Source organism: Corvus cornix, chromosome 1 (assembly GCF_000738735.6).
Source record: "Corvus cornix cornix isolate S_Up_H32 chromosome 1, ASM73873v5, whole genome shotgun sequence".
Lineage (NCBI taxonomy): Eukaryota > Metazoa > Chordata > Aves > Passeriformes > Corvidae > Corvus > Corvus cornix.
The window spans coordinates 16,089,690-16,161,778 of NC_046332.1; the positions used below are offsets into that span (position 1 = coordinate 16,089,690).

At 44.0% G+C, this 72,089-nt stretch overlaps 1 protein-coding gene across 5 annotated transcripts; it reads right to left on the reverse strand.

The window, feature by feature from the left end:
- Positions 1 to 25,536: 25,536 nt before the first annotated feature.
- WNT11 (Wnt family member 11) lies at positions 25,537 to 53,424 on the reverse strand. Of its 5 annotated transcripts, XM_019283959.3 has the most exons (8): positions 52,662 to 53,424; positions 49,274 to 49,392; positions 39,954 to 40,189; positions 39,270 to 39,383; positions 39,106 to 39,185; positions 37,353 to 37,645; positions 28,974 to 29,018; positions 25,537 to 26,954 (listed from the first exon to the last, which is right to left on the reverse strand). In XM_019283959.3, the coding sequence occupies exons 1-8, from the start codon at positions 52,779 to 52,781 to the stop codon at positions 26,780 to 26,782; spliced, it is 1,182 nt and encodes a 393-aa protein (XP_019139504.1). In that variant the 5' UTR covers positions 52,782 to 53,424; the 3' UTR covers positions 25,537 to 26,779. The 5 variants fall into 5 exon arrangements, with proteins under 5 accessions (XP_019139504.1, XP_010394065.1, XP_010394068.1 ...); XM_010395763.4 differs by having other exon boundaries at positions 39,106 to 39,383; XM_010395766.4 differs by having other exon boundaries at positions 39,106 to 39,383; positions 49,274 to 49,492; positions 52,662 to 52,745.
- Between the last annotated feature and the right edge of the window lie 18,665 nt (positions 53,425 to 72,089).

A 72,089-nucleotide genomic window follows, 5' to 3' on the forward strand; every position in this document is an offset into this window, starting at 1 on the left:
TGCCAGCTGCTCTTGGCCTCTTTGTTGGTCATTTACTTCCTCTGCAAGATTTCCATGCCCTTACTTCAAGGAAAAGAAATAACTGCAGTATGAAAAAATACAAAGGGTCTGAGGACCACCCTTCCCACAACCAGTGTGATGCCAGCATTGCTGCATCTGCTGACATGACTCTCTTTGCTTAAATATTCACATGGGGTTCTGTGGCTGGTCTCCCTTCATTTCCAAAAAGACCTGGCTTGTCCACAGCTGTTGGTGAAAGCATTAACAGTAACCATATTAGGACTGAAGCCAGCAATGACACAGCTGAGTGATGACATCCTGTCTTCTGTGACAAAGGCTCCTTCCCTCATTCCAGGTAACAATGGTGGGGTTTTATTTATGAATAAGCAAGTTTCCAGAGGACAAGAATGAAATCAGCTCAGGCTCAGCTCTTTGGGGACACAGAAATTCATGCTAAATGGGATCCATTCCACAACTGTTAGTGTAAATTAAATAGTTTCTGGTTTAAGTGCCTGGAGATGTACATGCTTGTCAAATACTAATAATTCTAAGTAAGTGATGACCCTTGTGTGACTTGGGTAAGCTTTGTCCAAACCCTTACACGTTTCAGAATCATTCAAGCCCTGATCTGACATCCACTAATTGGAATAGTCTTTCTGGCAGACTAAATATTTGCAGATTCCCTTTCCCCTGATGGTGCAGGCAAATGCTGGAGTCTCAGCACTGACATTCTCCTGGCACTGTGTTCTGGGTAGCAGCCCCAGGAAAGGTGATACTGGACTTGGACATTATCTGGATTAGATTACGATCGGATTTTCTGTCATCTATCCCAGTCTTCCTTTCTGCTATTACATTTTTCCATTATCCTTAAATTTTTTCAAGCAAAAGGAATTGTTTTTAGCAGCATCAGATTTTGAGGGAGACTAAGCATGTCAGGAGTCACTTAAAATCTTCAAGGCAATGCTGAGCTTGTCAACTTTTTCAGGGTTATTTCTTTTCCCAGAGGGAGGTTATTGTGACTTAACTGTGGCAAAGATTCCAAGGTAACATAGGTGCCAGCCACAGCTTTGGGTTGAGGTGGTCAGCTCCCTGGGAAGGTGCTACTGGAATCACAGAGATGTGGTTAGACTCAAAATAACTGCTTAATTCCCCATTTTGCTAGAGTTTGTCTTTATAGCTTCTGCTGTCTCAGCTCCCCGGATGAAAACCAGAATGAATCCATCCTTTTTCCACCCTTTCATCTGCACTTCTTACTGCATATCTATGTGGTTTTCCCTAAATAATAATGTAGGAAAGACTGCACGGGGTTATCCTCTCTGTCCTACTTCTGAGAAGATGTAGGAATTCATGGGAAGAATGATCAAGCATGAATACAGCAAGAACTATTTCAGTGTTGCCCTCATTTTGGTCCAGGACCTTAAAAGACGTTTATTTTCCATCCTCCTTCCATTGCTGGCATTTTTTATTGAGGCAGTAGACTCAACATCTGAGGAAATGGCAGTGACACATGGTGTGACTTTTGTGTTATCCTGTGCAGAGCCAGGAGCTGGACTTCAATGATCATTGTGGGTCCCTTTCAACTCAGGATATTCTCTGATTCTATGGCTGTGTGCTGGGTGCTCCTATAAGAAGTGTAATGGAGAATCCCAAAGGTACCTTCCCATCAGCAGCCAGATGGGTCAGTTGCTTTCACCTTCTTTCAAGCCAGACACACAGCACAGTTGGTTCCGGATCGCTTTTCCACCATTGCAATATTTTCCAAAACTGTCCAAACTATTTGATGGGTTGCTGGGGGCAAAATACAAATGCATAATATCACCAGCAATCCCAGAAACAATGTGAGATGACTTAATTTTCATTTTCTTTAACAGCTTAAGAAGTACATGAGTGCTTCTGGAATTTCTTTATTCAGAGATGTTAAGAGTGGCAGAAACTATGGAACTCCTAATTTGAACTTGCGCATAGTGCAGAACAGATGCTTTCACCTCAAAAAAGGACAGAGCCCAGTGACCTGGATTTGCTTAAAGTATCTTTTCCTGAAGGCACCCTAGTGATCAGCCAACACTTTAACCATTCCTTGATAGACAACCCTAGGCTGTCAACCTCCCCCTTCAATTTACAAGGCTCACTTGCTTGTAACCAATGTTTTTTTGGCTTCAGCTCCCAGCTGTTGGCTCTTGATATTTTTTTTCTATGAGTAAAGCTCTTTATTATCCCCTTATGTTGGGCCAATATGATTGTAGCTTTTGCTGGATGTGTGGAAGCAGTTTTCTCCTCTGAACTTATGAGAGCTCTTGCCCCATATCATGCTCAATTAAGAGTTCCATAATCAGTAACATGGGGTAGGTTTGAACTAGCGCAGCCCAGAATTTGGCAGAAGAGATGTCCTCTTTTCCCAAAGCTCTTACCCAGCAATGAACTCACCGTCAGTTTTCTTTCTCAGGAGTCAATAGCACAAATTCAGGATTTCTACTCATGAACATATTTCAACATGTACCAATGGAAGACTCTTAAGTGTACCAGAACAACAGGTACTTAAAGCAAGTCTTCAAGTACTCTCTTCTGAAGGCAGTAAGACTGAGGCAAGGTTAAATCCCTGCTGTATCAGACTATTGCTACCCAGAAAACACTTCAGTGAGAGAAGGCAACCCTATTGCTTCTCTGCTGTGAGGTCATAGAGTCATTGAATGATTTGGGTTGGAAGGAACCTTAAAGATCACCTTCCAACTCCCCTGCTGTGGGCAGGGACACTTTCCACTAGACCAGGTTACTCCAAGCCCTGTCCAACCTGGCTTTGTGCACTTCCAGGGATGGGGCATCCACAGCATCTCTGGGCAACCTGTGCCAGGTCCTCACTACTCTCATAGGGAAGAATTTCTTCCATATCCCATCTAACCCTGCCCTCTGTCAGTTTGAAGCCAGTCTTCCTTGTTCTGTCACTACATGTCTTTGTAAAAAGTCCCTCTCCAACTCTTTGTAGCCCCCCTTCGGGTCCCAGTTAATCTCCTTACTCGTTGCTTCAATGACACTCCAGATAACCTGGCAGTTTTGTCAGTGGTCAGATGGGGTGGGAGATGTTTACAATTGGGTTTCTGAGTACCGGGAGCCCCATGGATCCACCTCACATACTGCCTGGCATCCTTCTGCTGTCCTTTTAACTGTCCTCCCTCTCAGATGAGCCTCCAATGTTGTCCAAAGCCTACTGAAGTGTAACATGTTTTTATCAACTTCAACAGGCTTCAGCTCAGGCTTCCAGTAAACGTATCTCTCAAACACAGCTACCCCAGCTCAGACACAGTGTGTCTGAAAGCTCCTGGCACTCATGTCCTGCAGCAAAAGCTACTCAGCTCTGAGCCACATTGCCAAGGACTTCATATCCTGAGTACAGGCCATTGTCTGGCTGAATGAGTGTCACCATCCAAACTGCCAGCATTAGCGCCTTGTCCATATGCAACTTTGACCCTGGTCAGTGAAGCAATGTGGCTGTGCTGGTCGGGACTGAAGCTGCACATGGACAAATTTTCTGGGGGCCCACCTACAGCTCTGCGGGCCCACCTACAGCTCTGCACCCCCTTCTCTTCTGTCATACACACATATAAACACATATGTGTATCCAGAGCCATGTGCATTCCCTGGCTTTGTTTCAACTAGCAGAAAATAAAAACGGGGAACCTCTGGTCTAATCTGCAGGGACAAGATTCCTGAATTAATAAGTCTTCAATATCTAATTCACCTCCCTGTCCTCAGGAGCAAGCATAATGATTCCCTCCTTGCCTCTAACAAGAGCAATAATAAAAAAATTAAAATAGAAAAAAATTACGATAAAGAAAAGAAAAACATTGTTCAGGAATTTTCTTTTTGCTTCTAACATCAGTAAGTGGGGGTACTTCTATGCTCTTTAAATTAAAACAATCCAGACAAACAATATGTCGAGCTTTGTCCTGCTTCCTGCTACAATTATTCCTAATGTTTGGCCTCAGATCAGAGGCAGCAGCAATCTCTATAAATACAACAGCGTAGCAGAGAACTCTTTCCAACAGAAACGCCTCCTGAATCATGTCAGGAATTTATGAGGCTGAGAACAGGCCAAGTTCAAAATATGTTCTGGATCAAATGGCATTACATAGGTGGCTCTGCTCAGCTTTGCAGTGGTGGGATGAAGATGGAATCCTCCAGATGGAGGAGTGGAAGGATATTTATTGATTTAAAAAAATAATAAAGCTGAGAGTGACAAGAAAAGGCATTGGTATTTTAAAACCCAGGCTCTGCCAGACAGAGCCAGCAAGGAAAAAGCTTTAACAAGTCTAGATTCCACTCCATCTTGTGTCTGTGTGTACTATTCTTACTGCTAAATCTCCTTAGACCACTTTGTGCCTGGTACATAGGAAGAAGCAATACCCATACTATAACCTTTTCCCCTCTAAATCACATTGTTCTGGGGAGATACTTGCTGATTTGTTGCCTGCTGTCATTGCAAACCATTTGGACAAAGTGTCATCCAGTGGGTTTTGTTCAGTGTCTGCCTCCCATCAAGTGTAAAGTAAAATATTTTGCCCATCTGAGACCACATCAGGTTAGACAGAATTCTCCTCAGAGCCACATCAGCTCCCTACACCTCAATAAACAAAATGAGGGAGGGAGGGAGAGCCATGAGGAGGTGGGCTGGAATGTGGTCTCCACTAACCAGCTTGGAAGGTGCAGCACTGAGAAATATTGGAAGCTGCAAAAGAAGCACCAAAATTTATTTTCTTTTACTGCACTTTTTTGCAGGAACTCATGCCTTCTGATCAACAAATCAATATGATTACGCAGAAACTTCTTAGTGTTTAAAATACACTTCACTCACACATCTCACAACTTTGATATAATACCCTACTCATACACAGTTGCACAGTTCACTTACTTATACATTCTATAACTTATAACCTCCACATATCACACTACTTACACATCTTACACTTTTTACAACTTTTACCTAATACAGTACTTATGCTTTTTACTTACTTATCTTATACCTATTACTCTACCTATACATTTTCTTACTTGCTTATACCTTCTACAACTTTTACTTAATACACTACTTATAGCTTTTACTTACTTATCTTATACTACTTATACATTTTACAACTTATCCATAATACAGTACACATACACTTTGCAACTGCTGTGCACTTACACATTTTACAACTTATCCATAATACAGTACACATATACTTTGCAACTGCTGTGCATGAGATCACACATTGCTTGATTGGTTTCTCTATTTTGTCCCTGAGCTCCACATGCACTTTTCTGATAATATGATTGGTTTTAATATAGTGCAGCACAGTCCTTTTTTATCTATTCCTTGCTGTCTTGGTATTTAGTTTTTCAGCTTCTTCTTTCCCAATTCTTTTCCAAATTAGTACAGTTTACCTTTCATTCCTTGATGAATTCCTGAGGGCTCTAACAGATGAGGCTCCTGATCCAGGCAAGCAGCATCAAGATGATGACAGCAACAAAACCCATCTAGCAACCAAGTTAGCCCAGGAAATCCAAACAACAAGCCAACAAAGGACAGAAAACAAATACATACACCTCCCACCCCCAAAACCTTCAAACTGGAGCTTAAAACCCCTCTTGGGGCTGATGTGCTACAGCTGAAGGTGGAAAGGCCAGGTGAAGCGAGTGAGGGTAATTCCAGCCTGGTCCCACTCTGAGGGCTCTGGTAAAAATAACTAAAAATGGTTTGGCTGGGGCACACTATCAAGATTCAAATACTTTACAACACTTTTTAGACCTTTCCACCACATTTTCCTGAATCATGAGATAATCAGTGCTGCAAGTCACAGATCTCACTTGTGCACCGGTCCAGACAGACCAACACTTTCTTTAATAAGCAAATTGAATACGGAGTGGCTGCACAGCCCTAGATAAGGATTTTCTAGGGGTGAACTCTTGATTCAGGTTTTTTGGGCAGGGACACCTGGGTCATGATATGCTGAGTTTGGCTGGGGTTGAGTTAATTTTCTTCATAGTAGCACAAACTATGCTTTGGATTTGTCCTGCAAACAGTGCTGATGACACAGGGATGCTTTCATTATTGCCGTGAAGGACTTAGACAGAATCAAGGCCTTTTCTTCTCCCCACTCCACCACTGAGGAGACTAGGGGTGCACAAGGAGCTGGGAGGGAACATAGCCTGGACAGCTGACCCCAGCTGACCCAAGGGATATCCCAGACCATATGGCATCATCCTCAGCATATAAAGCTGGGGGAAGAAAAAGGAAATGGCAGGAGTAGAAGGGGCACAAAAATTACCAGAGGTGAAATGTCTCTCCTATGGAGACAGGCTGTGGGAGGGTAGAGGGGAGAGGAGAGGGAAGACGAGGCAAGGTGAGGTGGCTTCAGGGAGACCTTAGAGACCTTTCCAGTGCCCAAAGGGGCTCCAAGAAAGCTGGAGAGGGACCTGGGACAAGGGCCTGGAGTGACAGGACAAGGGGGAATGGCTTCCCACTGCCAGAGGACAGGGTTAGACGGGATATTATTATCTCAATCCATTAGTTTCCTCACTTTTACCTTTCCAATTCATTCTCCTATCCCACTGGTTGTGTAGGGCTTACTTGCTGAGTGATGTTAAACCACAGCACAAGTTTTGGAGCCAGACTCCATGACCTTTGAAGGAGATGTGACATTCCCAAAGGCCCCAATTAACATTTTGTAAAGACTCCACTCCCAGATGTCAAACCCAAAAGAGAAATATAATATGTTGATCAAGGTAGCACCCATGCATGCACAGGGAGTACAGGGGTCATGGAAAACTCATGTCCTCTGTGAACTCTTGGACCAATTTGCTGATTGTTGTGACAAATTAGCATTTGGTGCAGCACCAACTACGCTTCCTCTACAGTCAATGGAAGGAGATGGGCAATTGCAAGAGGATCATTTATTCACCATGGACAAATAGTGAAGATGAGATATTAGGTGAATGTGGAGGAAATTTTTCTATATGCCAGTGCTTAGAAGCAATGCCTGTCCTTGGCTTCTCATTTATATGCCAGCTGAGGGATGTGGTATAAATGATTTTTCACACTGTCCATACTGTTTATAATAAAAATTATGAGGGAAACTAGAAGGGGAAAAGAAGAGGTCTCTTTATAAATAAATGAGGATATCCTACAGAGCCATAAGGAAGTACGTGTTCAAGAGAGGGAGATAAGCACCAAAAAAAAAGGAATATTTGTTAAAACAGCTCTTATCTTAAGGCTAAAAGCTCCTTCAGCTTCAGCAGGAGTTCCAGAGAATGAAATGTAGGCCTGGTATTTTTGTATTTGAATACAATAGAACTGTACCCTAGACTTGCCTGTGTCAGAAGCCAGGATGGTATTGCAAAGGAAAGAGTCATTACTTACTTTTTAAATACTTCTTCAAACAATTGTTTCTAACAATAGATAGGTAGGACACTGTGTATATAGGGTCCAATGTAGTCTTTTTTTGATCATTTCTTTTGTAAGGACAAGGTTCTGTGTAGAGATGATTTTTGAAAGTGACTCTCCCCAGCTTGTGAAGATTTAATTTTATTCTCCTGTGGAGGAAGATGAAGTCAGTTTAAGAGCAAGATGTTGCCCTGGCTCACACCTACACAGCCTGCAGGGCTGTGCTGTATGCTCATGTCTTCTCCAGCCCCTCTGCACATAAGCTGCAAATATTTAGACTTCTTGGCTCTCCTTCAGTGATGTGTAACTTAAACCCTCATCTGTGTGACCGCTGACTTTTGCCTCAAACTTTACAACTTGTATATCATTACTGAGTTCCTGTCCCATCATTCCTGGGCCTCCTTTGGACTTTTCCATCAGCTTCACTGGAAGTGGAGTTCCCACCTTTTTCCAATATACTTCCACCCAGCTCTGTAATTCCTGGGACTAGTCCATAACGCATAATATTCCTCTTCATGCTCCTGCCAGGTAGGCCTTTATTAGTTTTTGTCTGAGACTCAGATCGTTGTCTGGATTGTTGTGTGACTAAGTCCTGGACAACAACAAGATCTGTGCATTCATTAGTGTTTCTGTCATCATTTCCAGGACTAAAATAGCCCCAGTTAAAATAGTGTAAGAAAAAAAAAGAAGAAACAGAAACCATCCATTTCTACCCTTTATTTCCAAAAGCCATCTCATCAATGAAACAATGCTCCCAAAATTTGGCTCGAAATATTACAGCTCAAGCTCAACAGCTTTTGTCACCTTTGGCAGCTTTTTATTGCTGTTTCCTTCAATGCTGGTCAATATTATTAGCACAATAAAGTCTTTGATGCTAGAATGCAGTTATGTCTTTGGAAACAAGTCCTGGATCTGTTGAGAATGCCTCTTAATATGAAAGAAATATCTGAATTTCCTTAATTTGTGCAGGGATTTCCCTTTCAGTAGCCTGGCTGGCCTTGGTGGAATAATAGCTAAAAGAAATGCTGTGCCCTGTTATTTGCTCCTTTCTCTTTGTGCTTCAGAGGTCAAGATTGCATAAGCTGCAGGTCTGCTAAAATGGAGGAAAATCTGAGAATCACTGTAAAGGCACAACAGAAGATGCAGCTGGATTTTTGTAGGGGAAGCAGCTGTGGGATCTGTTTTGAATGTGTAGGATTTGGGGAAATTCCTAAGGACTGGGAATATGTGTGGCGTTTCTGAAGTGCAACATACCTGGCAGATAGAACATGAACTTCAATGTTTGTTAGAGTAATAACACATGGCCTCCAAAAGCAGAACACTGTACAGAAGGCAGATATTCAGGGGCTCATAGGCCTGCTGGCATATGTTTTGGATGCTAGTTCAAATCCAGCCTGGTTTGTCAGCAGTGAAAACCTGCCATCCCCTCACTACCTAGAGTCAGTAAGGAGACATATGTCCATTTTATAAAAGCCAGAAGTTGCCCTATATGATCTCCTTGTCGGCAGAGAGATGGGTGCTAAATGAGCTGCTTCCTTCAGGCTCACTGCAAAAGAGGCTTTTCCTCTTTCACGTTATTTCTGAAGACATATAAAGCCTCTCATATTGTTTGACTGAGACACACCACTCTGACACTTGCAGATGAACTCAGCTGGGGAGCCTGCCTTGTTTGCCTTATCTGACCAGGGATCTCCAGAGAAACTTTCCACAAGGATGCCTAAAGATTAAATAAGGGCACAGCTGTCTTCTTTGAGGTGGGCCAGATGCAAGTCATAGGAGTCTTGTCCCAACACTTGCAGAAATGGGACAGCAGTGTCCTTGTACTCTCAGGGATGAAAAGAAGAGGCTCACAAAGCAGACTGACTGGGAGATGAGTTGTTGGCCTTCACACCTTCACAGGCTGGCTCTTCCAGGCCAATGGGAAAAATGTTGCGTCAAAAGATGCAAATTCATCAAGTCACAGCCTGGATCACTTTTCCAGTGGTGAGTTTTCAGTCATTTGCTCATTAAGCAAACAGAGCCTGAAGTGTGTCCATGTTTTTATACCAGTCCATTGCCTGAGGCTTCTACCTACCTACCTGCCTCTTCCTTCACAGTCAAGTCACTTATCTTCCTGTAGACCACATACAGGCTGTCTAACTGATTCAGATGATAGGCACTATGGCAGAAAGTCCATTCACATATATAATAGCATATCCGTGGTCATGCTGCATGGGGCCTAGACATTTGCTGTAACACCTACAACAATGTCAAGATACACCTGGAATGTCAAACCCATGCATTCTGGTTTAAAGACAAGCTGAGTTTTCTTTCTTGAAGAGCAGTCCACATCTACTGCCCCTTTGTGGAGACAAAACCCACCATTTGTGAATAGCTGGATGCTGGGGCTCAGAGTCACCACCCAGTTATGGGAGGCTATATGGCACTGCCACATGTTGGCTGAAGTCTAGGAACTATCCCAATGCATACTCTCCATGCAAGGCAAGTAGAAGTTGGACACTTCTGCATAATAAGCTGGGTTGATGTGAATGACCTCACATTTGGCTGCCATGGTTTACCCTGCATTTGATAACCCTGTTATATAGTTTTGTTGTGCTGGGGACTTAACCAGGGATACTTCTGGAGACTTGCTGGGTTTAGAGTGTTGCCATATGTCTTACCAAAGGAAGATTTCTTGGAGCCACCATTTTCATCACATAAGAGGGAAGTGGGAAGTCAGATGAATATACATCTCACAAACTATTTCCAGTGTCTTCACTGGCAAAAGTGTTTCTTGCTTTCTAAGGACGTGGTTCCCCTAAATCCACAATAATTTCTTCTGTAGTGCTAAAGCAAAGAGGGTTGTGCTTCCAATTGCCTTGAAGTCCAGTCGCGCAGCCTGGTTTTTATCGTCACACACAGCTCGGGGTTGCCAGCAGACTGCCTGGTCCACAGCACATGGCATTTAGCATTTGGCCTCCTCTGAGTCCTGCGTGATGCCTCATGGCCCGAGTTCATAGTAATTATTGAAGGAGGAGTGGGGGGAGGTTCAGTTCAATGTGTCTGAAATATTAAGTGGGCTGTGCTGCAGCCTGCCAGAGCAATGTTTTTATAACAAGAAATTGAGGGTTGGTGTTATGAGCTCTGAGATGTGGCATAAAGACTTGTGGGGGTATTTGAAGGTGCAAAGCTTGCTGGGACAGTATTGAAAGACTGCGCAGGATAAGAGGGAACCAAAAGTGGTATGGTCTCATCAACAACACCTACTCTACTAAACAGAGCTGAGCAGGGCTGATTCCCTGGCCCTGAGGCCTAGTGTCACAGCATAGCTTATGTCCAAACACCTCAGCTCTTCTCTGCCTGAGAGCAGGGCTTGGGAGTGAGCTAACAGCAAAGCTGCTTGGACAGTTAGTACTCCAAGACCTGAGCCTACACCCTGGAACCTCTCTTACGTAGCAGTAAAGATACTCTCTGAATCCCAGGAATGAGTTCAGGGATATTTAAACCAACTCCTCTATGGCTTAGAAGCAGCAAGGACCTTTATATGGGGACTCCTAAGGCCTTCAGGTTGTATTATAAAATGTGATCTGAAACTTAATGATTGCCCAGCTCTCCTCATCAAACACAAGAGCAGCAGCACCGTTCACCTTCAAGTACAAGGACACTCCAGAAGAGAAGACCATCACTTCTTCTGATAGCCCTTTCCATTGGCCATTCACACAGACTGTACCATTACTAAACAAGGCTACAATTAAAAGTGTAATTTCACATGGGAGCATCAGGCTCAGAACTTCTCAGACAAGGAGAAAACATTCACTGATCTCCTGCCACTAAAACAAAATGGACCCACATTCTTGGAGGTGTCTGTTTCTCATTCCTGTTACATGTGAATGATCCTCAGGTAGATAGGAAAGCAAAAATATTAGCTTGCAGGTAGGGGATAAAAGGGACTACAAGAAATATCGTAAGAAAATGTCACATCAATAATCTGTGCCTTTCAAGTAAATCCTGTCCACACCACTGACAAAGGTTACCTTGTTGGAGAAACTCAAATTTTGTACCATGTAACTCAATAGTTTTAAACAACATCATAACATACCAGTTATATCTTCTCAGCATCTTCCTTCCTATGCTATGCAAAAGTTGGCTAATACATCCCAAATGTTCCAGATGTTTTATGACCAAATACACATTAGCCTGGCTAGCTATCACTCAGAAGAAGGCTTGTTAGGCAGCTCTTTGCCATTAATATTTTTGCCCAGATATTAAACAGCCTCATCCACCTAGATCATAAAATGTCTGCGCAATCCTGCAGATTGTTCAAACGTATGCCTGCAGACATTTACTGTCACATCAGGAAAAGTCCGTGCTATCATAATGACTTCAATACAGATTTCATCAGAAGACACATGGAAATTAAGCTGGATTCACCCAATCTCTTGCAAGCCGTTCCACACTAAGCACGTAAGAGCTGATTCCCTCTGCTTCAGGGTCTGCACACGTGGTGGTGCTCCACTTTGTTTGCGTGTGAGTCTCCAGGAGTTGGATAAAGCTGCCAGGCTAGAGTTACGCAGTTTTCCCTATTCCAGCAATTCTGTCCCTGACTCTGGCTCTGCACATTTTGAATTCCTGAATGCCCCTGGGACCCTGGTGCACAATTCCTTCTCTGATATTTGCTAGCATGATGAAGTCATATTTTCTTCTCTGGAAAGGAAGAAACACCAGATCTGACTTTGACTTATTTAACAAGTGATTTAGGTCAAGACACAGTTCCAGTGTTTGTTTTAGTGCTAATAAGGACTTGGTGCTCTCTAGTTATCACAAAATCACAGAATGGTTTGGGTTAGAAGGAACCTTAAAGATCACTTTCCAACCCCCCTGCCATGGGCAGGAACACCTTCCACTAGACCAGGTTGCTCTAAGCCCCATCCAACCTGGCCTTGAACACCACCAGGCATGGAGCAGCTACAGCTTCTCTGGGCAACTTGTGCCAGGGCCTCATCACCCTCACAGGGAAGAATTTCTTCTCAGTGTCTAATCTAAACTTGCCCTCTTATTCATGAGATGAGATGAGACGAGATGAGATGAGATGCCTACTAATTCCTCCTCTTGTTTTCTAGTTGCCTTTGCTCTGTGGTGTGGTAAAAATGCTGCAATGAATTGCCCATGATATGATACAGTGATATGGCTTAATGGTGGTTCCAGAACCTCACTACCACACACCTTGTGGGCTGCTCTGGCAGTAGCTGTGGCTGGAGGAGAGCAGACCCAGAGCAGCCCCTGACCTGTGGTTGCACTGCTCCAGCTGATGGGGCACAGATCAGTTGTAAGATGGTCATGCATTTGCAATGCTATCTTCCAAATGGTTGAGGTTGCAGGGTCATATTTTCCTTGTAAATGTCTCAGTCTGTTCCTGGGGCTCAAAACACATGACTTTGGGGACTTTGCCTGTGAAAAGGCTGTTTCAACACATAAGATATATAGATCAGTGAAGACAACGTGAAAATTTGCAAAACATAGAATCATAGAATATCCTGGGTTGGAAGGGATCCATAAGGATCATTGAAGTCCAGCTCCTGGCCCTGCACAAGACCACCCCAAGAAACATACCATGTGTCACACCATTAAAAACATAGAAATATTTCTTCCTTTAAAAAAGCCTCCAATGTCACAAATCCAGTATTGGAAATCTTTCTGAGAAAAGGTCTTTTCTTTTGGTGAACATAGACAGGTTTTCACTCCTAAGTTTGATTTCAAGCCAGGAAGGACAAAAGTCCTTTTCATGGAAATTAAAAAACTGGGAAAGAAGTACAAAGTTTACAAATTCCTTTCAATGCTCCTCCTTATTTTACCATCATTACTGGAAACCCACTGGACCTGAAACCTTTCTGGCTTGAAAACCAATCAGGTGACATTTTAAAATACAGCCTTGAAAAGCAATCAGTGACTTCATTCCCTGCTTTTCCTTGATTGTTCCACTTAGTTTTCTCCATGGTTCCCAATCCTCCGCCTTCCAGACCACCCTTAAACTTACTACCTACCTTTTTGTGCACACAAAGGACCCAGACTTCCCATTCATTTCTACAACTAGGACACAATCAACTACATATGCTTATCAAAATCCCCACTGTGTGAAGAACTCTGCCTTGAGCCAACTGACACTTCTGATTCCCTTTGCAGATCCTTTCCCAGGGATGCAAAGCAGTGATGAAGTGGGTATCAGTGCCCCCACACACACTCTCTTGCACCCTCTTTGCAGGCCAGGCAGTCTGCAGGCTGTGAACTGGCCCAAGAAGAGGTCTGTATCTTTTAATATTCCTTCTCCTGGCAGGGAGCTTGGCCAGCTCTTAGAGAAGAGTTTCTCCAACCCGCTCTAGAAAAGGTTACAACATCTGCTTGCCAGTGAGGAAGAAAACCACAGTACAAAGATCCCATCTGTTTTCTGCTTTGATGTGAAGCCAGAAAAGAGAGTTTGTTTTTCATTTCCCCAGATGCTTGAGGAGCTCAGCTCCTCACCCTCCATTTCATGCAGCAGAAATGGAGGGTGCTAGAAACTGACAAGGTTTGGTGGTGCCATAAAGATCTTGTGGTCTGATTCACCAGCCTCCTGCCTAGTTTCTCAAGACAGATAGGCCTCTACTTCCCCTGCAGACTTCTTCTTGTGAAACCTGAACTTCTTCATGCACTCGGGGGTGGGGCTAAGAGCTCCACCTGAGGCATAGACCTCTGTGGCCTAGGTGATCCTCATGCAATGAAACTCTCAGGAGTTTCTTCTTGAAACCACAGCTCCCAAAGTTAGCTGAGCTGCAGAGACAAGGAAACTAACCTCTTCTGAAGGATTTTGTGATCAATCCGTGGTCCTTGCTGTGTGCTTCTCTCTCTGAACAGCATATAAAGGGATTTCATAAAGGAAGAACAAGCATAATAGAGGTGCAGATGTTCCCTGAGGAGGGATAAAAGGAGAGACCTACAACCTGTTTGTTGCTTGACTTCAGGCCACAGCTATAACAGGATATCCTTCTTCTGCCTCTGTTTTGCATCCTTGAGGATTGCAAGGGTGATAAGTACATGAAAATGAGAGGATGTCCTTCCAGGACATCCAGGAAGGATGAAGAGGGATATGTTTCAGTACAAGAACCTTCTCTTGGAGAAAGAGGACTGATGGACAACATATAAAGCTGTTGGGACACAGGTTCAGGACAAACAAAGGAGTTAGCTCTTTAGCCAACATCTATTGGGATACAAGAAGGTGTCGGGAGCCCAAGGGGAGAATGGACAATTTCAGGAAAGGGAAACCAAAGGCTTACAAAATCCTTTAATCTTCCAAGGCTATGTCTATATTAAAGAGTCAGCTAGAGTCAGAGCAATGTCTCCAGCTCTGTTCCATGACCACAAAAACTGCTTAAATCTTAGCTTACTCCCCATCGTGGCTAAGCACTAGTGAGTCCAGACAACATCCAGGCATGGTCACACTAGCAACGGACAAGGATCATTGACAAAACTCAGTAGGGGTGAACTCATCTCTCTGGGTGATAAAACCCATCTGGTTGGAAGTTCTGCAGTTCCACTTGCCATGGGCAGTGAACAGGATCCAGCCTGGTTTATTTACTGGTCAAAGGCAGCCAAAGATGCAGGTATCTCGGGGCTGTGCACAGGCACTGGGCTCCGAGAAAGAAGTGTGATTTCCAACACATCTCTCTCTTTGGCAGTGCCTGTTGGCTGGACTGAGACATTCCCCTGTGAAACACTTCAGGCTGCTGTGATGCTGGGATGCCAGTGGTCCTCACTTAGGCATGTCCATCTGGACTTGCTCCATCTGCTCATAGGGCTGTGTCTCCAGTAGACCTTTCCCCCTTTCTGTGGTCCAGGGAGTTTTAAAAACAAGTACAATAGAAGCTGGGATGGGTACCTAAAGCAACATGGCACCTGTGACAGGAACACAGTGTCCCATTAGTACCTCACACCTTCCATGACCAACAGACCTGTTCTGGTAGAAACAGTTTGTCTGATGGGGTTTCTGCAAGTGAGAATAATATGGTCCATCTGGTAGCTCCAGAGCTGGGATTTAAGCCCAGCAGCTTGGTCAAAGTCCAAACAGAAAGTTCAGCTGTAGCTGGGACACCATATTTAAAGGATGTTGTGGTTTTCCACTCTCAAGCACACTCTTTTGAAGTCCTGGTTGTAACCAAGCACAAAGGACAGCAGGAAAATTAATTCGTGCTTCAGAGCAATGCCTTCCTTTGACTTACTATGCCCATACATTTAGCACATTTCAAAGGTGACTTAGCCAGAACTATCTGAGTTTATCAGGTCCAAGAGTTTGGGATTATTATCACTAAATTAATTCAAATAATAAAATTAATTCACCTAGCTCCACAAGGAATACAATAATTTTGGTTTTTTCCTCTAAGTATCCCAAATATAATTGATCATTTAGTAGACTAATGCTGAACTACTCTGGCAGCTTGCTACCTTAATCACAGAAGATCTGGGCTATTTTACACAAGGATGAAACATGTCCCTGATGCCAATTTCTAAACACTGCTTCTGAAGGGAATCCAGGATGAACTAGCTCAATTACAGAGCTAGCATATCTAGGCAGATGGGATATTGTCCACCTTGGATTCTCTTGAAACCTCAACTCACTGCCAAAGTTTGCTGGAGCTGGACATGGAGAAAAGGTGGCATCTGAAAGGATGGAGTTTGGACAAACAGACATTCATGAAGGTGGAAGAAGAATGTTAAAAAATACTCATATCTTTAGCAAATTAGGGTCCAAAATGCAGTTCTTCTAACTTACCGGAACTTGCCACCTCTCCTACAGCTCCTGGCTCTGAGAGGCAAACTCTGGCCAGGTTTGCTGGGACATTTAGGATATTGCCACTCCCAAGAGTTCATTCCTTTCCTAACTCTCTGCCAGGCCTAAGCTTACCCTGTGAGAGGAGCAGAAAAGTCTCGTGGGTTCTCAGATGCACCTATCAGAGGAACATATATAGATTCTCACTCCCTGAATTAATTTGTCCCAGGGACCAATCCATCCGTTTTGTGAGAAAATTAAATACCCCAAATGCCACATCCTATTTTACTTCATACTGTACTGTTCTTCCCATCCTTTCATATGCTGGTTGGACACCTATTTCCACGTTCTTACCACCTGAGTATCCAGCCTTTGGGCTGCATCTGTCACAGTTCCAGATGCGTCTGGAGGCCCCTTACATCCCTGTAAAGCACTATGGGCTCCAGTGGGCCTTCCAACTGTCAATGCCTTGTATGGGATATTCAGCATGGCCTGATGTAGGAGGGAGCTGAGGCCGTTATTACCCAGCTCTGGTCTGTTCTGCAAAGACAAGTCCATCTTTCCACTTTACAAGACAGGCCCTCAAAAATCTGCTACCAAGTACCAGAATTCCTATCTTCAGCTGGTATAAATCATTGCTTCTGATTTACACCAGCTGAGAGGCAGGTCACAATTGCCTAATTAAATTGCTTCTCTTTGAGCAGAAAGCTAGACTTTATAGAAATGTAACTGTGAATTACTTTATATAGCCATTTGATGGAAAGAGAGAGAATGCAAGAAAAGACGCCAGGAAAAGTAAGAGAGAGAAGAAGAAAGAAAAGGGAAGAAAATAAGGAAAGACAGAAAGAAAAAGTGAGAGAAATTTATTTATACATTTTGGGAGTTCAGTTCCTTTCATTGTGAAAGAATGGGAAAGTTTGGGAAGCCCAGACTAAATAACTCACAATGATAACAGGGTGATACTGAGGGCAGTAAAACTAATTTATTGGGCTGAGTTTATCTGATTCCAGGGAAAGTGAGTACTGCTGAATGCAGCTCTGACTGTGCTTGCGTCTGACAAGACACGCAGTTCAGATGCAAAATTACATTAAGCAGATGTAGCCCATTAAGAAGCTGAGCTTGAAAATGTACTTTATCCTGTCAAGGCAAATCCTAGTTGAAAACCTGGGCCTCAAAAAAAACCCCCCAGAACTGCAAGAAGATGTTCTATTTTGGGCTTTATTGCTTTAATCTTTTTTGTGTCAGTCATAGTTACAGGGTGATGATAAATAGAAACCCACCTCCACTGTATTTCTAACATAACTGCATTACCTACCCTAAGCTAGAACAGAGAAAAGCCTCTTAACACAAAACCCAGCAGAACCAGTCCTGGGTTCAATTATAACCCAGATTTGGGTGAGGTTGGCCAGACCTCGAGGCCAACCAGCTAAACCACAAATCATATGTTCCTACTCCAGCCAGGGCTACAACGTAGAATGGCAGAGGAAGCACATCCCTTCCTTGCACCTATCCATCATGGAAACAGTGCTGAGTTAGCTCACATGTGGGGTATCCAAGATGAGATGATTCTCACTCCAAGTGCCCCTCTGCATGAGAGCCCCTGAAAATATGTGGGATATGGTGCAGAAGGAGAAAATGGATGGGATTCAAGATCCGTGGAGTAACATTTAGTTGTGCTAAAAGAGGGTATGAGTATTATTTAATAAAAATGTGAATTGCCATACCAAATCTAGCCTATTTATGCATCTGTATTAGTTATAAAATCGGGAAGTAACACTTGTTCTGGATTAAACCAGGCCAAAATATACATCGTGGGACTCAATTCTCACTACTGAATTTAGGTGTCTAAAAGGCACTTTGGAGTATCTTCCCCCGACAGCTGTGGGGTTTTTTTGCCTTTGGAGTATATCGTGATTCTTCATGATTCCTTTATTCTCATGTATTTCATCCCATCACACACCACTGACAGAAATGTTCAGAAACACCAGCAAGATAACAAAAAGAAAGAAGGTCAACCTCATTAGACTGGCCAAGATCATTTTGAGGACAAAAAGCATGGTGTTGGAAGAATGGTCAGTGTCTTTCTGTGCAGGAAGATCTCTCAGCTTACCTAAGTCTCCTGAAGGTAAGCTAGGGCACTTAGGCTATTAACCAGATGATACAGAGTAATGGAAAATATTTTGCAAGGAGAAATCCTCTGCCGGCAATTCAGTGTTCATGTAAAACCACAGTTACTATATGGCATTCATTTTGTTCTTTGAAGTTTCTTTGTTTATGCTTTATTATCTGAAATATCCTCCTTAATGGTTGGGGGGGGAAAAAAGTCAGTTTGTACCAGAGCAATTATCAATGAGTCAAGTTCAGGGGCCTTGAGTCTGACATTTGATTGCAGCTGTAAAGTGTAGAGTGCACTTGAATGGTTTGATTTTCTTTACAAACTCCATGAAAAGTAAGTTTTTTTGTTTCCTTGGAATTCTGTGCAAATCCCAAGATGAAAATGTTCCCTCTAATGGAGAGAAAAAGAAAAAGTATGTCTGACGAACTACATTCACATGTTTACAATGCTTGATTTCATTCATTGAATTTCATTGTTTTATTTGGAAGTGTCTTTAAGCAATTTATGTAACATAATAGATACCAGCTGTAATCATTTTGGGCATAGGAGTTATATAGGCTCATTCTTTGATGCTAATACCAGCTACACTTAATAACTAATTAGCTTGGTTTATAACAAAACCAAACATCAAAACAAAAGGACCCCTATGACAAGCATCAGGCTAAAGATAAGCCTCACCTGACTTCCAACATCTGCTCCATGGATAGCTACATGAAAAGGGTCATGCTAACTCCCAACAGACATAATTCATCTTATCCCAATCCCCTCTTTGGAGCCATGCCAGGTTTCTATGCTCTGAAAATATCTTTATTGCAGAGAGCTGAGAACATCTTGCTCCGAAACCTGCCCAGTGAATTCCTGCTGGGGCAGTTCATTCAACAACTTGCGACTATACTAAGGTCCTGTTTAACTCAGAAGCCCCTCTTGGTGATCTGGAGGTCAGACCTGGACTATGTGTGTCAGTGGCACTTATGAGGCAGAATGAGCCTGATGGCTTTGCACAGCTGATTTTTGGGCGTCATCCAGTTTGTTGGTGTATGGTAGACCTGGAAGAGCCCTTGGGACCAGTCTGTTAAGGGAAGAAATTGTCCTCAAGGCCTTGCATTACCAGAAGCAGGGGTGCAATTGAATTGCTTAAACATTAGTACTACTTGAAATGCCCTTGGGTGTTCCTCTTCAAGCCCTGGTGGGCAGAGAATTCTCACGAGGACAAGGTCACTCTGAAGTGCCTCAAATGACACCAGATGCTTTACTGCAAACTGCTGAGAGGAGTCTTCCATCCAGTGGAGGAAAAGTTGTCTGTGGGAGTCAGAGCAAGCTGGGGAGTTACTGCTGTCTTAAATCAGGCCATTCTTTGCAGGTATCATCTCAACGCTTTTGTGTCATACCCAAGAGCTGCTTCTCAAATGTGGGTGCACAGGCAGCTGCTTGCTGTCATTTCCCACTTCCCCCAAAAGCAAAGGTAGTTCCAACTCACACCCCCCACAGCTCACACGCTGCTGGCAGCAAGGAAGGAAGCACCTGCAAAGATGAGCACTGAGGTGGGGTTTTAATCTGTCTGAGCCACATGAGGAGAGCAGCCCTGGGCAGAGCAGAAGTTTAGAACAGAAAATGGTTTTCCCGCCCAAGCCTGACCCTGGTCAACATGTGCAGCACTTTGTAAAATTAATTGCATCTTGAGTGGAAAGTAGCTGCAGGTGGTGTGTGTTTTCAGTGTCTGCAGGCAGCACAGAAACATTGGGATCCTCGTGTTACAGTGCGGATACTGCAACACGTTATCAAACAACGAGGCCCGTGGAAAATAAATATATATGGACGGATTCTTGATAGATGTTTCAGAGATGTTTATTTCTCCAGCCGCATGGCTGGAGCTCTGCCGAGGAACTGTGGCAATCATGGGACCCGAGGGTTCTTGCCTGCGCAGGGGAACACAAAACAACCAATGGGGAACGAGGCTGACCAGGGGCAGGGAAACCCCGCGTCCCCCCCCAGGGCCCCTCTCTCAGGACTACATGACAGGGGGAGGGCCCCAACATCCTCCTGTACATGATGGACCTTGCTGACCTGGGGATATTTGACTGACACTGGCACAAGTTGCCCAGAGAAACTGTGGCTGCCCCATCCCTGGAAGTGTTCAAGGCCAGATTGGACAGGGCTTGGAGCAACCTGGTCTAGTGGAAGGTGTTTCTGCCCATGACAGGGGTTTGGAATGAGATGAGCTTTAAGGTCCCTTCTGACCCAAACAATTCTTTGATTTGAGATATGCCTACCAGTTTGTTTCCTTTGATGACACAGTTGCTGCTATTAATGGCTTTCGTAATGACACAGATTTTAGCATCTTCTCCTGAATTTCAAACTATTTTAGTATAATTCTAAACTTGAAATTTAGGATGAGAAACAATGGAGAAGGAAGGATGCCCCTTAGAATAATGGATCTTAAATCTCTCTTTCCTCTGAAATACAGCATGAATTTTGAGAAAGCAGCCAATCCTCAATGTTGAAATAGGGCTATTGCACACCCTAGAGCTTCAGACAGACGCAGGATTGTGAGCACCCAGCTTTACCTGGATTAATTTTTATAGTTCCACCTTCACTCCAGTTCATCATTCATCACCACTGAGTGACACTACAGACTTCATCTCGGACTGAGCAAATTAGAAAATCTGAAAGAAACATGGGTATTTATTTTAAAAAGCCCATTTGTCCGCAGTTACCACTTATAGAGGTCTGAGATATTGATAACTGGCACTTATAAGATTCAATTATTCAAGGTTTTCAGTACTTTGGCCCTAATTCAGGAAAACACTTATACACTCCTTTGCCTTAGGCATGTGAGCCGTCCCTGTCCAAGTTGTTGCTGTGTCATGGGAGTGGGCAGACTTCACAGAGTAAGTCAACCCATGAAAATTGGGGTCTGAAGCTATCCTTACATTGACAGCATCACAAGAGTTCTGGAGCTGTGTTATGGATCTGGTGGCTTTCTCCTAAGCTCAGTAGTCCTGGCAGCACGTCTGTTTACATCCCAGCTCCTGCAGTTGTGCAATTACATTATACCCTCTTCTGCTGTAAGAGAAATGTCAAGCCAATATGGTTCTGGTAAATACCTTGAAAAATTCCACTTAATAGAGCAAAAAAAAGAACACTTTCCACACAGCCCAGAAAGGATCTTTAAAATTGAAAACTCATTGAATTTTTACAATACAGACAAAATACTGTCCACTCACTCTTAACAAAAGAGGAAGTAAAACCAATCCACAATGTATGCGTTGTTACTATTTTTATTATTATTGTTGCTCTCACAATTAGAAAACACAGCTAATGCAGCTTCCATGAACAGAGGGTAATTTGTGCTTTAGATGAATAAACCATAGCTTTGCTGAGATATTTAATCAAACTCTGTCTGACTGATGAAACTGGTCCTGAGAGGAAAACAAAACAAAACATGTTGTACATGTTAAAGTCATTAATCTCAGGTGGATTTTAACTTTCCTGCTCTTTCTCCCCCACTCCCAAATCTTGTTTTCTGCTCCATCTCCCTTGCAGAGGAGAGAGTTATGCCTGTGATAGCTCTGATCTGCTCTTGGGAGCAAAATAAGTGTTTCACAACCCCCTGTCTGATGCAGGGAAAGGCAAATACTTTGTCACAGGGTGGAAGTCTAACAACAATTGATCCCAGGGCTGAATTTTCCTCTTGTTCCCCACATTCCCAACTACCTCCAGTGCCTCCTCCCATCACCTTCCCCAAACAGGTAGCCCAGAGCTGGGCAGCACAAGTCTAGCTCACTTGGAGGATGATAATGGCTGTCTACAGGGATCTGTTTTCTCGCGGGAAAAGGGACGGTCCCTCAGGGACTCTTTTATCACTATCCTGACAGAGACTAGCTGCATTCAGATTTTTTTCTTCTTCCCTCTCTCCCCTTCCCTTCACCAAGGGCTTTTCTAGCTGCATGTGAAATATTGTAGACTGCCTGCTTTATTATAATTAAGATACTTTCTATTTTTGTAGAATAAAAGACACAATCAGATGGGAGTTTTTTTATAATGAATGGCATTTGCCTACCTTATGGAGAAACCTAAATGATATAAAACTGGAAGGAGGTAAGGATGGGGGGAATAAATCAAAAAATACAAAGCCAGACAGATGTATACAGGGTATAAAACCTCAGATTTGGAAATAGCATTAAGTCCAAACTCTTTTATTGAATCATAGATTTTTTTTTTAAATGAATACATGCTACAAAGCCACCAGCATAATACTCCTCAAGATAGCTTGGCTGTTTCCCTCAGGGATAATAGTGTAAAACTGTGAAATAATAGTGTCTGTGGGAATAAATCAGATGTATTTTGCCAGCTAGTGTAAATCAACAGTACTGTGTAGTAGGACATGGAGCTTGGCCAAATCATATCAGCTGTTGGGATGTGGTAAGACACGTTATAAGAAGGGAACTGCAGCATCACCTGACAAAGACATTCACAGTAGTTAAAGCCATTTTCTGCAGTAGCTGAAAGATCTGTGTTTCAGAGCAAAGCCGTGAAAACTGCTTGCTGAAGGCCTGCAAAAGGGAAGGAGGGATATATTTTCCTTGCAAAGCTGGTTTGTGACAAATGTAATCCTAGGTATCTTTCAGACCACACATGCACAGAAAATTATAAAATCATAGAATGATTTGGGTTGGAATGGACCTTGAAGATCATCCAGTTCCAGGCCCCTGCCATGGGCAGGAACGCCCTCCTCTAGACTGAAAAAATAACTTGGCCTTTCTGTTTTGGATCCCTGTTGCATCAATAATTAAAACTGAGAGATGTGGCACTTTTCTGGCTTCTCTGTGCTTTGCTGCTGATGCAAGGAGTGAAGCATCAGGTTGCAAGGAGAAAGAGGCAACATGAGTTGTTCCACCAGTATGGCCCTGTGTTCTAGGTACTCTATTCCTGGTTTTTGTTAAAAGGAAAAGAAAGCAGAAAGCACTGTCTAGTGCTCACAGAAAGACATTTTCTGAAAAAGTTTGGAAATGCCAGATTATCAAGAGGGAGATCATAGAATCACAGAATGGTTTGGGGTGGAAGGGACCTTAGAGCTTATCTTGTTCTACCCCCTGTCATGGGCAGGGACACCCTTCCACTAGACCAGCTTGCTCCAAGCCCTGTCCAACCTGGCTTTGGGCACTTCCAGGGATGGGGCAGCCACAGCTTCTCTGGGCAACCTGTGCCAGGCCTCACCACCCTCACAGGGAGAAATTTCTTCCTAACTTCTAATCTAAATCTACCTTATTTCAACTTAAAGCCATCAAACTGATGAGATGACCCTAGTTTGCTGGATGAAGCAGGGTTGTGTAAAAAGGGAGGCTGCAGTTTATCAGACCTTGCCCTGTGCATGACTCTCACCTTGGGAAGGCACCCTGGGCATACACTTAATACATTGTGCAGCTGCTCCGGAGAAGAAAAGGGCCCTGAAAATTAGAAGTTATGGCAAAAGCAGTGTAGCAGTGTTAATTCATAGACTAACAGCCTAAGACATGGGCTGGGGCCACACAGACTCTTTTCTCAAAGAAGCAAATTTCAAATGAAGCCCATGATAGATTATCTAGAGGAACCAGCAGAGATTTTGAACCTGAATGGCCCAAACTGCAAAACTCCTAACAATTCAGCCATTTCAGGTCAGTATCTTCAGTAACAGACATCTGTGGCATGAGGTGACGAAGTGTGAGTTACCACCGTGACTAGCATTCTGCTGTGGGTTCACTTCCCACCTGATGGACCTGCAGATGGCTAATTGGTATACTCCCTTCTTTTAATGCCAGGTGATGATTTCTTCTGACATGAGAAAGCCAATCAAAAATTACGGGTCTGACATGGGAGGAGAGAAATACAGCTGAAAACAATGTATATATAGAGTATTTCTTCATTTTTACTATTTTTTCACCAAGCAGAAAGACTCATGACATCAGCAAGGGAGCAAGAAAAAGAGGCATTACAGAATGGCATTGAAATGCTCAAATTTTTCTTCAGTCAGAACTTCTGTGCCTTGTTGTCTTCATCAGAAACTGGAAATGAAAATAAAATTCCTTAAAAGAATGAGAGTAGACAGTTTCTTTACATATCAAATGAAGCCAAATTCTGGCATTGGAGACCAGTGGGATTTGTGCCACCAGCCTGTCTGCATGTCAGCCTAAAGACACCCACCACTCATAACACTGCACTGCACAGACATCAGCTTTTATGGGGTGATAATAATACAAACCACTAACAAACTATGAAAGACCTCTTTTTGTCTGCTAATGACTGGCGAGGGGGAAAGAGGCAAGGAGACGATACCCATTACAGCAAAGCAAAGTAGCTGAAGAGAACAAAATATCTCTAATTTTGCTCTTATATCACATGATGCTTTTCTCCTCCAACTCCCCAGGGCTGCTCACAGACATGTTAGAGGCAGTTGCCCTCTAGGGAGTGGCTGAGTGGGGAAAAAAAGAGGATTTGGAGAAAGATTGCGGTGTTATTCACATATTTCCCCCAGGAAAGTGACAGAATCCCTCCACATTTGCGTAGGAGTGATTTTTTGGCTGCTTACAGCATTTTGCATGGGGATGGGGTGCCCAAGAAAGATCTGAAAGACATCAGAGGCTCTGCTGCCTTCTGTTCCTGGAGCAGCATCCTTCTCCAACATCACCTTTCATAATCAGGGCTGGATGACCACTAGAAAACCCAAAAACCCCACAAACTCCACAAAAAAACCAAACCAAACCAAAAACAAAAACCCAAACAAACAACCTCAAAACACAAACGAACAAGCAAAACCAAAAACAAAACCAAAAACAAAACCAAAAACAAAACCAAAAAAACCCCCAAAAGCAAAGAAGGGAACCTAGGCTAAGTTCAGACGTCCCCTGTACAGCAACTCCTCTCCATGTGCAGGAGCCAGAAGCCAACCACACATGACATGAGAGGTATGACTCATGTTTGTTATTAAGCTCCTCAGGGGCACTGGGAAATTTTACCAATGAGAGTGATGACTGATAAAAAGAACCAAAACAGCAATGGTGACTCTTCCTTGCTCCAAGTTGTCTTGACTGTATCTAGGCTAGTTCTGCTCAAAATGAAGAGGCTGGGGAGGCAGGAAATAAAGAAACTTATCTGTCCTATGCCTGTGAGTGCCACGAACCATGCTCTTTTCCCATCCTTGGGAGGAAAATCAGAGTTGCTTTCCAAGTAGAAGAGTGAAACAATAATCTAACATTTTGCTGTTGCACCAGTAACTTCAGCATTTATTTCGTATTATTGTTAATGCTTGTTTATAATATAAGGATATATTTATGTAGGAAGTAAAGTAGATGAAAACACAAGATATAAATATTTCTGTATATCTGCATACCAAAGAAAATATGTACAGCCACAGATAGTGGTTCTCTGCTGTGTCAGGGCAGGGCCACATGAAGGACTGACACGTTCCCATTCCTTCCTGCTGGGAGTAGCTGCTGATTTCCATGGCTGCACTCCCTACAGCCGGGACCACTCCACTCTCTGCAGCTTCCTGGGGTTGGACCAATGGTTTTGTGGGGGAAAAAGCCAGTGGCATATTTCCCCAAGGACTTGGGCCAATGTGGAAGTATGTCAGTGACTAAGGGTGTCACACCCAAAGGGCAAAGAGATAGAGAGCAGGAGATTGCTTTTTTTCTTTACTTTGCCCCTGGACTTGAACTTCACTTTGTTATTTTATCCTAATGGCTCCACTACTGTCTTGTGGACCCCATAAAGTCCTTCTCAGCCTACCCTCCTCTCACTGCCTCCATGATTCCAGGGGATTTTTTTCATGGCTGAATTTTGTCCAGCCTGGACAAATCAAGGACATGTTTTCCTTCAGCAGTAAGTTCAAAGTCACAGACCTGTGTAGAAGAAAGATTAAAATTAGTTCTTCATTTCAGAGGATTAACCTGAAATCTTTCCACTTTAATCATTCAGAATGGATGATTCCCTGCTAAAAATTAAGTCTTTGGCAACAAAGGCAGTTATTGCTGAAAAGTTGTAGCATTTTCGCTCCTGGGATGGTCCTAATGGAGACTCAATACCTGTGCTAGAAGGCATAGGTAGGTGTGAGCCTTAGTTATTGTCAAACAAATGCTGGTTTTTTTCCCCCAGGGAAAGTTTCTGTATCTATTTCTCAGAATTCTAAGGCCCTTGATGGCTGAACATCACTGGCAACCATAGGAAATATTTTGGAAGAAGATAGCATCCCAAATGAGGTTTTGTCTTCTCAGACAGCATTTTATTGGTGGGGGGAAGTATTTGTGGGTTTGTTGCTTTTCAGGAGGTTCTTTTACATTCTTATTTTTACCGGTGTGATTGTTGCTTTTCCTCCTACCATCTCTCTTCAAGTCTGTGTCTTTACAAGATAAAGGATGTCTAGTCAAGGAAATGTTTTCTCTGAATAGTGCTGGGGTGCCGCTGCCATCTCAACTCCCAGGTGGGCAGAGGAGGGTTTTCATTTGCACACATATCTCTCGACAGTCCTCTCACACTTTTTACAGGTCACATAGCAGCACCAGTGGTATTTGCAGTGGCAACGCTCCACCACTTTGTCCATGTAGGGGTTGTAGCCTCTGCCACAGCACATCAAGTCGCAGCTGTCACTCCCATTGGAAGTCTTGTTGCATTGTCTGGAAGAAGGAAAATGCTGTGAGCGAGTGCAAATTCCTGCAGGGATTCCCAAACCACTGCCCTGTGTTGTTGCTGGGCCTGACAGCTCTGCAAGGCACTGGGTGAATCCAGCACAGCGAGCACCCAGCCAACAGCCCCCTATGCCTGCAAGGGTGGCAAGAGAAGCCCCGGGCTGTACTCACATGACCTGCTATGACACCCAAAATATCATTAATCTCCTGTTCTGCCTCTCAGTTTGGGCCTGGCAGCATTCAGGCTGCCTGTCAGCTGGGCCAGGCTGCTCCTGCACAAGCAGACAAGCAAAGCAATTGGGATACCACCACCAAAAGAGCTAATCATTCCAAACAATCTGTGTTCCCAGGCAGGCTCCAAAATTGTCTGAAAGGAGCTGGAAGAAGATGACACCCTAAAGAACAAACACTGGTATTTGTCCACCACTGCCTAACCTGAAAATGGTGAAGGAGGAACCCTGAAGCCAGATAGTATTTGAACAGACTCCATGCCAAGGATCCCAGGCTGGGAAAAGTCCTGGAGCAGGCTGTTACAGCCACTTTGCAGTACTGACCCTATCAGGAAAATCACAATCAATACTAACAGGGCTGGACTGTGCACTTCTTTCCCTTTGATTTTCTCCCAGCACGGCATGAGCACCTGGGCAGCTGGCCCCAAAACACCCTGAGTCCTGACCCAGGAACAGGGAGTGTGGCAGGAGCACAGGGTAGGATGACAAGTCACCAAATATCACACAGACTGTCACTGCTTGTTTTTCTTCTGCTTTTAATTAAAGCTAGACTCAGTGAGATAAATCAGCTATTGTGTGGGTTCCCTCATTTTGTCTGCTTGCCAGTGAATGGCTTGAGGTTTTCAGAAGCAATTCATGAACTGAGGAATCTCTTTCATTGATCAATTGATTACCATTTCACAGCTGTCCTCAAAAACCATATATCCCATTTCCTAAAATACTCCAAGCTGGGTCACGGGACATGAAAGTGCACAGGCATTGACTTTTGGACGAGATGAACCATGTCATGGAGACACCATTTCTCCATAGACTGGATAGATAACCCAGGATGGAAGTGTTCATGTTTGGTCAGATGGTTGAACTTTTTGGTATGTACCCAACACCATGGGGCTGTGAACTTGATGGAGTTTTGAAACTACTGTAAGAAAGGTGGTTTATTAAGTGGGGTAATTGCTGACATCTCTCCTAAATCTTATTCTGTGTGGCTATTTTGTGACTATTTTGGACAGAAACACTCTAAGGTTGCTTTGGGGCAGGAAAAGGAGAGAGGAGCATAAATTGGACCCTTGAACTAAGCAACTATTAATAGATGAAAACAAATCCATGAAATTTATAGGAATTGCTCATGAGGTAATGCTTTAGGAGAAGTTATGGGATTAGCAAAGTGTTGATATTTTGTTCTTGCTCTTCCTTCATTTTTTCTGCCTCTTGTTTGTTATTCTGATTCACATTCCTCTCCAGGTTCAAAGGCCCCTCCCCAACTCACTCTCATTCGGGAGTGTGTGTAAATATTTACAAGCCTTTGAAAGCCTCTACTGAAGCTGAAGTGTGCAGCCACACTGAATGTGTTTGCCTAACGCTAAACCGAAGGCCTTGTTAATGCCCCTGTGAGCTGGGGCCCCTCCACAAGAAACCTCCAAATGACTCCTCATAAATGTATTAATAAATGCATTAAGTATTCAGGGCAAAGGTTCAAATGTAGGTGTGTTGACATTAGAAGAGGGGAGGGCACTTGTAAACCTTACTCAGCTTTGCTAGTGGATGGAAAGGCTGTTTCCTGGAGGTTCACCTAAGGGAGGATGGGGAGTCTGCAGAAGCATGGTGAGGGATGTGCAGTGCATCCTTATCACTTCATGCTGGGAGCTCACTAAAATGGCCAAGAAAAGGAATATGGGTCCTGACTCCAGCTCGCCACTGTGGACATTCACTCCCCAAACATACAGAGCACACAACAATGATATTTACCCCGTTCAAATAGAGAGCAAAACTCTTCTACCTGCTGTATTGGGACCTGGGATTCTCTCTTTCCCTCCATCCACTCCTGTGGTTTGCCAAAAAAAAAAAAAGTGGATCTAGTAGGAGATACGCCTTCCCATATACCTTCCCCATTCCCCACAGCCTGAAACAAAGACAAGAAAAAAGCAAAATCTAATTAAATAAATCCTCAAGCTTCCCTCAGTTTGGTATCAGGAAAGGGGGACATTCAGAATGGATGGGTTGAATAGCCAAAACAAAGCTTTTGACCCCATCATAAACCTATATGGGCTTCTAGAAAACTTTCCTGACATTGCCACTAAGCAGAGATTTTGTTTTCTGTTTTAAAGCATAGGCCTGGATATGAATTATATTCATCTTTCATTAAACAAGATGAAACAGGTAGTTTCTCAGCCAGTGGGGGAAGACAAAGGAGTCCAAAGACCAGAGTTTAGCCACAGAAGCTGCCCTGAACATTGGCTTTCAGAGCCTAGGGCTGTGATCTCACCAGGCTCCCCACTGATGGGTTAAGTTCAATCTCATTTGTTTTGGGCCTGGTCCAGCATAATTCCAGCAACTCAGAGAAATGCCCTCCTCTTGAGCCTCAGAGAGAAAACATGAAGGGAGGTGATTGCATCTTAACACAACACTGTAACCTCTAGAAGTACTTGGAAGACTGTTGAGAAATTATGCTTCGGCAGTAATCCCAGCCAAAGTTCTGGCTCAAGAACAGGCTTTCACATTGTCTCAGTGCTTTTTTCTTCTTTAAGAAGGGAGAAGGTCAACACTGCTGGCTGGACAAATCCCATTCAATATGCCTGTCCAAAATCTCCCCTTTCCAGCCCTCATTTGCAGAAGCACTGCAATACACCATACAGCTTCATCATGGGGGTGGCTCCTCAGCAGAGGTGCTGAAGGACATCCCAGAACTTCTAAGAGTCTTCCCGCAGAGGAGAGTGGGGATTTTAATTTTAAAAGCTATGGGGAGATCATAGAATTATTTTGGTTGGAAAAGACCTCTAAGATCAATGAAGTTCAACTTAACAATGTCACACAAATTCATTGTGGGTCCCAATTTACTCTGTCCCAACAGCAGATAGAAGGATTAATTTTTTTTTTGTTTGCACAGCTGGCACCTGGGATCCAAACTGGCCAACTCTGTACTGTCACCCACGATTACGACATATGATAACAGGGATGACATACCCACTGGAACCTCACTCCATCAGTCCTATTGATAAGGACTTTTTTACAAGGACATAAAAAAAGTAATTCTGGGGCACAGCAACTGCCTTTCTGGCCCAGTGCATCTCCCAGTGGATGAGGGAGATGCTGTTAAAGGAGTAAAACGTAAATCTGAGCACTTTCTGTAGTCCTTTTTCGCATACACCACCAGCACCTGGGCTGTTGCATTAGGGATGATAGAGAGATGTTCCTTCCTTGACATCTCATCCCGTTGGCTGTGTAATTCTCTCAGCCCTTTCTGACCACAGGGAAACCATCTGCCTTCATGAACTTCAGCAGTCCCAAATCCCAGAACACAGTACTGCTGTGTAATGTTTTTTTCTCTTTTAAATCAAATTCCTCTTTATTTCTTTGGTACCCCTTGCTCCAGTAATATCAAGTAATGCAGCAGTATATAAAAGAAAGAAAAAGAAAAATAAATCAAATCCTTCAGGAGATATGTAACACAATGGACATTTCTAAAAATACATCAAGGTCACAGCTTCATATAAGATTTTGAGGGCAAAATCTTACCTACTTTTAAATTGTGTTCTCATGCACAAGGAATGACTGGAGACTGACACTAAACAACTGTATGAGAAAGAGTTATCAATAGCATATGTCAGTGAGGAGATGTCAAGGGAGATCCTGGAACCAGCCTGTATTTTCATTAATGAGGAGTTGAGAGTGAGCTTCAAAATTTGGGGATAATGCTAGGGAAGAAGGAGTTGAAGACATTTTGTAACAGTGGATTAAAGTGCAAAGTAAGCAACACACTTTGAGAAAGATGCAGCTAAATGTTGGAATGTTCCCAGGGGAGGCAGAGGAGCAGTTCAGAAAGTAGAAAACAATGAAGGAACTGATTTAGAGAAGTATGTAAGAAGGTGTCTTCCCCTCTATAAAAGATAATTGCTACAAGGAGAGAGAAAAAATGTTTTTTATATGCCAAGGAAAGAGGACAAGAAATTATTAGTTTTATTTTAGATTATGTTTAGTTAAATTTTGATTAAGAAAAGCCTAACACTGAGGATAGTAAAACCCTGGAACAGGTTGTTTAGGGAAACAGCTTTTAGGAGCAGAGTAGAGAAACGTCTTCAGTAACAGCCTAGGCAGTCTCAGTTCAATCTTGCTCCTGAAAAGATCAAGGTCTGTGCAAATCATTCCCAGACCCAATTTTCTCTAACTCCAATGCCATTTGGTTGCAGAGGGACTAAAAATGTTTAAGAGAGCTAGATTCATTATCCATAGCAGTTTTACTGTGTGAAATTATTCTTTTCACAAATAAATTTATTATTCACAAACCTGTTCAAGAAACTTTATGATCAAATTCATGTCTCTCAAAGTAGGAAGAATTCAATCTTCCCCACACATTAATTAAACTAATGAAAAAAAAGCACAGCTGGCCCAACTACTGAAATGGGCACCATCTGCAAGCATGTTGCCTGGGAAAGTAGGAATAATGCCTAAATAAGGCAGCAGAAACAGAAAGCTAATGTTTTTCTGACTTTCATAAAATTATATAATAGTTTGGGTTGGAAGGGATCTTTAAAAGCCATCTAGTTCACCTGCCCCCTGCTATGTACAAGGACATTTTTAGCTAGAGCATGTTTCCTCCAGTTCCTCTGGGACACTCACAAAAGCATTATTTGCTATTTCTTAATCAGAGTTTGTCGAATCTCATCAAAAAAAGGGTAGCGCATCCAATAACTGTTCCAAAAACAGCTATCATTGAACACATTATAACTTACTCAAAGCTTGTCTTATCCTGTGCCCTCGCTAAGAGAATCTAAAAGAAGCTGTAAAAAAACCAAACATCAAATGCTGTTGTCTACCCATAACTACTACTCTTCTCCAGCTTCTGCTAAGAAATTTCATTGCCTACGTAATCAAAGAATCACAGAGTGATTTGGGTTGGAAGGGAACCTTGAAGATGATAACACAGAATAGAATCATCAAGGTCAGAAAAAACCTCCAAGATCATCACGTCCAACCCTGGACTCAATACCACCAAGTCCACTTAAACATATTACAAAATGCCATGTTCACTCATTTTTTAAACACTTCCAGGGCTGGTGACTTCCCTGGGCAGCCTGTTTCAATGCTTTACCAATCTATCACTGAAGAAAATTTTTCTAAACTTGAACCTGAACCTCCCTCACTTCAACTTGAAGCCATTTCTTTTTATCCTATTGCTGGTTTCCTTGGAGAAGAGACCGACCATGGCCTGACTATGATCTCCTTTCAGAGAGTTGTAGAGTGTGATAAGGTCTCCCCTGAGCCTCCTCTTCTCCAGACTCAACAATGCCAGTACTCTCAGTCACAGGACTTACTCTAGACCCCTCAAGGAGCCCTTCTCTGGACACACTCCAGCACCTCAATGTCTGCCTTGGAGTAAGGGGAACAACACTAACATAGTACTCGAGGTGCAGCCTCACCAGTGCTCAGTACAGGGGGACAATGTAGTCCAAGATCAGCCTGTTCCAGCTCCCATGCCATGAGTAGGGACACTTTCCACTCATTGTTCCAAGGCCCATCCAATATGGCCTGGAACACTTCCAGGGATGGGGCAGCCACAGCTTCCCTAAACAATCTGTTCCAGTGAACACCCTCACAGGGAAGAATTTCTTCCCAGTATCCCATCTAACCCTGTTCTCTGGCAGTGGGAAGCCATTCCCCCTTGTCCTGTCACTTCCAAGTGTTTTTGTCCGAAGCTCCTCTCCAGCTCTATTGGAGCCCCTTTAGGCACTGGAAGGGGCTTTAAGGTCTCCCCAGAGCCTTCTCTTCCACAGGCTGGACAACCCCCACACTATCACACAATGCAAAGCATATTTTTGGGGTAGCAGGAAAGAAGCGGTATCAAGGGCTGCCACTGAATACTGAAAACTGAGCAGTAGATGCATGCTCAGCCAACTTCATGTATGTTCATATCCAAGAAAGCATACCCACCTAAGACATTTGTGACTAATGTTTTATATTGCAGTAAAGAAAGGATATGTGAGCAAGGAGCCATCACCAGAGAGTGGCCACATTTCTTGCCACAGTGAGTCAGCTGAGGAGTGGTGGCTGATCAACCCAGCTAAGCTGCAGCACATTTTTTGTTGCAGCCTGATTTCTGCAGCCTAAGAGAGCTCCTTCCCACATTCGGCTTGCTTCCAAAACTGCTCTGGGAAAGATCAGTAATAAACAGCTCTGTTATCTCTGCAAGGCTTCAGGGGCTGGATGCTTTTGCATGCATTGCAGAATTTCCCTTTCATTGGATTCATTAAGGAATCTTAAACAGCCTTTGAAACATGATACATTGCACCCTACTTATAAAGAAAATTCATATTTTTGCTTATTTTCTCACAAAAGAGATCTAAATTTTATAATCTGCTATTATTTTTCATTTACTCAAAGCTGGAGCAACTTAACTACTTTGTTAAAAGATGAAAAAATGCTTTTGTCCAAGAGATCTCTGAGAAGGGAACATCTACATTTTTTCCCAGTGGTTGATTTCTTTTATTGAAAGTTTTACTTGAGCTTCACAGATCAGCTTCTTTAGACTTTTCTCCAGACCATTTTTAATTGGTTATGAAAATGTGATGGTGGTATATAAGCACACAGAGTTTGGCTGCAGTCAGTGTGGCAGTAAGTCTTGTTTGCAGAAGACTTGGATACTGCTTGCAAAAATCAGCTCCTTAATCAGCCTTTGAGCACTTCAAAGACGCCTCAAACCTCAGGTTTGAGTTTAGTTCCCTGACTTTGAAATCTGGATGCACCCTGAGCACTTGGAGGCATGCAGATTTCTAAACCATTTCTAAATTTCTACAAGCTAAAGAGATCTGAAGTGTCTTAGAAAATGTTTCAGGCTTGTTCTGAAGAAGGCTTTGAAATCCTTTTAGGAAAGAATGCCAAAAGGCTTTTGAGCAACTGAGGGCACATTTTCTGTGTGGATTTTCATATGGTTCATCTACAAGGTAATTCAATTCCCTTTCCTGCCTGAAAAACACACAATAAGTCTACATAATATGATCCCTCACATTAGAGGGATCACCAATTAGATTATCCCTTCCACCCACCTGGCAGTGCAGGATTGTTTCCTACAGCATACAGTGAAATCCAATACATCCAAGGTGTTGCAACTTAACCATCAGCCTCTGTTCTGTTTCCAGCATGCTATGAGCAAGAACCAGAACTTGGGGTGAAGGAGGAAGAAAAGGACTTTTCCTGGATATGCTGCAAAACTGCTCATTTTTTGTCACAAAAATGCATCAATATGAATATTTTAATCAAGGAACAGGAAAAGGACTTGTTAATGGCATATTTCTCCCTCTGAATCCCTTTGGAGGCAGAAAGCAGGGCTGGAAAACACTGAAGACTCCCAGATTGAAGTCTCCTGGGCTGTGAACATAGGGGACTGCACTGTAACAGTCCAGGCATGGACTGACCTCTGCACCCAGAAAAAGACCAGAAAGGAAATGGGAAGGTGGTTGAAAAGAAAGTAGATCAAATGAGGGACCACAACAAAAAAACCCCTTTTTGACTCCATTGCCATGACAGGCCTTAAAAACAGACTACTAGGAAACAGCAGAATCTATCTCCAGAAAATTTTGATGTGCATAAAGATAAAATGTTCAAATGCCTCCAGGACTTGACTCATAAAATAAAAACATGTTTGAGCTATTCCCATGTGAGCATTTTTACATCTTTCTGGAGTAAGCATGAATCACATTTTGCCATGCCCTCTCTCTAACAGCATCCCTTTTGTGCTCCTTCTACCTTATCCCTGTCATTAGGCATTATCTCTGCAGCCCTGCGGCAGGCTGGAACAGAGCTAGAACATTTAAAATGCATTTAGGCAGCCTTTTCATGAGAGAAAAATTGCAAAGAGAAAAAGGCATCCATGGGAGGAGGAGACTAGGGAAGATCACCTCCCTTTCCCTGCTCCCCCCAGGAAGCATGGACCAATCTTCAAACACACTGTGTGTATTTTACACTTATTTCCTCTACTAATTTAGCTCAGGAAAGGAGTTGCTATGGCTTGTATTACACATGCCAATTTTGAGACACCAGGCATCTTCTCAAGAGGCTGAAAATGGATTGTAATGAAAACAAGCCCAATGACACACAACCTTAACACTTGGCCTGAGTGACGCCTGCAGCTCAGCGTGGGACTATCTCAACCTCCTCCCCTCCCATGGCCATTACCATCTTGCACATCTGAGAATGAGGAGTATTTCTTGACAAGTTCCTTTTGAAAGTCATCCCCTCCTGCCGTAGTATCTTGGTCTTCTAAATCCTCACTCAATCTCACTTACTGTGGACCCTTGGCTGGCAGATTAACAATCACAGCTGTCGTCCAAACAGACGCCTGCAATACACATTTTACTTTCCTCATAAGGAAAAAAATACTTCAGGACCTTGACATATTTTTCATCCCTAGATGGGATAAAAAGTTGAAATCTGCTGTAAAATAAGATTAGATGAAGAAGTCATCTAATCTAATCTAAGGGACCTCCCTATCTCTTGAAAGGATTTCAGCTCATGGAAAATGTTTTACTTGGCAAATCTGTAATGAATTCAGCTTTTTTTTAACACAACCTGTTCATTTAATGTAATTACTATAAAACTAATTTCCAAATAATCTTCACCAATTTTTTCCTTGCAAATCAGAAAGGCACAAAAAAGAGGTCTTTTTCAAAGCACAAATATGTCAAAATCCATACAAATCCACAAAAACCTCACTTCCACTCAGATGACATTTTCCTTCAGAAACCAGTTTCCATACAAGCTTTTCCCCTGCTATTCTCAGTGACTTATAAACATCTTCACTTGATAATTACTGCTCCGCTGCTGGACTGGCAATGAAGATCAGCCTGGTGTTCCCACCACAGACCTGTCAGATAAGTGCTGTTGTAGAGCAGTCCAGCCACTGATGTCAGAGGATACAGGACATTAACTGTCATAAAACATCAGGGGACAAAAAGAACAGACTTGTCTCACTCAGCTGTCTTATCTACAGATCAGCTCTACCAGTTAAATGCTGATGGCAGAATCACAGAATAATTTAGGCTGGAAAAGCCTGCTAAAATCAAGTCCACAGCACTGCCAAGCCCACCACTAACCCATGTCCCCAGTTGCCACATCCCCACACGCATATATTGTTTCTCTTTTCTGCATTTGGGTCATTTCATTTCAGCAAAATCTTCTCTCCACTGAACCATAATGGTCCAAATACCACTATGTCCACTACATTAAAAGGAAGGCATCCCAAAAAAGGCCAGGCACATACTCCTTGCCACTTTTCTGAGCCTCCACCATGACATAACAGAAAGAGCAAAGAAGCATTATGATAACTATCTAAAGAAAGGTAAGCCAACAAGATAGTAACCCCAGAGAGAGATTGAAATCCAGCCGTTGCAGCCACCTAACAGAAATTAGGAAAATTCTGGAAACACACAATTTTTTGGCTGTTGATGAGTCTGCACTAGAGAGATCAGGTGGGTCTGCCCACCTAGAGATACCCAGATTGTTGAAATGTTGAGTTAGTTTGTCTTGGAGGAAATTAAACAGATGGCGGGAAGAGAAAGGCATGTCTGCTGCCTGTGAAAGGGGACAGTATGCTGCCCAGTGGAGGCTGGGCTTGACCATAAGGATCTTAAATCCCTAATATTAATACAATAAATTCCTCTGCAGGGTCATAAACAATACAAACACACCTGGACCTTTAATATACAGTAGAAGAAAAAAATTAAATATCATCTTTGTAATTTTTGTGGGGTTTTTTAAGGCAATCTAGGAACACTGGTTCTAACTGGGTTAATATTTGCCTCCTTAGAGGAGCCTTAGAGTAACAACTCTTCTAATCAGCAGTGACTGCAAGAAATGACTGACACTCAACACAGCATAAAGCAGTTGCTTGATCCTTACAAGTTCCCATGGAGGTGAGCTGCCTGGGGAATTCTGAAATGTATCTTGTGCCTGACTGTGTAATGGAAAATGTGTCAGCAGCCCTGTCTTGGCCACAGCCACCATTAACAGGGTTAGGCATTGGTAAACCATATTGTATGTTAGAGATGTGCTTTACCTGCATGTATATGCCACATCCCCAGTTGCCCATTATTCATACATGTTTCCCTCTTGCCCTTTCCTCTTTGGGGTCAGAGTCCAGTGAGCACCCACTGCAGAGAGTCCTCACCTGTCCTGGGTCCCGTGTGACCCCACTTTTTCATTCTTCATGCAGAAATCAGGTGAGCTCTGCAGGTAAATCAGCTCTGTCTCTTTAACTGGCCTGATATCAATATCCTTTGGCACAAGGTATTTGCGTGTGCCCATGGGCCGATGAACGACCTTGGTGGCAGATAAGTATTTGTTTTTGAGGTCCAATGCAATGTCTTGCAGTTCTTGAAGGCCTTTCCAACAGGTCTTGATAGAGCATGACCCAGAAACTCCATGGCACTTACATTTCATTTCAAGAGAGGCTTTCAAGACCTGCAAAAAGGAATGCAGGAGTTAGGAAATGCCCTTCTCTTACCTCCAAACATCCCACAAGCTTGCTAGTGAAGGCACTTCCTTAGCAGGGACTGCTATAGAAAAGTACTGCTGTTCTCATTTCTGCCCAGGCAGTCTAGAGTATCTGCTTCGCAAAGGGAATGAAATCCTACAGCTCTTTGGTGATCATTATCAGTCCAGGACTACTTTCACAATGGCTCCCTTACAGCCAGAAGACAGGAGAGTATTTTGAATTTTGATCAGATATCTATATTGGGCTGCATTTCCACCCTCTAAATTACTAAGGAGATGAATACCAAAGCATTCCATAAATTGATAATTAACATCAATTTCAACCTCCAGCAGCTTTGGGCTTTGGTAAGAGACATGTCATGGCTTTGTTGAATTCAGGGCCCTCCCACCCCGCCTTTCTGCTGGTCATGGGGCCAAAATAGTCTTTTACTTTGATTCTGCACTGAAATTCTCATTTTGGTGGGACATGGCAGGATGCTGCCAGGAAGGGCTGAATGCACCAGCCATGGCAACACAATGTCCCAAACAAAAACTTGCCCTTTGCAATTGAAACAAAAACTCAAGACATTACAAATATAAAATAAAATTTTAAAAAATCCCAAACCCCGAACAAACAAACAAATTGAATAGTGTGGGAAGAGTAGAAAAAAAAAAAGAGCCAGGGAGGGAAAGTTCAGCATGGTTGTGCTCTGCAAAGGTGGATTCAGCCTGTAGTTACACAGCAAGCTACCAATGAGCTCAGCATGCTCCAAGTTTTGTGTGCACAGGCAGCCCTGGAAGGACCAAACTGTGCAGTACGAGCAGTCTATGGAACTACTGGAGCCCCAGAGAGATGGGTACAGGGGTCAGTTTTATAGCCCCCCCATCCATTTCTCCAGCTGCATGAAGGCCTGCTATAGGGATTTGCACATCAGGCACTGCACATGGTAAGCATTATCCCTCCACTGGATGCAAGCTGTTAAAAGCAACTTGTGCCAGATATGAGAATAATCACTAGCATAGCAGTTTAAAAAGGAAAAAAATCCTCCCTCCTGGCTGCAGGGATGGCTGGAGGCAACTGCTGCTGGATGCAGATGATAATCCTCCACATTTATGCAGCACTTCGCGTGCGCAACGCCCCTGGCAGAGCACGATGGGACCCATCCCTACCACACCTCCTGGGGTAAGCAAGCCAGAGCCAACCTTGGCTGTGCAACAGGTGGCAATGAGACATCCCATCCATGGTCAAACAGGGCTGATAATAGCATTTGGGACTTCCTGAGTCACAGGGTGAGTTATACAGCCACCATTTTCAGCCGGCCAAAGGAGTTCAGAGCAGTCCAGGAGAAACATACTCCTTTCGCTAGCTGATAGAGACACTGAACCTCACCAAGTGACCAACACTGTAGATGATCGTACAAGTACAATAACCCTTGTGGATTTGTTACCTGTCTCCCTACTTCACTGTTGTGCAGATGCATCAGTTTATTGGCTTGTGATCCTGATTTTTTCATCTTCATGGGAGCATCTGAAAATTTGGACCCCATGATAAGACCATAGTTGAGGTTGTCTGCACATCCTCCCCATCGATACCCAGGTCCAGGTGTCTCACCTGGGATGGGACCACAGGAACAGCCAGGGAGGTCCCCGGTAGTGCAGGCTCTGGCAATGGTGTGGCTGATGGCAGCAGCAGAGAGGGCATACACAAATGCTGACTCCCTTGTGCCTGAAAGAGACAAGAACTCCAGCTCAGCCTCCTGGGCCAGATAAATGCTCCCCAAAAAGAGACTCACACAGTCTCTCACAGAGCTGCCAACACACCAACCCACTGCAGCTGAGATGTCCCATGGCACCACTAGTTTGGAGCACATCTCCTAAGTGAACTCTTCAACATAAGGCAACATCCCAGAAGGGCAAGGAGTCACATGAATTCAGGGATCTTGTTCATTGTGGTGTGATCTACTCTTGGAGCATGTGGATAAGCCCTTCCCTGAACTCTCCTGCCTCCTTTTGCTCCTGTGCTCATCCCATGACTCCCAGTGGGATGAACAGACCAGAATGGTGGTCTGCTTTGTAAGAGCTGTGGTAGACCAGGTCTTGAATCCAAGTCTGGGCATGACTGGCACCATAATGATGAATAGGGTCTCAAAGAACAGGACAAGTAGGCTTTGTAGTCCCTCCGTGGCCTCCCAGGAGCAAGACACTTCTTATCTCCAGCACACACACACACACACACACACACACAGAGGCTGACTCTACTGACTCCAGTCCCAACTGAGCCAGCAGTGCTGTTTACCTCTCTCTAAGTCCAGCAGGTAGTTAGGAGCCAGCTCAATTGAAGAGCAGTTCCACCGCATATCTGAAAAAGTTTTACGGCAGGTCTTTATCACTTCCCGTGCTGCCTGAATAATGGTCTGCATTAGCTCCAGGTTGCTGCGGCACAGCTGCACCTGAGAAACCACCAGGCCTTCAAGCTGCTTGCAGTGCTGAGTTTGATTCAGGGTCAAAGCCAAAGGAGTCTTGGACAGACCTCTGAGGAGACAAGCACATGCAAAAAAGCATTAAAACACATTAAAAATTTAATCTTCACATCAACATTAATTTCTCCACTCCCAGTCCAGTTGCCTATGTTCACCTGACTTAATTAAAGCTTTCTGTAAATAGATGTAAAAGCTGGTGAGAAAGATGAGCAACTACGTAGAGTGATTTATCTCATACAAAGTAGGCATTTAAGGTGGGTGGGAAGAAACACCCTTTAGCAGTGTGCAATTCTCTCCATTATTGAGGGTAGTCTGCACGAAACCCCAGGGGCATATGTCAAGTCAACTGGACGTGTAAATTCTATGGGGAAGAATTTTTTGCTGAAGAATGAAGAGCACAGACCTCCCAACAGAGTGAAAAATGACCCATCATCCAGATAAAAGAAATCTGAATTCTCCAAGACTGGCATTTGGGGGGAAAAAAAGCAACGTTGGTGTTATCAGTGTTTTGCATTCAGCATCTGTCTCACACACTCTCAAAGGATTATGCTAAATGTCATGTAATTAATTATGGAAAAAATCCCCTGCGAGCCCTAGGGAAAAATCCCCAAATTTGCAAAACATATGCTTTCACTTAGAGTTAATGCCAAGGGCCTCCACTGATTCCATCACTGTTGCACACAGATAAGTCTGTTTCTCTAGTCTCCAAAAACCATAGTGCAAAAGCTCAGTGGGAGTATGTGCAGAGACAGTACCACAGTCAAATCTGAGAAGGGATCCATGAATACCAGGACATATGCTACCATGGAAGAAAAGAACAGCATCCCAAAGTGGTGGTTCTTCTACTGTCCAATTGCCAATTTTCCAGGTTAAAAAAAGAACAAATGGTGACATGCATCTTACAGGGCTGTGCTCCTCTTCCCTGAGCACCCACAAGGATCAGCAGAAGCCTAGTGTGTAACTCTCTTAGTATCTTTATGGCTTTCTTAGGGTAATCATAAAAGTTATTCATTCCCATAAAACAACCTTCTAGCTGGCTGCATCAATAACTGGCATCTGATTCTGGCAACACAACTTTAACACATATTTCCTTCTCTCCTTGTTAAATGTGTTGGCTTTCAGTTTCATCCCAAGCCATCTTGGTTAGTTTGGCTTATTAGCAAAAACATTTTGGGGTGCATTTCACTTTAGTACTGTAACATCCACATCCTTCAGAAGTTAAATGAGATGGAAACAGAGCTAAAATTGAGTCCTAACAAAAACTGGAGGTATTAACTCTGATCTTCTGTTTTCAGGAAAACATACCTGTGTTCTACCAGTTCCCTCACGTTGGCTTGAACCAGATGCTGTGTATGTAGGAGCTCCTTTGGGGCTGCGCTTAACTGCAAACCCCAACCGCTCTTCCAGCAGGGAAAAGCTACAATCCTTGCTGGGGCTGAATAGGTCTTCACTGACAAATTCCCAGGTGACTGGAGTTTAGCATTTCTGGAAACTAGATAATTGGAAGGGAAACCACCGCTCTGCTAGCTACATAAATACATACATCATACATGTATTTAAAAGGTCTGTTAAACATACTACAAACAGAAGTTCCCACATCTCACCAGTGAATTTTAAGGGAAAGGAAAAAGTGGTGGACTTGGCAGTGTTAAGTTATTGGTTGACTCAATGATCATAGAGGTCTTTTCCAACCTAAATGATTCTATGATTTAAACATCAGAAATTCTGCCCTGTGGTTCATCTCAGTCCTGTACACACTGGTGTTCATGCAATGTTCCATTTGGAGAGGGGCCCATCCAGAAGGCAACTTATCCTGCTTTAGATGTGAACTTGAGCTGGTGGAGACAAAACTTTTTGGTGATATGCTGGGTGTTCAGGTGTCTCAGCGAGATCACATCCTTGAAGGCAGAGACATGAGTCTCTGAATAGTATGACTGTCACCTGACTGCAAACCTCTACAGTGTGGACCACACAGTAGTCCTTCAGGGTCCTTCTTTAACCCATGGAAAGCAAAAAGCCACATCTAGGAAGTAGTTAGCATTTTGTGCTTTTGAGACCTACAGTAAGATACCATCATGACTTAGAAGTAGTCATTTTCTGCTCTGTATAGGAAACCCAGACACCGAGCAGGGACACAGACATCTGAATGGTATAAGCACAGAGCTGAATGAGATATGTCCAACCCCTAGCACCTGACACCAGGCATCTGTGAAAACTTATTTCAGAAAGCCTATCAGCAACTCTCAGGAATAGGCTGAAACACAAATCAGGCAAAAGGCCAAAGCAGCTCATCAGTAATAGAGTAAAAATGATAAATACTCCAGCACACCATGTCCCAGCAGCAAGGGAAGCAGGCAGGGTGTGGCAGGAGAAGTGACAGAGCTTCAAAGCAGGCAAATGAGGAACATTCCAAGTCTCTGAGAAAGGCTGTACTATGAGGCACCAGCTCAGTTTTCTAATCAGAGGTGTTGGGTGGCACTTGAGAGGCCTTGGAGTGTTTTAGCTGGCCCTCCAGAAGGATGTTTATATCTCCTAGGTCTTGCACCACATTTTCTGATCTTTTATAGAAGTCTTCAGCCTCTTTAAAGGACCTAGAAGGCTACATTGAGGTACTTCTATCTCACCATTACAGACAAGTCATGAACAGCAGAAATAACCACCTACAGGTTGGGATGAAAGCAGAATTCAGACCGAAACTCATCCTCAGTGTGAAAAAAGGGGATGTGATGCGATGAGACTGTATTATTACAGATGGCCTGAAGTGATCACCATTAGAGAAGCAGTTTTATAATGCAACAAGAAGGCCATGTACTTCATGGAAGAGGGAAAATACCTTCTGATTGGTGAGAACTCAGTAAATGGCAGCAATGGCTTTTTCTCATAGAACTTTCTCATAGAACTTTCTCATAGCTTCCTGCTGAGCTCCAGGAAGCCTACCAAAAATAAAACTGCAAGATGCAGGAAGGTGTTTTCTGAACATCTGCTAGGCCTGACCTTCACACCTTTGCTTGTGAGAACCTATAATTGGAAACATCTCCAAGCATGGGGAGGAAAAAGTAAAAGGTAATGGAGACGGAAAAGAAAACTCAGTTGCTGTAGTCACTTGCTGAGACTGAAAAGTGCATTTATAAATCACAGATCAGGAATGTGAGAGGCTTCACAGGTCATCTAGTCCATGCCCTGACAACCCAGGTTTGCCCAGTCTGTGTCCTATATTCAGGAATATCTTCTCCACTCCATGTCACTCTAAACCCTCCTCGTGGAAATGCACCACCCCTCCCTGCTTCCTAAATTCTGGCAGCATCAGGGGAGGGATACCCACTGCCTGCAAAGACATTACTGGGAAACAATGTCCATTTGTGGAAAGAAAAATACCCCCAGGAGAGTCTGGTCCATGGTAGGATTTGGTGATGGGTCTCTGTCCTATCTTCACCCAGTCTCCACTGATCACCAGCACTGGGAGGGAAACTGGAGCCAAAGGGGCACAACCATCCTGAAAATCCAGCCCTCAAGGGCATAATTAGTAGAATAGCCTTCATTTTCTCAACTTGGGAAAAAAATCCCTGACAAACATCTTTCTGTGGACTCACACCCTTCATCTGAAAAGGGGATTTTACCTGCTTTCACCCTGGAAATGCTGTTTTTCACTGTTTCCTCCTGATAACATCATGCTCTTCTCTCTTAATTCTCCTGCCCCATCCTTCATTCTCCAGACAACTAAGGGGTGGTTGTTTCAGGTTTTTTTAAATATACATATTTGATTTATCCCTTTAAATAAACAGGGCCTAAACCAAACATCTCCTGCTCTCTATATAACACAGCAGGTCTTTCAATTGAAATTATGGATACTGACAGAAAACCATAAACATAATGGAAATATGCATAGATGATCATGACATTCGTTTACTCTTTTAATTATCTCAGGCAGTTAATAGATTCATTTGAAAACATTAATGCTCTGCAGTGTTAGGTCCTTTGAGAGGTATGGGCCCATTCCTGCATGTCTGGGCTCCATGAAAGGACTTTTCATAGGAGCTGCAGCTTAGGAAGAAGCACCTTCAGATCTCAGCAGATGTCAATGAAAGTCATACATTATTTGGTTTACAAGGTACTCTGTGAGTAGGACACTGCTCCTGGTCAAGCCAAAGGAGAAAAATTCCTTGAATTGAGAAGCAAAACACTGGTGTCCTTTAAAACACATTTGAAGGGTGGAAGAATCTTCTCTCTGGAGGCATCTCCCCACCCTCCCTTGTGTGACACGATCTCAGAAGGTCTCACAAAGGGACTGCTGGTGAAACCGTGAACATCTGCTCCAAATTGTCAGCTTTGCTTTCTGAAAAGGGACTCTTTTTAATGCTTATTCCTAAATGGTTTAATCTTGCAGGGATTTGGGTAAAACAAAAAGATTTAGACAAAATTACATGGCTGTGGAGAGTGAAGTGTGTGGTAAACATTAATAAAGAGAGTCAGAGATTGAGGGTTCTTTTTGTATTTTATCTCATTGCAGGTTTTTAATCTGCAGGACCCTCATTTCCTCAGGTTTTAATCTGGAAAAGGCTTGCAGGGGTGTTACAATACCCTTGTCTAAGCTCCTGGTAGTCAGAAGCAGCCTATGCCCTTGCCACCCTGCCCTGCATCAGTCCCAGTCTGGGGACCACAAGTCCTGGGAAAGACACCACATCCCCTGGTAAATGCTTCCCCTGGTTCTGCAAAGCCTTTTCAAACAGAGAAGTAGGATTTATGTGGTTGAAAAAAAAAAAAAAGGAAGAAAGAGGAGGAAGAGGGAGAGAAGTGTGTGTGTGGGGAAACCAACACTGAAAAGCTTAAAATAAGAGCTGCTTTCAGATATGGTGCCAAATTCAGTGCTGGCAGTAGTGGGCACAAGGCTGTTGACTTCAAGCCCAAGTTTGACTGTAGTCAATGCCAGCAGTGAGCTGGCTCACCGAGCGCCAAGGAAGGCCACGGAGCTTTGTCAACTTTTCCTGAGCTGCCTATGGAGCGAAGAGCAAACTTCAAAGACATGGCACCCCCCTTTCCTCACCTCCAGACTACTCCCCTCCTGCCATCCCCATCCTGCAGTCCTTTCACAGCAGATCATCTAGCAGTCCCTTGCCAGGCAGACAGTCTCCTCACAGTCTCCATATGCCAGCTCCTTCCCACTACTGATTGAAGGAGAGAAGGAGGAGCTGCCAGGAAGCACAAAATCTTTCCATTTTCTCCCCTGCTTTTTTCTGGCTGCAGAAGGGCTGCTCAAGGTTGGTGGGCTGGGGGACATCCTGTGTTCACCAAAAGGTGTGGCTAAGCTACCTTTTGCTTCTGAAGAGCTACGATTTAACCACAGGAATTGTGCAGCAACAGCTGGGAATGGGACTCAGCTGGGGATGGCTCCAGAGCACGCAAGACATGATTGGGTCACCACAATAGGAACAGTCAGAGACTTCCCAAAGTGACCAAGCTCCACTTAAAAAATGATGGTATTCCTAATGCCAGCACTCACTTGTCCTGGGCATATTCTGCAAGCCATGCAAAAAAACCCCAAATCACTTGCTGCATTTGGCTTATTTACAACCACTCTTGCATTGATGGGGACACTCAATACAGAAGGACTGAGGAGATGCCAACCCCTGTGGAGGAAGAAGTGCCTCAGAAGCTACTCTGTGCTTGAACATCCCAACATCTGCAGACCTCTGGGGCATGCACATCTGCCTGCAGCTCCCTCTAGTGCTCATCTATTTTTCAGTTCTACCCAAACAAGTTGCTGCAGCACCTGCTTGGTCAAACCCAAACTCTCCCAGGAAAGCTAAACGGATTGCAAAAGCAGATGGGGAAGTTGATAGAATTGCTAGATGCATTGGCCCTAAGATATGTCATGGAAACCAATTGCTGCCTCACCTTCCCAGCCACTGTGACACAACACCACAAAATGAGTTAACCTCTCCACATACCTGCCTTGCTCTAAGGATGGGAAAGTGTTTGCAAAAATAAGATGCAGGGTCTCATATACATTCATGAGAAAGGCTGCCTCTCCATAACAATCCTGATCCAGCAAAGATCTGGAGCCATACTCTGGCTTTACACCTGAGTAGCTCTCTGGAGCTCGGATGAAAGAACCCAAGATAGGAAATTTCTCCAGCAAGAGAAATGTATACAAGACCAAGAGCATGTATACGAGATGCTGACTGTCCACACACTGTGCTGGATGTTTGGTAGTGCCCAGAACCAATCTCCAGCAGCTGGGGATCTGGACCACAGAACTCATAAAAATAAGCCAAGTAAAATAAAATAAGTAACTCATTTTTTTACCTTCTCCCTGCTTTTACTAATTTACAGGGCATATTTGTGTTACTGAGAAGTCCTAAATGGCTGAAAATTGTGGTTTTCTGCTTCTCCTCCCCCCAAAATTACATCATGCACTGAAACCAAAATTTAATTTCCTATCACCTTTCATATCAGTTGCTCCCTCAACTCCAGGCTGGTGAAACCCACCTCCTTATCTCTCCCTTCCCCTCCCAAATCCTCTTTGAAGCTTGCCTTTGGCACCATGCCTACAAAAATGATGCAGCGGGCAGACTGCTGAGGAAAGTCCACAGCTGAAAACTTCATATAGCACTTTCCTCTTTCTTCATCCCGTCCTTTTTCCCCCCTCTCTGCTCATGAGCAAGAGAAGGCAGGAGCAGATTGCAATTGTACAGCACACAGAATATGAGTCCAGGGCTGTGATTGCAGGTCTGAGGTATTACTCAGTATTTGGTACTCTGTTTGCCAAGAACTTACCCATGCAATTTCTAAGGACAGTCCCTGAGCCCCAAGGAAAAAGAGTGATGGGGAGCGGAGAAAATTAGCCTGTGTTTCCATAGGAAAATAAGGGTGGGGAAATGAAGAGAAAAAGCAAATGAAAGAAAAATCAAACATAATCTTGTGAAATCCCAGCTGCCAGCATCCCAGTTGCAAAGCGTTGTGGACAGGGAGCGCAGGTCTCTGCCAGGTTTTAAGCAGGTGTAAGGGGAGCTCAGTGGTGCATCTGGATGCAGTTCATGTTCATGCTTCAAATGCCACTTTAATCCCAGCTTTCATCTTCCCCACTTGCTTTTTGATTGGGGGGATATGTCTGCTGGGAAGGGGGAGGAGCAGCAACTGTGGTGTCTTGCCTCCAACTGCTTCTCCCCCCACTCATCCCTGAAAGCAACCCTTGCAGCTTAACCACTTAGTGGCCAAAAGGCTGCTTTTGACAGCAAAGCTATTGGGGACCTTGCCCTGCCTCCCAGCATTTTTTCATGTCTATTGCTTGTCACCATACTATCAGGTTCCCTCTGGAGCTCATTTCACCCCTGCCCTTTGGAGGAACCCAAGCCCTTCACTCATGATACAGCACCTTGCCTAAAGAGCGATACCCATGCCAAGCATATGACCAAGTCCCTCCAGTCAGTCATGGTTCTACACTTAAAAGCCCTGCTGAACCAGGGTGCCACAAAACAGCTTTATTTCTATGCTGCATAGGAAAAAAAGGTTGCAAAGGAGTCCCATGGACATGTTGCTAAATGTCCTGTAGAACAGAGATGCCTGCCTTTCCTGGTGCGGGATATAAGCAGAGCTGAGAGCCAAAATACTGGAGGAAGCTGGCAGAAAGAAACAGCTCGTCTATGTAATTGAGCTCTGCTGACTACTACAAGGTGTAAAGCCAAGACAGTGAAGAGCAAACCAGATCCTTACTTTCCTCTACTTCCAAGATGGTCCTTAGAGTATGGAGACAGCAAATGAAAGATTATGGACTGGTTTGGGTTGGAAGGAACCTTAAAAAGCATCTAGTTCCTGCCTTCCTTCCATAGGCAAGCATGCCACCTTGAAAGATGCCCTAAAGTAGGTGATTATTCCTCCCACCTGACCGTATGCATTTAAACACCCTATGGAGAGATTCACTCTGCTTCTCTTTATGGATATGAAAGGCAGATAGTGGTGTGGTGTCTAGCAGCTACCTGCAGTACATGGCATCACCAGAGGCTTTAACTTAACATTTCTGTTGAATGTCTCTGTTCGGAGAAGATGAATCGCCATCTGGAAGATCCTCTCTTCCCTGACTGCATGATGGGCAGTAAAAGTACTGGCTTCAACAGGATACCTTAATTTGTAGATAACCAAATTTAAGCCTTTAAGAAGGGTGGCATGAATAGAGCTTCAAATGACAATGATTGGAACAGCAGAGTGGGAATTAGACATAGCATGAAGCCTGTGGCAGACAGAGCAACAAAACAGGAACCTCTTGTCCCAGTTTCACCACCTAGCCCAAAGATCCTTGCCTCAATGCACTACAGAGTCTTCCTGGCATTGTATGTTATTGTGCCTTTTCTTTTACAGAAGATGCTCATTTGAGGCAAACGCATATTCCCTTATTTATTTTGTGCCCAGCTCCAAACCCAAGTAGAAAAGACAGATCACTCATCAAGGACATGCAACCAGATTGGTGGTGGAGTGGCTTGTTTATTTATTTTGCAGTAAGCAACTAACTGATTGCTTGCTTAAGCAAAGAAATGAGACAGTGATGTTTTCACTTTGCAGTGACTTTACCTCCAAGGAAACTCAATCCCGATGTGACCACAACCCTTGGTATTTCTTCATTCTCCTCCCCCCTCCTTGCCTCATTTTTAACGCCCTTCACAAAATCCAAAGGTTAAAAGGTCCACAAAAAACCTGTGTTATCTGTCAAGCATCCTCTGTGGTTGGAGATGGGCAGCATTATCTCAGCTGCCATCCCTGCCGCTCTCAGTTCCTACTCAGCATAACCAGTGGTCCTGGTGGGAGAGTTTCCCAGCATGGCAGGAGCTAATGCTAGAAACTTCATTAAGTGGCTCATGTGAGCATTCAAGTGTGTGCCTTTCCCTTGGTATCAATGAGGAGGAAAAACCCCAAATGAGCCTAAATCATGCATATTTTAGTAAGAAGATGGAGACATATTGTTAGCATAAGCTTATAGTACACACACTTGAAATCAATCAATGCCTGGAGAACTGCAGTGCTTGCTGCTCTTCAAACAGCTTTACAGCATGCCTCAAACAGCAGTTGTACAAAGGGGTAAGAGACCAGCAATTCATTGAAGACCAGCAAAAACATTGAAAATGCAGAGATAGAGCCAGGTACTTACATCCATTTTATCCCATAGCAAAGCCCTGTCTGCAGAATCAACAATAGAAAACCAGCTAAGAAAAATTGCAGACTTGGCTTCATTTTCTCCACTTTCTCCTGCTTGCCAAAGGAAATCACCTTCTCCAAAGAAAAAAAAAATTAAAAATGAGTTTTTCTAATATTTTGTGCAATGTATTTTCCTTCAGTTGGGTGTTGCTCGTTCTTGGAAATGAACAACCTGAAAGGAGAGAGAGAAAGAGCCCAAGCTATGGTTAACTCTGAAGTTCAGCGAGTCACTGCGAGAGAGAAATCTATTATCCAAATTGCAAAGGAGTGGTTTATGAATCACAAAAAGGTTTGGATTATCCCTTCTGAGTCCCCTCCCTTGCCAAGCCTTGATACAACCTTTTGAGTCAACAGGCAGACAAACCGTATGGGTTGAATTACACAGTTATGGTCTGATTGTGTGTTTCCATTTAACCCTGCATGTGGCAAGACTTTATTTGCTGTTTCACTTTAGTGGGGTTTTTTTCTCCCCTTCTCCCAAAAATTTGTGTAACTGCTCAGGAAGAAGAAAAAAAAAAGATAGATCTTTAGACTAGCCCAAATCTTCAGCTATTCATCTCTCCCTTTCCTCTCCCCAGATTTATTTTTCCTCTCTCTTTTTCTGCAGAGAAGACAAATTATAAAAACCACATTTCCCTACTTAATGTAGATGCCCTTGCCCTGCAGATGTTTCTCTCTGATCTGTTACAATAAATGTGTTTCGCTCTTTACCTTTTGCTTTTCTTCTCACCTCATTAAGTCTGCCTCTCACTTCTTCCAAGGCCTTGGCACCTGGAGCTCACCGAAAAGACTGCAACTTTGTAAACATAAAATCCCATTTTTTTGTCTCCAGCGAGCAGCCTGGAGGAGACAAAAAAGGTCTCAAGGATTCCCCCACACTCCTTTTCTTTTTGTTGGTTTTTTCCTTCTTCAGGCCAAACAAATAAACAAACCAGGTGCAGGACTTAAATACTGTCTCCAGGGCATGGCTTGCTTATTTTAGCAGCGGTAATAATAGCAGTAAATGGGTTTCCCGTCAGTTACTCACTTCAGACACTTCTCCAGGCTGCTTTTTGTGGTCTTAGCAGTGGTTTCCCATCCCATGAGAAAGACAACAACAAAATAAACGGAAAAACCTGCCCACCACATTGCATCTCTGGAATCCCACAGCCCATCGCACAGCACACTGGCATACCCAAACTGTAACTGTGCATCTCCCCACATCACACCCTCAAAGGGGTTTGAAAATGGCTGGAGCAGTCGGCTTCACTTTGGGAAACCACTTACCCTGGAAAAAGGGTATCCTACCAGATCCCCAGCTCTGGATTTGTCCAGCTGCAGCTTTCTGCCTCAATATCCCCATTTGGGGAGCAACTGGGTTGGGGGGAATGAATATTTCTGAGTGTTTTCTCTGCCATCTGCAGCGTATTTTTCTATTCAGGCTGCTTTTTGGCTATCCCAACCCCAGTGCCTGGTGTAAAGGGTTACTAGAGGAGTGCTGCTTTACAAAGGATTTTAATAACCTCTAGGGGCGAGTTCCTGGCTCCCTTGAAGTTTGAGACAAAACTGACTGCCTACAAGGGAGGCAGGATTTCATTGCCATGGATTGTTTTTCTTTAATGCCCACTTGGATTTGGGTTTGATGCATCCCTTGAAGGCAGTGCTCCCACAAGCATCCAGGCATACATACTTCTTGTTTCAGAATATTTCTGTGTCTTTTAATCTTTGGGAGCCCTTTTCTTCCCACCACTCCACAAGTACACTGGAAACCTTCAACCCTTAATCCTGCCCATGCCTTTCAGTGTCTATTTAGGTATTTCAGACCCCTTATCTCACTCCCATGAACTGCTGGACAACACAAGAGTCAGGTGTAAAATGTTTTAGATGGTCTAAAACCCTCTCACTAAACCTGACCAGCCAACACCATTCTCTACTTCCCCCCTCCCTGCCTTGAAAAAGTCACAGTTAGGGGTTTTTTCAGCCCCTGTAGAGGAAGAGAAATTATCTAATTCCCCCATACCTACCCAAAGAACTGCAATCTTTGCCTGCAATTGCACCCCTTTTATTGGGAGAGGTAATAATGCCTTTTTCCACTCAGTCTAGCAGTGGTTACATTTGCAAGAGCAATTTGTACGGGGAGGGGAGGGACACACTTTCAGGCAGATGTGATGTTTACAGCTCTGTGAGCTCTGGGTCAGTGATCAAACCAACAGCAAGTGGCCTGTGGACTCCTAAAAACAGGAGCTGTTTTTAACTCAAAGCTCTCTTTTTTCTTCATCTCAAGGCTGTTTGCAGCCAGCCCCACCCTGGCACACAGAATACACTCCCATCAGACACCTCCAAGACTCTGAACTCAGAGATGGGAATAGGCAATTTTAACTGTATATAAACGTGTGAGTATACAGCTCACATTTTTCCAGTTTTCCCATCCAAGAAACAAAGACATCCACTTGACTCTGCTGCCAGCCTGCAGCTCTCTCCAGGAGTACAGCAGCCTGATTTAGGGGTAGCACATCCCTAAATGACCTGCAGTGAGGACTGGGAGCAGAGAAAAGGAATAGAGGGTGGTGGAGCTGATTCCAGCTGCCGGGTGTCACCTGCCTCTTGTTGTCTTCTGCATCTCCCTTCTCCCCTGCAGCCCCTGGGTGTCCCCACTACCCTGCAGCCTCCCGGACTCCTCTCTCCGCTGCAGCCCCTTGCATTGCCCTTCACATTTGCAGCTCCAAGGCCCCCCTCTGCCTTCAGCCCCTGGGTCTCCAGTCTCCCTTCCAACTCTTGGGTCTCTCCTCTCCCCTGCAGCTCATCGGGCACGGGTCTCTCCGCCCTCTGGGTCTCCTTCTCCCCTGGGTCCTCCCCACTCTCTTGCACTCGTACTTCCCCTCGCCGGGTCTCAGGTCTCTTAATTCAGCCTCCGAGTCTCCTCCTTCCTTGCATTCCCTCGGGTATTCCCTCTCCCTTGCAGTCTCCAAGCCTCCTCTCTCTTGCATTCCCCCGGTTCTCCCTGCCCCATGCATCCTCCCGGGTTTCCCTCCTCCTTGCAATCCTCCGGGTCTCCCCTCTCCCTTGCATCGTCCAGGTCTCCATTCTCCTTTGCAGTCTCCAAGCCGCCCCTCTCCCTGGCATCTCCTAGGTCTGCTTTGCAGCCTCTAAGAATCCTCTCTCCCTGGAACCCCCCGACGTCTTCCTCCTCCCATGCATCCCCTCGGAATTCATCCCCTCTCCTTGGAATTCTCTCCACGCCTCGCAAACCCCTGTTCTTGGCCAGCCCCGCACCTTCGGCGTTTCGAGGAGCTCCGCCGAGACACTGTCCCCTTCCCACCCGTCCCGGCAGTGGCTCGCACCCCCCTGCGGTCCCCGCTTACCTCCACCCGGGCCAGGCTGCGCGAGGACCGGGTCCGCTCTGACGGGACGGCCCCCGGAGCCGCCTTATATGCGGCCCCGTCGGCTTTGATATGCGGAGTGATGTCAGCTCGGATTAGCATAACAAAAGGCTCCGCGCCCCGCGGATGCCCCCGCGGGCAGGGCCAGGGCTCCGCGCGGCTCCCTCCCCGCGCTCCATCCCGGCACAGCCCCTCGGGAGCGGGGACGGGCGAGCGGGGGGGCCCCGGCCGAGGCCCCCGGGGATGGCGGGGACTCGGCGGGACTCAAGAGTGTTATTCTAATGAGCGGTTAATGATTAGCAATCATTAGCAACAAAAACAGCGAGTTGGTGTTTTCGCCGGAACGTGAGCTTTCCCGAGGATGCTCCGCTCTCGGAGCTGAGCGACCGCTGCCCGGGAAAGGGACAAGGATATTTGTCGCGCTCGGGGCTGTCAGTTAGATTTGGTTCTTCTGCGAGGGTAAGGAACCCGGCAGTCCCTCAGCACAGTCGTACCTCACCACTTCCTGCTGTCGCCTGCAAGTTCCACAGCCTCTTCTCTGATCTGTCCGTAATCGGTGGAAAGAGAAGATGCTGAGGTCTGGTTTTTGCTTTCAGGTCAGAAGCAGAGATAGAGCCAGGTACTTACATCCATTTTATCCCATAGCAAAGCCTTGTCTGCAGAATCAACAACAGAAAACCAGCTAAGAAAAATCGCAGGAAAGAGCAGATGTTGAGGTCTGGTTTTTGCTTTCAGGGTTCGGGGTTGGAGGCTTGGTGATTGCCTGCTAGCAAAAGAGAAAGAGGAAGGAAAATATAAAGAAAAAGAAGAAAAGGGGGGGAAAGGGGGAAAAAAGGAAAGTTAGTAAAAAAAGGAAAAGGAGAAAAGAAAAAGAAGGAAAGGAAAAAACAAACATACAAGAAAAGAGGAAAGGTAAAAAATAAAAAAGGAAAAAGAGAAAGAAGACTGAGAAGAGAAAAAGGGAGAAAAATGGAAAAGAAAAATAAAATTTAAAAATTAAAAGAAAATATCAAAAAGAAAAAGAGAAAAGGAGAAGAGAGAATCAAAGAAATAAAAGCAAAAATTATAAAAAAGAGAGGTTAATAGAAAGAAAAGAAAAAGGGAAAATAAAAAGGAGGAAAAAAGAGAAAGGAAAAAGAAAAAGGAAAAATAAAAGGGAAAAATGAAAAGAAGAAAAGAAAAACAAAAAAAAGGACAAATGAACAATGAAAACAAAAAAGGGAAAAGAAGGAAAATAAAATGAAAAGGAAAAGGAAAAAAATTTAGAAGAAAAAAGATTAAGATAAAAACTCTGTAAGAAAGAAAAGCACAACTGACTTCTGAACATAAGGCCTCATGAGTCTGAATTTAAGACATCTGTCAGCCATGGGCTCTGAAAAAATGGATGCTGGTTGTAAAAGTACTTGTGTAATTTTTTTCATTTGGTTTAATTGTGGGTTTCAGGTGAAAGGAAAGAAGAGAATAAATGCTTTAATCCCTGGATCAAGAGACTCAAAACAGTTTCCTTAAGGTCTGTTTTCAGGACAGCTATTTATATAGGATAATTTTTTTATGTATGTGTCCCTGTGCTGACTGCATTCATATACACAAGTCACAAAAGGTCCTGTGTGAACTGCTAAGAACCTTGGATACACAATCCCAAATTCCCAAAGCCACTATATTATTTGTTTAAGACCCAGTTTTGCCAGCAGCTTTGCACAGTATGTCCATTTTTCTTTGTGTGACAGCTGCCCAGAAGTACTCAAACTGCTCCAAACTTCCATTTCCCTGGCCTTCCTCCCATCCCACTGACCCCCAAAAATGTGTACCTACAAGGAGGAGGTTTTATCAGGGTTCACCAAGGAGGACATATTTACACAGGGAAATTGCCGGGTATCTATTGCAATCTGACTTGCTGTGCAAATGCTCTCATTTCTGTATAAATAGCCTTTTTCCAAATTACCTTAACTTTTAAAGGGCAGCAGGGAAAATGCAGTTGTTATTAGTCAATAGGAGTAGAAGTAGTAAGTCGTGGCTGTTGCATTACTCATGATTATGCAGTAGGTACCTACTGTGCTCAGAACTGTGCAAACAACACAGCTACATGAGTCCTACCATCAGATCTTCATGGTCTTAATATTGGTGCTGAGAGGTGACTGGCCTTAATAGGTGCTGAGAGGTGATGGTGTAGAGGAGGAATATAGAAAGAAGGAGATGGTTCCAATCTGCATGGTTTTCTTGAGTACTAACAGTGTGTTAAGGCTCAGAATTGTGGAATCATTAAGGTTAGAAAATCCCTGTAACATCATTGAGTCCAGCACTGTCAGGGCCACCACTAAACCATGTCTGACATGCCAGGGAATCTTTAAAAAAATGGCACTGGAGTACAAGTATCTACCCATTGCAGTGTCCATGGGAGCTGCTTGTCCATGTGTTCATCAGGACAGAAGGACATAGGAGATACAAGTGAAAAGGTGGGACAAAGAGTAAGAAACCAGAAGGATGCACACATAAAGGATATAGGATAAATATGCTCTGCATTATCCACGTGCATAGAGGGAACATTCAGGAAGAGCCTTGGGAAGTTTAAAACCACTCCAAACCTTTAATCTGAGACAATTTTGTGCACAGACAAGCCCCCAGGCCCTGATATGATAAATTGTTTCAGCACATATTTAAATACTCTTTATGTGACATGTTGTGTTCTAAGTGCGTTGATGAATCAGGGAAGTCCATTGTTGAATTGTTGCAGTTTTATATTTCCTGCTCCTCATGCACAAATTGGGTTGTGGGTCTGGTGGTAAAGCATGGGTGCTTTTGGAGCACCTGGGAGGTAGGGAGCTGCCAAGGTGTGCATGCGGGGGTTTATTTGACAGGACCTGGGTGCTGAATCAGTAACCTAAATCTAAAAGTTTAGCAATCATTACCTTTCCTACTGCTTCTATGAGTCAAAGCTATTACCATTTTCATCAGCAGGAGACAATGATTCACCATTTTTCGTGGGATTTTCAGAAAACAGAACTGGTCACACCAGTGTGACAATTAACAAACCAGAGCTGGGGCTTTCCATTAGCATTTAAGCCCCAGGGGAAGCAAGTGGATGTTGGGCAAACAATCCTCTTTGGCTTTGCAGACTGCAAAGAAGATTTTACATAGAGTGTGGATGTATCCATCCATTAATAGAAGTGGAGGCAGCTGGATGATATTTTCTGGATTGCATTTCCTAACTGACCTAGTTGTTAGACTTAAATGTTTGGAAATTCATCTTTAGAAATACCTTTGGGGTGCTATAAGAAATTCATTAGCATGTCAGAAAGATAACTGGACTGGAAAATAAGGCTTTATTGTAATCTGTTGCACCAGTTAACCTCCAAAACTTGAAGGCCTCTCCAAATCTACCATCAAAGTCCTTGCAGGATTTATGAAGAGTGTTTATGGAGTTGGGACACAGAATCATAAAATCATTTAGGTTGGAAAAGCCCTACAAGATCATCAAGTTCAAGCATTCCCCCAGCACTAACCCACATCCCCAAATGCCACATCCACGCAGCTTTTAAATCCTTCTAGGGATCATGACTCCAACACTGCCCTGGGCAGCCTGTGCCAGGGCTGAAAAACCCTTTGTGGGAAGAAATTTCTTGTAATATACAACCGTAACCTCCCATGGTGCAACTTGAGTCTATTTTTTTGGTCTTATTGCTTGTTAACTGGGAGAAAAGACTGACCCCCCCACCTCCCTACAGTGTCTTTTCATGCAGTTGTAGAGAATGATAAAGTCTCCCCTGAGCCTCAGAAGACTAACATCAGTCTTGAAAGCTACCATGGGCAGCACAGGTGAGACTCCCTGCACCCAGATTTCAGCTACACCTGTCCCTGATTTCAAATGTAACTCAGAAGGGGTGACTCTCACTCAAGAAGGAGTCCTGCAATCCCTTGCAGAAGTCCTAAATCTGTTACAGACCTTCCCAGACTTGCTCTAGATAAATCATAACTCTGCCATTGAGAGCAAGATACCACATAGGTATTGGACTCTACTGGATTTCAACCAACCACACAGACACAAAAAAGGCATATGCTGTGTCTTGGTTTGAAAGACAGGTGTCTGCTAAGGAAGGCAGAAGCCTCCCTTGAAGTGGCAGATGTAACCCCTTTCCCTCCGAGTTATTATAATTTTGAAATCAAGGGCTTTTAGGCAAAGATGTGGGAAATAGGAATAACAGTTCTCTACTATTATATATATAACCAGTCAAACAAACAACAATAACTACAGCAGTAACAGCAAACAATCACAAACCCAGTGCCAGCCTTCTCGGCTGTCAGGCCCTTTCCCCTCGGGTGCAGTTCCGCTCACAGCCGGCAGGGGCGCTGGCGGCTCCCGGTGAGCAGGGCAGGTGCGATGGTTCCCCCGCGGCTGCAGGGGGCGCTCCGGAGCGAGCTCGGGGAGCACGCGGCACCGGTGCCCTGGGATCCCGGGGAAGGATGGAACAAAGGCTTCACAAACCCCCGGGCAGCCGATCCCGGTGTCCGGCCGGACCCTCAGGAACAGCAGGCTGGAACGGCAGGCTGGAACGGCAGGGATGAGCACAAATCCCGGGTGGCAGACAAGATGTATCCAAGCAGGGAACCCCCCGGAGGTCTAGGCAGGCAGGGCGAGCACGGCTACAACACAGTGAAGGCTCGAAATCAGCGGCGGGGCAGGACGGCCACAGCCCGACCTCCAGTGGGGCAGGGAAGGCGGGCCGGGGATCCTGGGATCTTTCTCTGCAGAAAAAGGAAGAACGGCCAAAAAGAACCAGCAGCTTCTCTCTCCCCAGCTTCTCTCTCTGAACGCTGCTGAGAGTGAACGGACCCCACACCCAGGTGAAACAAAGGAGTAGCCAGGCCCACCCCACCTCCAGTGGGCAGCTCTTTTGTCTTTCCTCAAGCACCCAGCGATTTGTCATCTTAGTAACAGAATGGGGGAAAATTCCTTTAACAGAAAAAAATCTAGACCTCTTAAAACCCCAACATGCTGTTACTAATGCACTAGGACCACCCATGCACCCCTCAGTAGCATTTCATTTATCATTTGTTTTTCTGTGTGTATCTCCTCGCTCTCTCGTCTTCCATCCCCCCCACAGGAGAAGACCCTCCATGAATGACTCAGGATAACATTAAAAATCTGCAGATCCAGGACCCAACTGAAAACTCTTGGAGCAGAGGGCCATGCTCCTTCATTTAAAAAATCTCTACAACAGTGTGCCGAGTCATGGCACTCTCCAAATATTTAATAATATAATACAATTATGTGTATCGTGGGGTGTGGTATTATGGTTTTATCAGTGAGTTTCAAGATGGTGTGTGCTATGAATGAGCTATGAAAGCTATCATCCCCCAAAGGGGTTAGGGTAGCATTTCACCCAGCATTAGTGTGTGTGTTCTTCATGTGGAAGACAAAGGAGCCATGGATAAATGTCCCCAAGCAATTTTTTAAAAATTATTTAGCTGGGGCCAATGGCTGGAAGGTGCCAGAGCATGTGACAGGATGCCATTCCTACATTTTAAACAAGTATTCTGGCCATCTTGAGGCACAGGCTCCAGCTACAAATATAAATAGCTTTGAGCTAATGGCCATTTACTGTCCCAAAGCACAACTGGAATGGAAAACTAAGCTCCATTACCCACAGTCTGCATCAGGAAACATCTCTCCTAAATCCCCCAAGCCCTGCATTGACTTAAGTGAGTGGTTTTTTTGGTGAGAAATGTTGTATAATAATAAATTAAAGGTCAGTGACCGGGTTTGTGCCTTTGACCCTATTTATTTACTAGTTTAAGCAGATACAAGTTTTTCACTGGGTCTCTAAGTTTCAATTTCAAGCATTGATAGGGACATTTTTTTTAAAGACTCTGCCACCTACTAAACATAAGTCAAACTATTATCATATGAATTTTGAATATTCACCCACATACTTTATTTTCTGACAGGGAGAACAAGCAAAGACCGATGCTAAAATAATTTACGAAATGCTGAAGAGCAGGAGTATATATGAAAAAGTAAGGACTCAGAAATAAATCAAGAATAGGGAACATAATTGAGGAGTCATTCCTTTGGACTGCCTCATAGCAAGCATTGATATTGCTGAGGGGCAAATACACTGGTACAAGACTAATCTGTACAGCATCCAGGGAGAAGTTCCACATCTCTGTGAAGAGGAAGGTTGCTTCTGATACATGATTTTTGTTTTAAACATGAGGTTGTTCTGAAGCCAGGCAGTGGGTTAATAAAAGAATACACCTTGGGTGGGACCCAGCAGGGACTGGGATGCCGAGGAGCATCCCTGCAGATGCAGAGGAGAGATGTGTGAGCATCTGTCACAGCCACACCTCATTGTGCATGGAGGAGAGTGCAGCTCTAGCTGTGCCTCAGCAATGCCTGGTAGTTCTAAGATAAATAACACAAAGGAGGTTTTTTGTCCCAAGATATCGCAGTCAGAGGTAGGCAAAAGCTCTGTGGTTCTTCTTGTAGTGCCCAAACTCTAGAGATGGAGGCCAGATCCTACAGAAGCCATATGCAAACTGTCTTGTACCTATAGCTTGGACAGCTTTATAAGGGGATGAGGCCACTCTGTCCTTCCTCTGGCACCCAAGGCTACCTCTGTAAATCAGCAAGATTCTAGCAACCTGAGATTTCTCCTCCACCAGACATCTTGCAGAAAATTATAGCCTTTTCCAGGGTGAAATGCAAGCCTGAAGAGTTATTCTGCCTTTATTTTCTTCCCACCCTTAAATAGCAGACATATTTGTGCACTACCATCCCAATTACCTGCCCGTAAAGTTGTAGCCACAATCCATTTTCCCTAAATTTCAGTAGGTTTTGTCTCCCTCGCCTTGTCTTTAATATCATAACCCATCACCTGTGCTGTAGGAGTGCCCAGTCCATGCCCAGTCCAAGCCACAGCAGTGACCAGTTCTTGTCCCACTGCACCAGCCCAGCTCCCATCACCAGCCAGAGGAATACAAAGCAGAACTTACTGAATTTTGTTCCTTTTGGCTGGAGACCACTCAAGCCTGACCTTCCAGCCCTGGGACTGACCAGAATTCTTCTCTTCCAGACCAAAGTTCCCACACCTACCCCAACACTGCCTTTTAAAGACTAATAAAAACCAGCTGTCAACTCCTCTCTCCAAAGTTGAATGCTTCCTTCAGGGTGGATGAGTGCTTTCCCTTCCCTGAAGAAGTCCAGTAACCCCTCCTTTGCTGCAGTGCTGGAGCTGGAGTCCTCCTTGCAGGAGTGCTTATCTGTAGATGCATAATTAATAGCAGTGATTTGCAAGAGTGGAGAGAATGACACCAACTGGAAAGGATAAAATGCCTAAATAGTCTTTTTGGAATAGGAGGAATAATGTAAAATGTTCAGGCGGATGTGTTTCATTATGGTCCCTGCTTTGCAGCTGCTGGCTGAGAGTAGAAATGCCTCATCTGTAAGCAAGATATTTGTTAGACATGCCTGTTCCTGCCCAATTTTATTCTGGTCCCTGACCCCAGTGTTCATTCTGACTCTGTGATTTGAAGCAGGGAGCAGGAGAAAGCTGTGCCAGGTTTTGCTGTGAGTCAGTGGTTCTTGGGACGATTTCATGCAAGGCAGCATGAGGGCCAGGTTATCCAAAGGGCTTTTGGAGAGGTTTTCAGACAAGACTGACTTCCAAAAAAGAGGGTGGACTTTTTGCAGGGCTCAAGGCAGCCATCCCTGCTACTATATCTCCTGAGCAGATATTCCAGTGCTTCCAATACTTCAAAAATAAGATTTCTGTAGCCTAAGTGAGAGCTGAGCATCTCTTCAAACCCATGTGTGAGCAAAGGGGCTGAACATTTCTGAAGATCCAGACATAACTTTCTCTACTGAAAGGACATTCTTCTCCCAAGTAACAAGCAATATAACAAGAGGAAGTGGCCTCAAGTTGTGCCAGAGGAAGTTTAGATTAGAGATTAAGAAAAATTTCTTCCTCAAAATGGTTGCCAAGCCCCAGAACAGGCTGCCCAGGGCAGTGGTGGAGTCCCCATTGCTGGAGGGATTTAATAGATGTGTGGATGTGGCACTAGAGGACGTGAGTTAGTGGTTAGCTTGGCAGTGCTGGGGGAACGGTTGGACTCCATGATCTTACAGATCTTTTCCAACCCAAATAATTCAGTGATTCCATGGTTCTATGACACATTTTTAGACTAGGCACAGCAAAGCAAGACTGAGATGGGCCATGGGTCCCCTTGGTTAGTTGCAGTCCACAGCCTTGAGCAGAGAATGTACAATCCCCAGACTGGGGAAGGATCTCAAAGCAACCTACAGCACCCCAGCTCAGCCAAGTATTTCTGTTTGCAACTGTGAAAAAAGCTGCTTTGTGATGGAAATTTAGGACAGCTAGGAGATTAATGGCATGATCACCTTATGACCTAACTTGACAAGAGCTGGCAAAGTAGCAGAGAAGATAGCAAAGAAGGTACCATTCTTGGAAACTCAGACTGGAACCATTTGGACAAGGAAAACTTCTCCCAAATACACCCTGGGCTATGTAATCATAAATCACAGACAACATCAGACTTCTATGTTTTTACCTGAAATCTTCCTTGTTTTTTACAGGAGTCAATTCATACATCTGTCTCACTCAATCCTTTCCTGACTTCAAAACATAAATTTTGAAGCAAATCTGTACAGCTCAAGTGGGCTCTACTTTTCAAGCATCCATGTCCCATTTAGTCCTGCTAATACTCTAGATGCCGGCTTCTCCCAGCTGGGACACAACCGTGGATACCCAGAGTTCCTCATCTGCTTGCACCGCTGGGAGACCAGCAGACAAAAACCTGGCCTCTGATTTATGTAGGCATTCTTTAAAAACGTCCTTCAGACATTCTTGAGATATTCAGCCTGAGTTATCTTCCTTTCCAATTGGTTTCATTAAAGAATGGTCTTTAAGGGGATGCTATGAAAACCTTTCATTCTTTCCTATAAGCACCCAGGCTTGGCTAAACTGCCAGGAAAACAGCAGAGATGAATCCTATTTGTTGACAGCAGTGATTTTGTTGACAGCAGTGAGTGATTTCTCTGTAATCCTGATGTGATTTCTCTCTGATTTCACCTTATGGTTCTGTTAGGTTTTCTGTTTACCTACAAACACCTGATTACAGGCTTTGGTTTGTCTTCCATAATGGGGTATGTTCATCATAAAAACATTGTGAAGTAGGTGCTGAGCAAAGTATAGCACTTTTAAGGCTGTAATATGGATTCATGGCCTGACTCAGCACTGAGTTACTTGAATTTTATTCTAGAGCCATTTCAAGGATTAATTATAGGTTGGCACAAAAGCTTAGGCAGGCATTTGTTCCTTTTGCTGCCTGGTATCATCACTCTTGAAAAACAAAGGCTGCTACATATTACTTATTCACTTAATTGCACAGGATCTACAGAACAAATATTCATGAAGATATTTTAAGTGAGGAACTCTGTGGGGTAAATGTTCATGAAGCTTGTTCTCTCCTTAGCCAAATACAAGATGTGTTTGAAAGCCATATGTCACTTCGTTCACAGAGTCAAGTGCTTGTCAGCATGAGTACAGGAAGTTTATTAAGGTGAAATAATGGGGAAAAGAAATGGGGTCTTGTTTGAGCCACCTTACTTGGACATATCCCCGCAGCCACCAGTGCTGATGGACATGGAAGCTGAGTTGCAATGGGGAATGGCCACAAAAGCCTGAAGACAGCACACAAAATTTGGTCTTCTGATCCCATGTCCATCCCTCATCCCCACCAGCCCCTGTGAGCTGGGTTAAGCAGGTGTCTGGATGCCTCTAGAGGATGTGCCTGACAGGGTGGTCATACTGGCATGACCTAGCTAGGGGTTATAATGCTGCTTCATCAGCTCACGGAGGCTTGGGACATGAGTCCTACAGTGGACAACCCACCCCACCTGCCCAACATGCTGTTTTCCCTGGAAGTGAAGAATTTCCCTGGAATTCAATAAGAAATAATACAACCAAACAGCGTATCAGCCTCAGAGTAAATAATTTCTTGAAAATATCTGATCTAAATCTACCCTCTTTCAGTTTAGAAGAGTTTTCCCTGCTCCTATCACTATCTGCCCATGTTAAAAATCGCTCTTAATCTCTTTTATAAGCCCCTTTAAATACAAAAAGACAACAACAAGGTGTCCCCAGAGCCTTCTCTTCTCCAGGCTGAACACCCCCAGCCTGTCTCCAGAACAGAGGGGCTGCAGCCCTTGGAGCGTCTTCATGGCTTCCTCTGGACTCATTCCAGCAGCTCCATGTCCTTCTGATGTTGGGGTCTCTAGATCTGGAGGCAGCTCTGCAGGTGGGGTCTCACCAGAGCTGAGCAGAGGGGCAGAATCATCTTCCCTGAACTGCTAGTAAACAGTATTTAAACATGGACATAAAGGCATCAGGTCTCTGTGAATTACTCCAATCTGCTGGATTGGTATAGCTGCCTAATCCAACAGAGCCACAGCTAGCACATGAGTGCACGTATGCTTTAACAGTCACAGCTGGGAAGGACCACCCTGCCCATAAACCCAAGAAGTTCAGATGTCATCCCAAAGGACGCATTCACACAGAGGCTGAGGGCTCTGTGCTGTAACCATTTTGGGATATATTCCCTGTCCCTCTCCAGACTGGAGATCTAACCCAGTGCTTTCTTCTTTTCTTTCAGTTTCTGAATCTAGTCCCTGATTGACTCAGGGGAAAAGTTCTACTAATATCAACAGGACATGATCAGTTGTGAAAAGCCACAGCCTTGATAAACTACAATAATTCATAGTCACTGAGGATCTACTTCTCCTTCTCACTGCTCTGTTTATCCCTCCCACAGCTGTGATAACAGCATAACTTTTGCTAGAAGAACAACCCAGAACTTGCTACTTCCATGTGAAAACACAACAGCTTCAGTTACTGACTCATACTAATACTCTGTGGGACAACTCCTATATTTCTACACTTTTTAAACATTTTGTACTCCCCTGTTCTTCTGTCTTCTGCTCTTTTTTCCTTCAGCACAAAAAATGCATACAATGTTCTTTGGTGGTTGTTGTTTCATTTTTTTGCTTGTTTTGGTGGTCTGGTGGTTGTTTTTTTTTTTAAACTGGAGAAGGTGAGCCAGGAAAGGAGCATATCAGAGCACATTAAGGCAGACACTAGAATGGCAAGCCAGCAGAGATACTGCTGGCAGAGATATATGTGGCACAGAGCATCTCTGAATAAACAATAATAATAAAATAAAAATAATAAAAGTAAAAGCAGCAGAAAGCTTTCTTTCATTCAACCAGGCCAAAAAAGTAAAATTTTGGCAAGAAATAATCTGAGAAAGTGCCTGAAGACCTGGAATTAGGTTCTGTATCATACAGAAGAGCCAAAAATGTGTTCGGCCACAAACAGCATGTGATGCATTGCAAAATGCTTCACAAGGAGATATTTAAAGGGTGGGATGGTTGGCATGGAGAGGAAAAGGGGGAGAGGCATTGCTGTGGAAGGAATATCTTTAGCCTTCAAACAACAGCCACTAAAACATCCCAAATACTCTGCCTCCCCAGAGGTGACAAGAGTTGAAAGTTTTGTGCAGGACAGCTTTTCAGGGATAATATAATCTCATTTAAAATTAGTTTTAACTGTTCTTTTCATAGTGAGAAGGAAAAGCCCACAGATAGGGCCTGATGCAGGGATGTCAGAAGGCTTTGGATTAATGGGGTTTGGATTGGACCCATGGTGTAAGAGACAGTGTTCCAATCTAGCCATAAATAAAGTGACTTCCATTAATGTTTATATTTCCTTTAATTTATTTAACCAAGAAAGTCAGCAGAGGCCCATAGGTCTCCATATTAAGAATGAACAGGCCAAGACAGCAGCAGATAAAACTTGCACCAGTGTAAATCAAAGCTTCCATAAGTCATACCATACTCAAGAAACCATGGGTGAGTAAGGCAATAAAATGTCACCATTTTTGCTTTATTGTCTCACTCTCAGAACTCACTTTCTGCTGGAACCAAACATATTTTCTCCTTTGTCTTTTTAAGAGATCCTGAAGACAATGGATTGAACTTGTTGCAAACCCAGGGTCCAGAGTGGCAGTTCAGGAGCTGGGATTTGCGTGCAACTCGCAAATGTTTTGCCTCCCTTTATGGCCAGATAATAACAAAGATGAAATCCAGAAGCTTTACTACTTCTTTTCTTACTTAATGTTGGAAAAGGCTTCACCTTATTAGACCCACATTATGAAATATTATTGCAGTCCAGCATTGTTTTTCCCTATATAATTTGAGTTTGTCCATATATAGACAGCTGTCTATCCTGGAAATGGATGTGCTTAATTTTTCCCATCTCAGGGTGCAAAGAGTCATGGTGAGCCCTGCAGAGGGGCTGGTTCAGCATCTCACCTTCCCTAGCATGGGGCTGCAGAGACATTGTGAATGCAGTTTTCACCAGGGTGAATATTTAATTCTTGAAAATTCATCTTGGCAAGTAGCCCTTTTCCCATCCAGTCATGGAACCCACCTCCTCAGGCCTTTTGGGCATACCACATGCACCTCCACCCCTCCTTTCTTCTCTTCTCTCTTTCTCTTCTTTTCTCTTCTTTTCTCTTCTTTTCTCTTCTTTTCTCTTCTTTTCTCTTCTTTTCTCTTCTTTTCTCTTCTTTTCTCTTCTCTTCTCTTCTCTTCTCTTCTCTTCTCTTCTCTTCTCTTCTCTTCTCTTCTCTTCTCTTCTCTTCTCTTCTCTTCTCTTTTTTCTTCTCCCCACAGGACAGCACCAGTTTACCACTGTGTTACAGTGATGTTGTTCCTGCTACTACAATCATGACTCTGTCGTGATTTCTATCATAAACCTCAGACCGTATCTTTTGGGGGGGATGGGGGTGGGGATTGTGGTTTTTCTTTTCTTTTTCTTGGGTCTATAATTTAGCCCAGCAGGATCATAAAACCTCATGCTGGGCTAAAATTCAGCTGCCAGGTCCTGGTTGGATACTAAATCTGATTTAACCCTGAGGATGCTGAACTGCTTTCAGATAGATGACAGTTTTAGGGTGCTGGGCACACCAACATGTGGGAGATGAGTCCTTAGGGGCAGCAAGAAGGGGTGGCCCACTTTGATTTGGGGTATCTGGGAGCCAAAATGCACAGAAAATCCAGCTGGGCAATGCCACATCCCAACTGCCATGGTCTCCTCAGCTTCCCTTGGACTACAGGCTGATATCCCTTATTCCTTTGGTTGACATCTTTATTCCACATATCCTCATGGGTATTTCATGCTCAATCTGTTCCTTTTCACGCTGAATTTCTCAGTGCATTTAATGCACACATTCATACAAAACCTCACATTCATTAAGTTTTACCAGATGTTTGTCACTCAAAAGCATCTTGTACCCCTTATTCTACATTTCACTGAATCAGGTCTTTGATCAGTCCTTGTTTCCTAAGCCCCACTCCAGAGAGATTGAGTTTTCCCAGAAAGACCACTTAAGTTCAGGTTGTTTTTGGACCTGACAGCAGCTGCAACCCCTCAGAAACCACTGGTCTCAGAAAACTTGGGGCCAAACTCATACAGTCAGTGGCTCATATGTTCCACCAGATCAGAAAGTCTTTCAGTTGTCTCCTCCAAGAGAAACTTAGGTGACAACTCAGTAGAATCTTAGAGTCATTTAGGCCGAAAAAGAGCTTCAGGAACATTGAATCCAACCATTAAACAGCCAGTCCAACCAGCACTGCCACTAACCCATGGCCCCAAATGCCACATCTATACAGCTTTTAAATACCTCCAGGGATGGGGACTCTACCACTGCCCTGGGCAGCCTGTGTCAGGGCTTCAGAGCCCTTCTGGGGAAGAAATTTTCTATCTTATCCAATTTAAAACTCCCCTGGCACAACTTGAGGGTGTTTCTTCCTTTCTATTGTTTGTTCCCTGGGAGCAGAGTCCCCAGCTGGCTCCACCTTCCTGTCAGGGAGTTGTAGAGAGTGCTAAGTTGCCCCAGGAGCCACCTTTTATCCAGGCAGAGGCTCCCCAGCTCCCTCAGCTGCCTTTCATAGGACTCATGCTGTAGATCCTGAGCACAGCACAGACACAGCTGACTCATGGACAAGGATTTACTGGGGGGAAAAAATATCTACCATGAGGACATGCTGCATCAGGGAAGGCAGAACAGGAACTGCTGATGAATCAGCTGCCCACAGATTCCCCATCTCTGAAATGCTAAAGAGAAAAGGCCTGATGAAAGGGAGTGACACTGTCTTGCAGTTATGGTGGGATAGAGCAAGCACAGTTCCAGTTCAACCTACCTTCTTTAGCTACCTTCTCTAGGCTGGAAATAAACCCTTTCTGATTTGGTGTCTCCCTGTATCTCATTTTTTTATCTCAACACAATTGTTTATACTTAAACACACAGGTTTAAATACAGCTAAATCAGTGTGAGGTGGATTCTGATGGCAGTGGGTGAGCTTTTCTTCCATGGATGCTGCTGCTTCTCTGGGATGGTCTGTAGGTCACCCATGGCACTCATGCATCTCTGCCTGTAAAAGTTGATGGTGTAGATAGGTTCAAGCTCCAAAGAGCACAACAGATGGCTCAGTGCCTAGGATGCTACAAGGGACTCCTAGGAAATCATCCAGTGCCAGATCCATACCCAATTCGGTTTGGAGAAAAGGATGTTCCCTCCTAGACCTGCTTATCTCTCCCCTGGCCTGGAATGGAAGGGGTGGAGGAGAAGGAGAAAACACACTTAATTAAAGCAGCGCAGCACAAAACCTGGACACACATGTTCTCATCTGGAATGCAAGTGTAATAGCACTTCCCTAGCCTGTGGGGACACAGTGAAAGGCCGTTAAAGACTTTTGCATTGATCAGATACTTCAGCCATGAAGGTCCTCCTGAGAGCTTAAAATTGATGGGATGAGGTATTATGACTGTACAAAACTCTAATCTATCAAAGCAATAATCTATGGAAGATTTACAACGCAGTTACACAGCAGATGGTGAGTTATGATGTATTCCACCAATGGTATGCAGGAGAACAGTACTACTAAAATATGCTGACATGACAGATTAATAGCTCAGAACTGCAATCCAGGAGAGGTTAGACTCGCCTCTGCTTCCTCTGGGGTTCTTAACAATAAGGAATTAAATAAATATTACAAACTGAAGATTAAGTTCAAGTAATATTAAAGCAAGGCTTTAGTCTGGATGGAGGCTATAAAACTGTTATCATGGGACTCAACGTTTATTGTGCTGCAGTGACACCACTGAAACACTGCACCATTTACAGATAAAGCATGGCTCCTGCTGCTCATGTTGCCAGCCCATCCCAGGATCTGAGAAGCCAGATGTGCTCCTCTGGCTGTGGCACCCCCTCTGGCAGCATCCTCTCATCCTTTTACATATCATTGTGATCACTCCCATCCTGGAAAAAACCTAAAAAATAACCAGAAGGGAGGTGGTTTGTTTGCTTGTTTGTTTGTTTGTTTGTTTTAAACTTTTTGGAAGTGAAACACAAAATCTTGCTGGAGCTTATCACTGCTAAATTATTTGTTGTGAGGCACATGATTTCACCTCATGTCCATATTCCTCTCTTTGACATTCCTGTTTGGATTCCAACAGAACCTGGGTGGAGATAAAGGAACAGGGGTTATTCACACCAGGTAATTTAAAGCACGTAGAGTAATTGTCAAAGATGGTTTGGAACTTCCATAGTCAGTGGAGGAAGAGAAGATGCTCCAAAGGGCAATTGGGAGCCCTGGAGCTGAGGTCAGAACTGGCATTTTGGCTGGAAGCTGCTGTGTTTTAGTTTATGGCTGGTCCCATCCAACCCTAACCATGATACCTTGCCCACAAAAGGTTTGATTTGCCTCACCCTTCTCCAGCATTCAAGGAAGTGGATGCCTAATTCAGTTGGCTCTCCTTCCTCTGAAGGTGATGGACAGTGCAGTCCCTACCAAAACACTGCTCTGCAGGGATCTGGAATAAGCCTTTCCCATTTCAGACTAGCATAATCACCAGCGCTGCAGGAGAATTCTGGAAATTTGAACCTCTGTTTTGGAAAAAAGCAAAACAGAAAAGGAAGAAAGGAAGGAAAAAGGACAAGAGTGGGGGGAAAAAGAGAATGAAAAAAGAAAAGAAGAAAAGAGAAAGAGAGAAGGAGAGGGAGAGGAAGAGGAAGAAGGATAGCATGTAGAAAGCTACCTTTGTTCTTCATTACATTAAATTTAAAACATCACACTGGTAACAATATATTGGTCTCATTACACAAAGACAGTAAAGTCCAGCTAGCTCATAATTGCACCAATAAAGAGCATGATTTGTCAATAAAAATTAAGGCAGTCACTGATCCATAGTCTAGATTTCCTGCTTGGAATGAAATTGTAAAATATTATTATCAAATTTGGTGCAAAGCAGAGCAAATGTGCAAACCAAGCCAAGCAAAAGTATACTCCTCCTCTTGCTACTGTCATATGAAGCCAGACAGGACCAGGTCCTTCATCAGAACACCCCAAACCACCTAGAGCCATTGTGAAGAGAAATCCCATTTTTTAAGCTGTATGGAAAGTCTTCGCTCATGATTTTATGTGTAACTTTTTTGGCAACTTAGAAAAAGAGGCACAGAGGACCTTGATTGAAAACTGATGACACAATCTCTCCCTGCTTTTAGCATTTTGGCATGCAGCACAAAAGCATTTCTGAAATCCCTCCAGTATCTAGAACTGTACCTGGAATCCTTTTAGGACTAATATTAAAAGTGTATGGTAGGCTAGAGGCAGGTCTACTCAGAGGAGTGAACATCAAATGAGTTCCCACCCTTCTATCAACGAACAATAGAAAGACAAGAGTCTTGTGTGATATATTTTTGCCTCTGGAGGGAAAAAAATCTTGAGAAAGTACCTTCAACTTAATTTCAAACTAATTTGTTTGGTGTTTTCTCAAAGAGCCTTAAAAATGTTTGCAATCTCCTAAGCATGACTACAGGTCTTGTTTAGTCAGTTCCTAACCCCACCACTGAGCCCTGGTCTTCCAGGAACACATGCCAAAGAAAATGTTTGAAAAAAAAATACATGTGGTCTCTACTTAGAAGTCTTAAGGCTATCTGGATCGTAAATCTGTTTTGGGGTGTGCAGCAATGCTTATTTACTCCCAATTGATTGTTTTCTTTGTGGGAACTTTTCAGCCAAGTTAGAAAGCCAGAAAGTTCTGATTGTAGTAAATCCATAACGTACCTTTAAGTAACAGCTGAAGGTATTCACTAAAACCCTCAGAAAAAAAGACATAAGAGATATTCATTCAAACAAATCCTGGGCTGATGCCACACCATGGGCAGATGGGGGGGGAGGGGTGTGGAGGATTCTGCCCCTCTGCTCCACTCAGGTGAGAACCCACCTGCAGATCTGCCTCTAGCTCTGGTGTCCCTAACATCAGAAGGACATGGAGATGCTGAAATGAGTCCAGAGGAGGCCACGGAGATGCTCCAAGGACTAGAGCCCCTCTGCTCTGGAGACAGGCTGAGAGAGGTGGGGGTGTTCAGTTTGGAGAAGAGAAGACTCCAGGGAGATTTAATTGTGGCCTTCCAGTAACTGAAGGGACCCTGCAAGAAAGATGGAGAAAGGCTATTTACAAGGGCCTGGAGGAACAGGACGAGGGACAATGGCTTCCCACTGCCAGAAGGCAGGGTTAGATGGGATATTGGGAAGAAATTCTTGGCTGTGAGGGTGTTGAGACCCTGGCACAGATTGTCCAGAGAAGCTGTGGAAGTGTTCCAGGCCAGGTTGGATGGGGCTTGGAGCAACCTGGTCTAGTGGAAGGTGTCCCTGTCTATGGCAGTGGGTGGAACTGGATGACCTCTAAAATCCCTTCCAACCCAAACCATCTATTATTCTATGACTGTATGATTTGTATCAAAGAAGATGACCAGGGGAATAGTAGTGTCATTATTAGAGGGTTGCAAACAAAAAAGCAAAACTCTGGGCAGACAAAGAACACCTGGACTTGGGATTTGAGATGGAGATGAGGCTCCTCTGAGTGTCAGTGAAGGAGGAGGGCAAGGTACCCCACCCCAAGCAAACAGCTTGTGGCCCCACTACAACTGCAATGGTGAAGCTACTTCTGGAAGCTTTGGGATGAGGTTTGCTTTCAAGTTTCTAGTTTTATTTGAACTTCAAAGTGGAATCAAAAGTCAAAGAGCATGGGCTTGTGGGGCAGAGCTTTTCATGGTCTTCACCGTTGCATCTCTCTAAGGGAGGGGTCTGTATCTGCATTCATGTTTCAGTTCACAACAAACCCAAACCAAAGAACCTGGTCCAGGTGAACACCTACCATATGCTGACCAAGACTGGGCCACAGGACCAGGCTATAGCTAATCTGAAAAAAAAGCCCTCTGAACTGTTGATGGCACGTCATCAGCAGTTTTTCAGTCTGCATAGCCTGGTGGTGTGGATATAGCCAGGCACCTTCACCAAAGAGCTGCGGTTAGTGTTGGGGTGTGGATGAAGACAGTGTATAGAGACACAGAAGCTCCCAGCAGCTGAATTCATAGGCCTTGTCTTTACTGCCAAATAACAAAGTCTATTGAGTGTCCCTGACCCTGAGACCAAGGGGTATGGACCAGTGTCCACATTGCTCAGGACTGTCCCTGTCTTGAGCACACCCCCCTAGAGAGCACATGGGTTCTCCCAGCTCAGGTGTTGCCCCTCTGGCCCCAAGACAATAGAACTGTTTTGTGTGTTTTGGCCAAGTTAAACTGTCTGCAATAATATGTGGACTGTGCTGCAGACCACTGGGGTAGTGTTTTGTAGCAGGAAACCAATGCTTGAGGGTGGGAAGCCTGTTGCGATAGTGCTATATGTCTATGCATATATGCTATATGACCAGCAAGGCCAAAACAGGGTCAGACTGACAATCCCTGCCCATGAGGACTCTTGAGTAAACTCACTTCAGGGTGGGTATGTGGCAGGGGTGTGAGCAATGTGGGCCATCAGGATGGTCTCAAGCTCATCTTCTGATGTTCTCCTTATCAGCAATGGAGACAAACCCTTTTTGCTGAGTTAGCCATGGAGGCTCTGGGTTCATTCCACCTATTATGTGCAGGTGAAAGAGTCATTGTCCCTTTTGCACCTTGCACATACAGCCTCCTCTCTTTGCTCCCAGCCTTTAAGAAACTGAAATGCAACGTGGCAAATTCAGGTCTGGGGAAAGAGTTTGAAGGAAAACCCACATCACTCCTCCGCTCATCAAATTCCTCATCTCTTTGAACATGAACCACAATAAAACCAATATTAAAACAAAGGGGACACTAAATTAGCATCCTTAGTGAGTGCACCACACATGGGGTAGAAGACATCTGACCAAATGCACTCATCATCATGTCCCCTTGCATTTGAACTACTAATGTCCAGCTCACCTTGAAGTCAACATAGAAAGAGGGACATTG

What these genes read in the sequence shown, in the direction of transcription:
- WNT11 (XM_010395763.4), bottom strand. Translation starts at nt 52,781, where the DNA reads ATGCTAATCCGAGCTGACATCACTCCGCATATCAAAGCCGACGGGGCC. An exon ending in CCTGCTGGACTTAGAGAGAG is followed by an intron (nt 39,384 to 39,953) that starts GTAAACAGCACT and finishes TGTCTCTTTCAG; the next exon opens with GCACAAGGGAGTCAGCATTT. An exon ending in ACAGTGAAGTAGGGAGACAG is followed by an intron (nt 37,646 to 39,105) that starts GTAACAAATCCA and finishes TCCTTTTTGCAG; the next exon opens with GTCTTGAAAGCCTCTCTTGA.